At 39.3% G+C, this 72,089-nt stretch overlaps 1 protein-coding gene across 1 annotated transcript; it reads right to left on the bottom strand.

Annotated features, from left to right (window-relative positions):
- Positions 1-41,320: 41,320 nt before the first annotated feature.
- SNRNP48 (small nuclear ribonucleoprotein U11/U12 subunit 48) lies at positions 41,321-71,499 on the bottom strand. The gene is made up of 9 exons (XM_037045379.1): positions 71,304-71,499; positions 68,993-69,106; positions 68,674-68,734; positions 67,799-67,873; positions 61,175-61,363; positions 60,617-60,738; positions 46,390-46,478; positions 45,904-46,065; positions 41,321-43,415 (listed from the first exon to the last, which is right to left on the bottom strand). The coding sequence occupies exons 1-9, from the start codon at positions 71,457-71,459 to the stop codon at positions 43,367-43,369; spliced, it is 1,017 nt and encodes a 338-aa protein (XP_036901274.1). The 5' UTR covers positions 71,460-71,499; the 3' UTR covers positions 41,321-43,366.
- Between the last annotated feature and the right edge of the window lie 590 nt (positions 71,500-72,089).

Genomic DNA, 72,089 nt, shown 5'->3' with positions numbered 1-72,089 from the left:
ACTCAATAGCATAATCAATAAAATATATTTTTTAAAAAAAGAAGTCAGCAGGCAGAGAAGGGCCAAGCTTCCTAAGACTTTGCTGGTTATTTGTCTGCTCTCAAGTATTCTGGACACAAAGACTGATGACTCTTTTACAAACCAATCTCAGTATTCTTAAAAATAGCCAACCATCAACATTCCTGGTTGATTTGATGACTTTTATCAGTCAACTGTGTACTGCACTCTAGGTGGGAGAGCTGACCTTGCTAGAGATTTATGGAAAATCGGTTTTTAAAATGGCTGACCCTTGCTTCATCTCATGCTGGACCAGCAGGTGAGGAACTGGAGGATCATCATCAGTAACCTCACCACCCATGGGTGCCCGGATGTTCCCCATGGTCTGAGCTTCCTGAAGCCTGCTGTGTTCTGGGGCTCTCCAAACTTGCAGGATATCAAGGGATTGGAAGAAACCATTGTGATTAACTTAGCTTAAGCACATTGCTTTTAACAAATGCTTTCTTCAGTACACATGGGAACCCCACTGTTCTCATAACCCAGGAACTTTTGAAAGAAGATTACCCTGGATCAGGTGACAGGACACCTGCAGCTGGCGAGCTTCCCTTCAAGCAGCACTGCCTCCGCCCGCAGGCCTGCTGCTTCCGGACCACCCAGGTCCTTGCTTAGTCTTAGCATAGCTACGACAGGCTGGTAGTGTTTTAAAAATTATAATACCATGATTACATATTGGGGGGCTCCACCCACAGAGTTCCCCCACTGCCATGGATGAGAATAAGGCTACCAAGACATGATCTGTTTGGGGAGGAAAGGTGGCCGACCTCTCAAAGGAGAAGGGCCAGGAGCCTTTTCCTCAAAGGGCTTGTATTGGGTTCAATTTGCCCAGGAATACAGGTAAAGCTCATCAGTCATTGGGAGACAGTAAGAATCAAACAATAAATAGCATACAAACAACTCTGAGGGCTTATTCTGAGTCAGGGTCAGTTATTTAAAGGGCTATAAAACTTTGGGAAACAAACTCATTCGATGGTTGGACCCTTATCAGAAAATTGAGGGCATTCTTAGCAAAGCAGGTTTCACAGGATTTTACACATTCTTTCTTCGGCCTGATTGCCCAGAGAACCCGCCCTTTCCAGCACAGGACTGTACTGCCCTCTGGCATTGTTTCAGGCTTAAATCAGGCAGGGGAAGTAAGGCAGCCACGAGATTAGGAGACTTCTCACAGACAGAATGACTCAGGCTTTGTCAAAGCTGAGGGGTGAGGGTCCACCACCCCCTTTTTCTATAGCCCCCCAAGTCCTTCCCTGAGGGCCCCTTTGTGACAGTGCCTGTTGGGATATGGGTAAGATTCCTCAAAGGAGGGATGACCCATCATTGGCCAACCAGTCATCTGCCTGGGGCCAGGCAGGGTGAAGTAAAAAGGGGCAGAGGTGGTGCCCCTGCCAGGGAGATAAGCTTTGTCCCCTTGTGTCTTACGGTCCCAAGGTCACTTTACTCAGCCTCAGCCATGAGGGGTCACAGCTTCTGAAACCAGGCAGGTCAGTTCCCAACAATATATGTATACTAAATATATGATTATATTTAAATATGTAATATAAATATATAAACAATAATATCTAATAATTTGTTAATGTTATAATGTAGTAATAACATAAATATATGTATATAAAAAGGGACTGTACTATTAATAGAGAAATCATTCAGCTTCATACAGAGAAAAAAAGAATAGAATGATAGCTATCAGGGGCTGGGGGGGTGGGGGTGGAAATGGGATATACTGGCCAAAAGGTACAAACTTCCAGTTACAAGACTAAGAAGTTCTGGGAATCTAATGTACAGCATGGTGATTATAGCTAATAATAGTGAATTATCTATTTGAGAGTTGCTAAGACAGTAGAATTTAAAGGCTCTCACCCCAAAAAGGAAATGGTGATTGATGTAAGGGAGGTGTTAGCTAGTGCTATGGTGATAATCATTTTGAAGTATATGAATGCATGAAATCAATACATCGTACACCTTAAATTTATACAATGTTATTCCAAGTTATATCTCATGACCAGTATAGGATCGACCTAGGTAGTAACTATGTTCCAATAGGGATATATAAGCAGAGAAAATAAACTTCATGGACTGTGTTAGATTGGACAGCACCAGCTTTCAGCTCTGGGTTTTCTTCCAGGATTCCAAGATCAACCACATGACTGGTTTTTCTTAACTCACCCAGGAACAAGACAAGGCAGGAATGAGAAAATGAGGACCTCACCCATTCAGACCCCAGCTGGAATGGAGCCTGAGAAAAGCAGGGGTTGTGATGAGTTGCTGCCCCTCCTCCCAGCACTGTCATCTCTCAGAATGGAGAGGAAAAAAATTATATATATATATTTATATTTATATTTATATTTATATTTATATTTATATTTATATATATGCATCTCTGAACAGAATTCAAACCTGTGGCTGATGACATCATGGGGAGAAAGAGAGAGATTCCTGTATCTGGACCCCAAGGGCAACAAAGGAAGAGGGCCCTGGGCACAGGTTGAAATGCAGCGTTAACATTAGGTAAGATTTCAGACCACTCAGAGGGAAAATGTTACAGTGACATGGATAGAAAGTTTTAAAATGACTGCAACTCAAGACAAATGGGATGTTCTAAAATTGAAATTGTCACTTCCCAATCCCAGCCTGGTGTTTCCTTCCTGTGAAGACACCACAGGAAGTTCTCCTGTCACAACTGGTCTCTTGCTCTTCTCCTAGGGACATACCTGATTGATGGGTAAGTTTGGCAGGAGGAGCTGAGGATTCTCAGCCCACAAAGCCGGTGTGCTGTTTGCCTCAGCCACACAGAAACCGAGGCTGAGGGGGAAGGCTGCATTCACCCAGCTGTGCTGACAATGGGGAGGCAAGCCGGGGGGGATTCTGGGGATGAGTATCAGAGTCCCTAATAGTTTAGCAGCATTTTCCAAGAGCATTAGCATTAGTAAAGCTGACATTAGATCTCCTTCTGGCCTCTAGCTATCTTCCAGTTGGTTCTGAATTGGGGTGAGGAACAAGGACATCATAAATCACAGAGTTATGAACAAAGGAATGTAAAACTGCACAGCCACTGTGGAAAAGTCTGGCAGTTCCTCAAACAGTTAAACACAGTTACCTTATGACTCAGCAATTTTGCTACCAGGTATGTATACTCAAAAGAAATGAAAACATATACCTACACAAAAATTTGTACACAAATGTTCACAGTAGCATTATTCATAACAACCAGAAAAACAATTCAAAAGCATACCAACTGATGAATGGATAAATCAAATGNTGAGGAACAAGGACATCATAAATCACAGAGTTATGAACAAAGGAATGTAAAACGGCACAGCCACTGTGGAAAAGTCTGGCAGTTCCTCAAACAGTTAAACACAGTTACCTTATGATTCAGCAATTCTGCTACCAGGTATGTATACTCAAAAGAAATGAAAACATATACCTACACAAAAATTTGTACACAAATGTTCACAGTAGCATTATTCATAACAACCAGAAAAACAATTCAAAAGCATACCAACTGATGAATGGATAAATCAAATGTAGCATATCTACACAATGAAATATTATTCAGCAATGAAAAGGGATGATGTATTAATCCAAGTTGTGCCATGGATGAACCTTGAAAGCATTATGCTAAGTGAAAGGCAGCAGACCCAAAAGGGCACTAATTGTGTAATGTCATACATATGGAAAGTCCAGAGTAGGGAAATGTATAATGATAGAAAGTAAGTTAGTGGTTGTCAAGGGCTAGGGGAAGGGAAGAATGGACAGTACTGGGGACTGAATTGTGCTCCCCCAAAATTCATAGGTGGAAGCACTGCCCCCAATGTGACTATATTTGAATAAAGGGCCAGGTAAGGTTAAGCGAGGTTGTAAGAGGGGTCCCTTCCATGGTAAAATTAGTGCTCTTAGAGGAAGAGTCATCAGAAAGGCCACCCCATCTTTCTTCCTGAACACACACAAAGCAGTGGTCATGTGAGCACACAATGAGAAAAAAGCCACCTACAAGCCAAGAGAGGCCCCAGAATGAAACCCACCTTGCCAGCATCTTGATCTTGGACTTCCCAGCCTCCAGAACTAGGAGAAATACGTTTCTGTGCTTAAGACGCTGGTCTGTGGTGTTTTGTTATGGCGGCCCAAGCAAACTAAAACAGGAGTAACTGCTAATGAGTACAGGGTTTCTTTCTGGAGTAATAAAATGTACTGTCATTGATTGTGGTGATGGAGACACAACTCTGTGAATATACTAAAAGCCATTGAATTGTTCACGTTAAATGGGTGAAATGTATATTGAATTGTATCAAGAAAGGTGTTTTTTTAAAAAGCAGTGATAACATTTTATCCACAGATTTCTTCTAGAATTTACAAATCATGAAACAAAGTCAAAGTCGACACAGGGCAGATTCTACCTGTAAAATGTAGAATGAGGGGAGTAGGCACATGAATTAGGAGGTTTATGCAACAGGTAACAATGACTTAACAATAAGGACATCTTACATCGGGTTAAGAAGTCCAGATGTGGGGCTCTTCCAGGAGTGGTTCACTCAGTGTCACTGTCTTCAGGAGCAAAGTTCTCCATGCCACACACTTCACCATGTTCTCATGCTGTGTCTTGTGTTGATTCCACTCATGATCACAAGTGGCTGTCAGAGTTTCAAGCACCACACTTCATACAGCTATGTGCTAAGGTATAAAAGTAGATGTTTTTTCCAAGATATCTTTTTTTAAGAGCAAGAAAATCCTTTCCTGGGAGGCTTTAGGAGACTACCTCTCAGGTAACATTGGCCAGATTTGTGTCACATGGCCACTCATAACCAATCACTGGAAAGGAGGATAAGATGACATGAGTAGCTTAGACCAGTAAGGATTCGTGTCTGAGCCCAGACAGGCCTTTCCCCTGAGCACATGGGCTCTGTAAGCAAGAAAGAAACAGTGAGGAATGGATTTAGAACACCACTAGTGGTCTCTGCTCTGTGGCCTGAATGATATCTCTGAGTCCTTGTAGCTCAAGTACCCAGTCACTATGTGAAAAACCAATACGAAACCCTGGCTAATTAGTGCTCCTTATTTTTAACATAAACATGTCATAGGATTTGCCTCTTTGTTCATTTACACCAGCCCAAATCTTCCACAAGAATCTCAAGAGTCATCTGGATTCATTAATGAGCCCAGGCCAGAACACGTATTTAATGCCATACTAAAAAAACACTTGAAGTTGTTACATTAGCGAGGATAACCTAGGATGAGCTGTGGTAACTAATGATTCCTGTACTATCAGTAGCTTAACATAAAGATTTATTTCTTCCTCATGCCGTGCATTCAGTGTGAGTCAGTAGAAGGCTCTGCAATCACTCAGGCAGCCAGGCTGACAGAGCTCTACCAAGTCCTGATGCCACCATACCATACAGCTTCAGTGTTTGATGCTACAGGCAGCATTCATGCCTGCTCATAAGTGCCTCTGACTAGAAGAGATTCTGGTTACTTCTGCTTATAGCCCATTGGCCAGAACTAATCATATGGCCCTATCATAACTGCAATAGATCTGGGAAGTCTTCCCACATGTCCAGGAAGTAGAGGAAAATGAAAATGATAAGCATATCTAGCCTCTATTATAAACATTTTCTTTCTGAGATCATCAGAATCTGGACCCTTTACTTAAGCCCTTTTAGATTCTAGTTCTGCATTGATATCTGGCATCTGAATTATCAATCAATAATTTTACAGTTATATTTATTGATTTTTTAAAGCAAAAAAAAAATAAGAAACAGCAGCACTCCCTCGATTTTATTTGCTGGTTTTTTCTTTTCCATAAATCATGAATGTATCATGTGAGTAGGTGACCAAAATAAGTAAGTAATAAACTGTGAAGGTCAAGTTCCTTGAACAGGCTAGGAGTGTTATCAGATAATTGTATATTCAGTAATATGAGTTGACATATTCAATTACAAATATAATTATTACTTGACTCCATGGTAATAAAACATGAAGGATGGAGTCCATTTAAATTATTATGATTCATTCCAGGCAAACAGTGTTCTGACACTAATTCATTCTAGGCAAACTCTCTGACACCAACTGGGTGTCTTGCACCACAGTTCTGACACTACCTGGGATTAGCATCACAGTCCTCAAGCTCAGTCCTCCACAACTGCCTACTTTTTAGGCACTAGCCACAAGTGGGGTCCCCATCTGTACCTCTGATCAACCAGCTACATAGTTGGACATTCCCACAACCTCTGCAGGACAAGTAATTTACTAGAATGACTCAGAACTAACTTATAACTTTACTTCTGAGTACAATTTATTATAAAGTACGCAACTAAGAAACAGCCAAATGAAGAGATTAGCAGGGCAAGGTATAGGGCATAGGGGGATAGAGAGCTTGCATGTCTCCCCCTCATGGAATCTGGATGTGCCACCTCACAGAGCATGCTACCAAATCTCAGCGTCCAGATTTTACTGGGCTCTCACTGCATCAGCATGACTGAATAAATCATTGGCAACATGTTCGAACTCAGTCTTCAGTCCCTCTCCATTCATGGAGGTCAAGCTGGCCCAAAGTTTCAACCACCTAATCACACAGCTGGTCTTTCTGGGGGCCAGCACCAATCCCTCCCCCCACCATCCTGAAGCTACCCAGGAGCCCACCAGGAGTCACTCATTATCATAACAAAAACACTCTGGTCACTCAGAAAATTCTAGGGATTTTTGGAGCTCTGTGTCAGGAACTGAGGATAAAAACCAGATATAGTCTTTATTATATCACATAAACAAAACCACATTATCAGTTTTTTTCACACTCTGTTAATTCTACAGTATTTCTAATCAGTAATAATAATGACTGTTTCCCTAATAGGACTATGCACCCAAGATTTATATTATAGAGAAGGGTCTCAGACATTCCCTGTATTCAGACATTTCGTTTTTACAGATAAAGAAAGACTCATGGAAGTTACATTATTTGCCTAAAGCCCCAGCTAGTTAGTTAAAGAATTGGGATAACATCCCGAGTCTGCTGTTTTACCTGTACATTTTATAGTAAACTACAACATCTCTTAATACTGTATAGCTAACACTCATTTTTGAAGGAGCTTGATACCTCCCAGTCAGAGTTTCCTGCAGCCCCACTTCCAGGTCCCAAAGCTAAGCTTCTCTTGGTCACCTTGGTACCAACTGCCTCCCCGTGGCCCCACCTCATTCACCAGACCCTTTGGGCTTGTAAACCAGAAAACTGGCACAATCTCCACCCTCAGGCATAGGGTGGGGAGAGGTTCAGGCTCACCTTCAGGGATGATAGAAGGCTGGCCTCACCGTGGGCTCTGAGAGCCTAGGAATCATGAAGGAAGGAGGGAACCCTCTATGCTCAGACAAGGCAGGCTTTTGGTCCCACTGCCTCTGAGAAGAGCTCTATACTCCCTGATGCTCCTGTAGCGAAGTCAGCCCCCAACTTCCATCCTAGTGCTTTCGAAGAAACAGATTGATGACTGAGAGAAGAAACTGAGGCAAAAGACAGTCAGGAAAGAGGACACTCCGGAGGTGACCCCGGGCTAAGATAAAGAACATCCACACAGGACAGAGGCCCTGTTCTAAGACCGTTTGTTCTCTTTTTCTGGAAAAGCACTGAATCATGGTGACTCATGAATGCACCGGCGCAGAAGATGCTATCTGACTCCGTCTTCATTATAATAGCATTATAATAAATTAACACTGTGCAACCTCCTTCTCCGGTGGCCAATCAAGAAAAATCATGGGAGACCACATGCACAGTAGCTTCAAGTAATACAACTACTTGTACATGAGCAATAAAAACCTGCCAAAACTAGCCAGGAGGGATCCACCCTATAAGAATAGAATCCCTCCAGTCACTGAGGTCAATCTCTGCTAAGAGTTGGCCCACTCCCATGTTCTGTGGAGTGTATTATCCCTTACTAAATCTGCTCTCTTTCTTTATGCTATAAACTGTGTGTTCAGTTTAACTCTTTGTTCACGATCACCAAGAACCTGGTTACCTGTGGCCACCTGTGACAAAACTGCAGTCCCCCTTCCATTCCTAGACACTCACAGAATGACTAAAGCAGACGTAGAGCCAGCCAAGGCAAGGGTAGGATGATTACTATGATATCAGAACCCTCCCCCTCAAAATTTACTCTGCCATGATTGGCATTTTAGATGTTCAGTTCTTTTAAGGTAAATAACTTCTTCCCTTTTATGATGAGAGATATGTTTCAAAGTTTAAAAACCCAGCAAAGAGAATACGTTCATGCGAACTTTCACTGGAGCATGACTGACTGCCATCCAATTATGAGTTTTGGTTTCCATTTCATCTTAAAATCCGTAATCATTAACAATAACAAGGACACTGAGAACATGAAGTACATCTCAAAATTATGGCCTGAGCTGATCACAGCAACAATGAATTTGCTGGTGTTTCATTTCTAATCCCCTGCTCCTACTTATGAGGGAGATGTTAATGAGAGTAAACTAGGTGGTGAGCGGAGAGGCAGGAAATGTAAACCAACTGTAAAATGGCCAATAAGATCTTGAATTGCCTGATTAACAAGAATAACCAAGATCCTTATGAATCATTACTTTTTTCCCTGGAAGACAGAGAATAAAGATATGAAAGTAAAACTCGACATTAAAATAATTTCAAAATTAAGTTATCTAAATGTGTATCTTTAAAAGACACAAACATAACATCTACAGCCACACTGCCCTGCATGTGCTCGATCTCGTCCGATAAAAACACAAACATGCCATTGTTATTCATCTAGGCCTTTTATCAGGAGAAATCTTCTCTGCTCATTATACACCCCCTTTTCTCTAAGGAATAAAGAAAATAATTATTTTTCTGGAAAATTATTTCCTCATCTTCCCCAAACCCTAGTCAAACCATTGTCTCACAGATTAGAATTTTTTAAGAACCCGGAGGGAGGATGAACTATGTAGAAATCTGATTACTTTAAGCCAATAGATCTGGGCAGTTGTCCTGTAGATACTGGACCAGACAAGTTTATCAGGATTACCTGGGGCTTTGTGATAATGAGATCCTGGGGGCTCGTTTAAATAAATAAGCAATGCTCCAGTGTGAGGCGCTCCGTTTGATCTATGGTTTCAAAAACAGTATTGAAAACCATAACTTGAAAGGCACTTCAAGTTATACATAGTGCATTTAATTAAAAATGACTTTTCTTTTAACCTCTGTATTTTTTCTTCAAAATAGTAAATTCCTCTGTCTGGGTAGCTAAGCTAGTTGGCGTGCCAGCCCATTCACCAGAAGGTTTTGGGTTCCGTTCCTTGTTGGAGCACATACCTAGGTTGCGGGCTCAACCCCCAGTCAGGACGTGTATGGAAGGCTACCGATCAACGTTTTTCTCTCACATCTCTCACAATTCACTCTCTTTTTCTCTCAAATCAATAAAACGTATTCACATACCCTCAGATGAGGATTAAGAAAAAAATAGCAAACTCATAACTCATGGCCACCCTTAAATGGAAAGGCCATGAATGTGGGGGAAACATTGCCTGCAAGTCCCCCCATCTGCCACGGATGAAAATGAAACTACCAAGACATGAGGAGGAGGAGGAAGAGAGGTGGGGAGGAGAGGTGGTCAATCTCTCAAAAGAGATAGACCAAGAACCTCTTCCTCAACGGCTTTTATTAGGTTTGTAATACACAGGAATACAGGTAAAGCTCATCAATCAATGTCAGGCGGCAAGAATCAAACAATAGATAACATTTCAAAGGGAAAGATCTTTCAAAAATCTGAGGGCTTAATCTGAGTCAGTGTCTGCCAGGTAAGGGGGTTGCAGAGACTTTGGGAGACATACTCATTTCCTGCTTGAACCCTTATAATATGAATGAAAACACTCAGCAAAGTAGGCTTCACAGGACTTTACGAATTCTTTCCTATGCCCGATCACCCTGGAGTCCACTCTAGCTGGCAGAGGACTGCACCGCCCTCCCCGTCATAGGTTTTTAGGCTTAAGTGGAGTAGAGCCAGGAAGCACTTCTCCCAGATGGAAATGGGGACTCAGGCTACGTCAGAATAGCCAGGGAGCAAAGGTCCATCACCCACTCTTTGCTACAGTCCCCTGAGTCCTTCTTTGAGGGCCTCCCAAGTGATTGTGTCTGGCTTAGGTTGCCCCCCCTCTGAGGGGTCTTACCTGTCATCGACTAACTGACCAAGCATTGGGGGCCAGATATGTATGAAACAAAAGCAGCGCTCCTGCCAAGGACGTAAGCTTTGTCTCCTTAGTGGCTTATGGTCCGGAGGTCGCTCACTCAGCCTTATTCCATGGGGGGTGGTTACAACTCCTGAAACCAGGCAGAGTGGTTCCCAACACATGAAAAGAAACATTTACTAAGTATCTATAATTTTGCTAAACTCTGCACCAAAAGGAAAATTCATAGCATTGACCATGTTAGCCTTTAACTCCTGAAAGAAGTTCTTGTTTCATCACCAAATAAATAGTAAAGAATGTTAATGCATCAAAAGAGTGATTGTTTTAAAATGCTAATCCAGGAAGTGGAAATAAAAAAGCAAAGAGAGGGCAATTTATCTCCTTTTTTACATATTCACATTCTCTAATATAAACAAATAGCTTCTTACAGTTATTTAATAAAACTATTAGGCCATGAGTCCTAAGAGCAGAGAGGTCACATAATTTGGAGGGTCCTGTGCAAAATGAAAATGTAGGGGCCCTTGTTCAAACAACAGGAAAACAAAAATGATTTTTCCTTTCTTCCACAATCTCTCTTTTGACCTGTCATGGTGATTGTTTCTAGTGTTACACCCCTTCATGCATGAGGGTGGTCACTGGTCAAGTGTTGCCTCCCACAAGAGCCCCCAATATAGGCTCCTTTGCTCATGTTTAGGAAGTGGTACCAAAATACACAGGCCCAGCTTTCAGGGACCAGGATCCTGAGATGATGCTGGCTTTCCTGCACCATAACACATGAGATCACAACAACATAATGACCAAAGGTCATTCATAAAGTGTTTGCTAACAACCCATGATAGTGTTACCGAACTAAAGGAGTCCATTTGCTGCCCACATTGTAGCCCAATAGCAGCTTGCAGCAAAAAAAGTAAGGGTTTGTTTTTATGAAGTGACCCATGCCAGATATAGGTATGCTAATACTCAAAGACCCAGCTTCCCGATGGCTTCCAGAGGATAGGTTCTATGGAGGGACGTGAGGGGGGATCATTAATCATGGTGGCTAGGGAGTCAGGGTCTTGTCTCTGCTCATTGGTCTGGGCTAGGGTAGGCAGTAAGAAATTAATGTCTCTGGTCCTGATGTCAGCCATGGCATTCTTTTGTCGGGGTTTGAAGCTTTCCTGAACCTGGAGCTGAAACACAATTGAAGCCTAGATGTCATCCCTAGTTTGAAACTGTCTCTGTGGTCAACAGGCCAGAGGCTTTATGCCTAAGATTATTTGATGCCAATCAGGGCCTCATTGTCCTGAGGGCTTAATACTTAAAGGAGAGGATATGCAAGGGAGAAAGGAGCGGGTGAGTCAGGGTACTGAATGGGGCCAGTTTGTACCAAAAGGGAAGAAGGAGAAGAAATAATATTAAAGAAATTAAGTTTCTGTGCAGTTACAATAGGATCAGAGCTATGCCAGCCAGGACCCCTCCAGCCCCTTGTAGAGAATTCTGGTTCTACCTGGAGATCTAAAACATGAAGATACATGGTTAGAAAGGCTGTGGCTCTGAACCCTAATTTTCTCATCAATTAAGTGGAGATAATATATTGCTGTGCACCTCACTCTTGCATTCATCTCCTTTGAGGCAGTCCTGCCCCTGTGCAGGTGAGGATGCATTTTAAAGGGAAGGACCAAGACTCAGTCTTGGGAAGACAGCTGCTGGGGGCTGAGGCAAAGGTGTATGATAAGACAGGTCACAGCAGGCAGGAGATAAGCATACCAGGCAGTGGGGTCAAGGCCCCAGAAGGAGATGGGCAGCTCCCACAGCCTCTCTCCTGGGGCTCTGATGTTTCACCTCTACAGGGAGATCAAGGCCAGAGGCAGAACTGTCTTGAAAATAAAGAGCCCTGAGTGGTGGGTGGGTGCTGCCACACCTCACAGTCCTGGTGATAGTGTGGCAGGTACACTTAACACCTCCCCAGGGACCTTCAGCAACACTGTGCAGGAAAGATTGTTATGTCCACGTACACACCTGTGTTTGGCATTGTCCTTTGGAGAGTGTCAGAATTCTCTGAGTGGACCATAGAGCTGAACTGCTCAGCTGCTCTAATCTCATTTCCCAGGTGGTATCCACAACATCCTGGGCATCCATGCTCTTTCTGAACACGTATTGCCCCAACTCAGTCTCAGCTGTTGTGGAACATCTTTAACCATGAGAAGTCCTTCCTTTGCTTGAGCCATACTCTATCTCCCTATGACTGACTTTTCTGAGAATCAGTAATGTGTGTGTGTGTGTGTGTGTGTGTGTGCCATCAACATGTAACGTGTGCATATCCCTGACTGCAGTCTCTCTTCTAGGAATCTGTTCAAAGAAAGATAGCAAAGTGTGTAAAATAGAAGCAGCCAAGGTTTTTTTTTTTTAACCTTTTAAAGATTATTTATTTATTTAGTTAGTTAGTTAGTTATTTTTAGAGAGAGGGAAAGGAGAGAGAAAGTGAGGGAAAGAAATAGTGAGAGGGAAACATTGTTCAGTTGCCTCTCGCACGTCCCCAGCTGGGGACCTGGGCTGCAACGCAGACATGTGCAGGGAATCTAACCAGCAAGCGTTTGGTCCACAGGCCAGCGCTCAATCTACTGAGCCACACCAGTCAGGACCAGCTAAAGGTTTTCAAAGGGAGTTGTAATTGTCCTCTTCTGCTGTTCAAGCAGGACCTGAATGCCCCTTGAGCAGATGCTATACAGGGACCCCTACATTAAACAGCTGTGGGGAAGAAAAAATAGTTTCCCTCTACCCTTCTAAGTTCTTCTGGCTAGTCTAATAATCTAACTGATGTGAGACAGATTAACAAGGGAAAATTACCAAATTTAATAGGTATAAACATGACACCTGAGGACAAATCGGGCACTGAAGCCTTAAATGTCACATTGAGCTGAGGAGAAGGTAGAGTGGAATAGCGTGTTAGGACTTCAAAGGGCAGGAAGGCAATTTACACGGAGATGGAAAAGCAAATGTTTGGTAAGCAAATGTGTGCTGGGCCATCTTTAACAATGGAACACAGAGAGGACCTAGCAAGACCCTCTCTGTGTCCATCACATTAGTTCACAATAAACTACAGGTATCTATGATGATAGCTCCTTTCCTGGAGCAGAACTCTACCTAAATTCTCTCAGGCAGTAAGATAAAGGTCAAAGCATTTTTGTTTTGTTTTGTGGGTCTTTTGCTTCTTGAGACTAGCTGGCTTAAAATAACCAATACCCCTAAAAAGGCATGTTTGGGGGTAGCAGACTTTGATTCTTCTTAAAGACAATGCACGTAACCCCAAAGGATCTCCCTTGTGTTCTCTCAATACAGAGATGCTTCTGGCCTCCCTTTCTGTCTTCTCTACCTCATTTCTTCCTCCTCCTCTGGGGAGTAGCCAACAGCTCCATGCAGGGATATGAAGGTCCCGTGCTCCTGGGGATGTCTAAGGCCACCCATTCTGGCTATGCTGGTGGAGAGCATGAGGGGGGAGGCATTCCATATGCCCCCACTCATGTAATCCACTCATGAAATGCCCAGTCAAGCCACCCTTAATTCATTCCTTCTGCAGTCACCAAGTTTGCAGTTGTGGCCAAAGGGGCCACCATGTGAGCAGCAGCAGGGGTGGCAACAGTCCCTGCAGCGGGCCCTGAGAGTGCAGCCACCCCCAAGTCTGCAAGGCCAGGAGGCAAAAGCGGCCAGGACAGAAGTCCCCACCCCACAAAGAAGAGGAGGCTAGCACAGCTGGGGAGGAGCAGCCAGCAGGTCCTCGGGGGCCCACCATGTGGCAACTGCAGGAGCAGAGATGTCAGCCGGTCTACTGTGGAAACAGCTGAAGGCCCAGAAGTGGGAGCCTTGTCTCACCCTTGCAGAGGGACAGTGACAGCAGCAAATGGGGTGCAGGCATCAGAAGGGAAGAATGGGAGAAAATGGAGCCCCTCATCACAGAAAAGGGGCCCTTCCTCCAGCTATCCCCACCAATGGGGACAGAAAGACAGGGCTGAGCAGCCAGGGGACAGATCAGCCAGGAGACAGCTGGCTGAGGTCTTGTCCTCACAGAACCGATGCTCTGAAAGAGGCTGGCCCTCCCTTGCCAGGGGAAGGGATAAGGCCCGTCTAGGCTCTGCTGGTGACAAACAGCAGGCTGCTCTGCCTTGAGGATGGTCATAGCCAGCCCAGTGCAGCGCGGTCATGGCCACCACCGACTGGAGGGTTGGCCATCTCTGTCTGAGGCTTTGAGGGAGTATGGGCAGACAGGGCTGAGGTCCCTGCTGCTGCTCCTGCTGCTGCTGCTGCTGTGACATCCGGCCTGGAGGCGGTAACCTTGGACCCTACTGAACAAAAGCCAGAGCATGGAGCTGCCAGGGGTTAAGGACTGAGTTCTCAGGGCTACCTCAGCCCTCCTTACTGTGGATTCATTGATGGGACCAAGATAATAGCAGCTTGGAATGACACCCCCACCCTCTGTTGGATTCCATGTCCCACCACCCAGTAGTGACCTCACTGTGGATTCTGTGATGTCGCCGTCTATAGTGCAAGTTCCCACCCTCCAGACACACTCCCACCTCACACACTCATCTGAGAGCCAGTGGCCTCTTCCCCCCAGCTGCCCCCACCTCCTCCACATTTTCCTGCTCTTTGCTCTGGGCCTCTGAATGCTGACATTCAGTCCAGGCCATGGGCTAAGCAGGGCAGGATTCCTGTCCATTGTGGATGTTCACAGACCAAGGAGGCGTGCTCTCATTGCTGGCAAACAGAATCAAACACCTGTCCTGTGACTTGTGATTCCAGAGGTCCAGCTCTGGAGAAAGTCTCCCGCAGATTCCAGAAGACAGTGGGGAATGTCCCAGGAAAGTAGTCTGCAGCAGCAAACACCAGGGACACCCAAACACCCCTGACCTGGAGGACAGAGAAGGTGTGTAGACGTACACAGTAGGATGCAGAAACGGAGTGAAAGGAGCAGCAGAGACCCAGGGGAGCAAGGCTGCCCCCAGTACTGCTGAGTGATTGAGCGAGTGACAGAGGGAACATAGAGGACAGGCAAAGACAAGACCAAGCATGTGAGTTGAGGGCACATGTTTGGTATAAAAGTAGAGAAAGGTGGGCGTGAAAAACCCAGAAGTCGTGAATGTGGACATCTGTGTGAGGTCAAGAGGAGGAGGATGTGATCAGGTGGTTTCGATGGTTGATGTTTAACAAAAAAGCATTTAAGTCTGAAAGACCCCTTCCTACAAGATTAAAAATTACAAGCGACAAAATAACAAGATAATATACAATGTGCAGTGTTGTTAGGAGAAGTATAAATAACACACATGTCTGGTTGGTAGAAATTGGTGCCCTATAATGATGCTAATACTATTATTGCTATTATTATTGGTATAATGGTTCCTTTACTCAAATAGCTTACAGTCCAGGAAAAAAAACATAAAAATATCCATTAAGTGTCTTTTTAAATATATTTTATTGATTATACCATTACAGTTGTTCTATTCCCCTCTTCATTCCCCTCTACCCTGCATACCCCCTCCCCCCCTTTAGTTTATGACCACATGTCTCAAATTCTTTAGATTCTATATTTCCCCTACTATTCTTGCCCTCCCCTCTATTTTCTACCTACCGCCTATGCTACTTATTTTCTGTACCTTCTCCCCACTTCTCCTCCTCCCACTCCCCTGTTGCTAACCCTCCATGTGATCTCCATTTCTATGGTTCCACTCCTGATCTAGCTGTCCTCTTACTTTTCTTTGGTTTTAAGTTTGGTTGTTAATAACTGTGAGTTTGCTGTCCTTTCATTGTTCGTATTTTTTATCTTCTTTTTCTTAGATAAGTCCCTTTAACGTGTCATATAATAAGGGCTTGGTGATGATGAACTCCTTGAATTTGACCTTATCTGAGAAGCACTTTATCAGTCCTTCCATTCTAAATGAAAGCTTTGCTGGATAGAGCAGTCTGGATAGAGCAGTCTTGGTTGTAGGTCTTTGGATTTCATGACATGGAATATTTCTGTCCAGGCTCTTCTTGCATGTAAGGTCTCTTTTGAGAAATCAGCTGACAGTCTGATGGGAACTCCTTTGTAGGTAACTGTCCCCTTATCCCTTGCTGCTTCTAGGATTCTCTCCTTCATTTTCATCTTGGCTAATGTAATTATGATGTGCCTTGGTGTGTTCCTTGTTGGGTCCAACTTCTTTGGCACTCTCTGAGCTTCCTGGATTTCCTGGAAGTCTATTTCCTTTGCCAGACTGGGGAAGTTCTCCTTTATTATTTGTTCAAATAAGTTTTCCACTCGTGGCTGTTTCTTTCCCCCTTCTGGTACCCCTATAATCCGGATGTTGGAACGTTTAAAGATGTCCTGGAGGTTCCTAAGCCTCTCCTCATTTTTTTGAATTCTCATTTCTTCATTCCTTTCTGGTGGGATGTTTTGTTCTTCCTTCTGGTCCATTCCATTGATTTGAGTCCCAGTTTCCTTTCCATCACTATTGGTTTCCTGTGCATCTCCCTTCATTTCAATTAGTCTAGCCTTCATATGTTCCTCTAATTTGTGGCTATAATCAACCAGTTCTGTGAGCATCCTGATCACCAGTGTTTTGAATTGTGCATCTGAGATGCTAGCTATTTCTTTTTCACTTAGAGTTATCGGCTCTTGGGCTTTGAGTTCTTCTTGAGCCATATTTTGGACTGTTCACACCTGTTATGTATGAGGAGCAGAGCCCTAGGTGTTCACCAGGGCAGGGCAACTCAGTCGAGGGGTTGTGATGCTGTATGTGGGGGCGGGGTCAAAGGAAAGCAATGGCGGGCCCCTTCTGCTGCCTCCCGCCGCCAGCGCTGCTGGGGCCTGCAAGGTCCATCCCACTGCGTGCAAATGTGTGACCTCTTTCAGCCCGCTGCCACTGGATTTGCCACTGGGGTCTGCACGGTCCGTCTCACTGCTCACTCCTCTGCCGGTTTATCTGCGCGCAAATGTGTGACAGCGGCCAGCCCACCGCCCTTCACCCTCACTGGGTCCGCCCAAGTCGGGGCTGCCTGGGTCAGGGGATCTTTCTTGCCTGTCCCCGCTCCAGTGCTGGCTCTGCCCCTCTTATTGGTCCAGTTGAAGGGTTCATTGTTGTCGGATTTCTGTATAGTTCAATTTTTTTGTTCTATGGCTGCATCTTTGTTCATCAAACCTTTGTTGTATTCAAACTTGGTTGTGGGAGAAGGCACAGTGTTTCCACCTACGCCTCCATCTTGGCAGAAGTCAAAAATATCCATTAAGTGTTTAATGAGATAACAGAGGTGGTGTTTTAAGGTTTCAGTGAAACGTGAGAGTTTTGGTAACCAGGGAAACCTTTGCAATGGCACTTAAAGAATGAGCATCGCTTAGCCCTGGCTGGTGTAGCTCAGTGTATTGAGCATGGGCCTGTGAAGCAAAGGGTTGCTGGTTTGATTCCCAGTCAGAGGACATGCCTGGGTGGTGCGCCAGGTTCCCAACAGGGGACACATGGGAGGCAACCACACATTGATGTTTGTCTCCCACTCTTCCTCCTTCCCTTACCCCTCTCTCTAAAAATAAATAAATAAAATATTTTTATAAAAAAAATGAGTATCACTCAGTTAAAATGAAAGACAAATTTAAGTCAAGAAGAAATGAATATAATGTATTTGCAGAAGATTTAAGAGGCCAGATGCTTATAGCAGAAAACGAAGAAGAAATAACATTTAAAAGATACTTTTCTTTTTATTTATTTATTTATTTATCTTTAGAGGGGAAGGAGAGGGAGAGAAACATCAATGTATGGTTGCCTTTTGTGCATCCCCTGCTGGGAGTTGGCCTGCAGGGAACCAGCCTGCAACCCAGGCATGTGCCCTGACTGGGAATCGAACCGTGATCCTCTGGTTCGCAGGCCCTCGCTCAATCCACTGAGCTACACCAGCCAGGGCTAAAAGATACTTTTCAAATGCAAATATAAAATTGACTAATTGGAAAGATGAATTTACTGTCATTTTTCCCCTCATAAATACATTTACCAGAAGCACACAGGATGAGCAAACATCCAGGTGACCAAGCACCCCATGCAAGTTTTCCAGACAGTGAGACAAAATGTGCAGGGGACATGCCTGGGTTTACACCCTACCTCCCCACAGACACACTGGTGACCTTGGGCAAGTCATTTATGTTCTTGAAATTCTGTTTCTTCAGCTGTCAACTGGGCCCGGTGACACTTGCCTCTTGTGCTGGTTGCGAAGGTCAAATGCAGCAGTGCATCAGCTACTGATCAGACGCTGACCAGAAAAAACACTCTTCCTCTTTTAAGCAGACTATTTCTCAGGGGACCTAACTCAAGACATCAGTGCAAAGTGCCTCCATTAATAGAAAGCACTTAATAAAAGGAAGCTACCACATTTCAAGTCTAAGAGGCACCCTCGTGATAAGATGAATGCTATTGACTGAACATTTATGCTCCTCTGCCCCTCCTCCCACCCAAATTCATATGTCGAAACCTAACCCCAGTGTGGTGGTATTAGGAACTGGACCTTTGGGAGATGATTAGGTCATGCAGGTAGAGACTCATAATAGGATTAGTGCCCCCAGAAACCCCAGAGAGCTCCCCGACCCCTTCCGCCATGTGAGGGTGGAACAAACAACAAGACTGCTGTCTGTCCATAAGCCAGGAAGTAGGCTCTCACTAGACACTGAATCTGTGAGTGCCTTGATACTGAACTTGCCAGCATGCAGAAGTGTGAAGAATAAACGTTTCTTGTTTAAACCACCCAGTATATGGTATTCTGTTACTGCAGCCTGAATGGGCTAAGACAATGTACGTTGAGGGGTTGGGGGCTTACAAAATCATTGAAAGGTTTGGAGGAGTGGGCCCGAGCTGGGTTTTCAGAAATAACTCCAAGAACAAGACCCCAGAACTGGCCCACCAAGAGAACTGCCACCTCTGCCCTTAACAGGAGCTGGGAAATCAGGAAACTGCCCAATGACAAAGGTCCAGAGTCCCACAGCTTAACAAAGATCCAATGATAAGCCACTACCACAGGGGCTTTGGGGACAAATGCCCTAGGTTCAAAGAGGAGCAGGACATCTCCCCAGGAACCCCACCCACAAACTGTATATCCCGCGCCCTGCCTAGGATGCCCGCTCAAGCTGCTGCAGAAAAACTCTTTCAACCTGCGCACCAGTAGCAGCAGGGGAGGCAGAAGCGAGGTTCCCCATTTCACTTCTGCCTGCCAGATGGCCCAGCAATTCATCTGACTGGCTGGCCGGCCATCTCGTCGTGAACCCTTGTGTGATGGAACCCAGAAACGTGGCTTTTGGCCTCCAACCTCTAAGTTTAGAAAAGCAGATGAGGAGGAGGGTAGGATGAGTGCAACTCCACCACACTCCATCTGGGGAGCTAGCGTAAAAAACCTAGCCCCGCGCTTGTCACCTCTGACGTGCTGGATAAATTTCCAGCTGGAAAGACAACATGAAAAATGGTATGTGTTTTCTGACATGACTCAGAAGAGTATCAAAGGAAAGGGGAGGGCCAGATTGTTTCTTCTTTCCTAGGTGACTTTCGTCCCCAAACAGGAATGTCTCCCAATGTTATCTATACAATGATAGTACAGATGATTTTTTTGAAGTAGCGGATTTGCAAAGTAACCAAGACAGTGAAATTCCTAAATGAAACAAGCAAATGAAAGTCCTCTTCAAATAAGACAACTGCCCTTTACCGCTCTTGTAGCAGATTCCTTGCAAAACTATTTTTTCCTGAAAATACATTGTTCCTCCCTGATGATTAATGAACCCAACAAAGCCCTAGTCATTTCACAAATTTTCCGAAGTACTTTACTCCTTGCTTTTCATGAACAATTTCATGACTCATATTTGTTTCTTCAAGAGAATGATTCATGTAACCAACACCTGCCCTGCTCACCTCCATGTTAAAGGGGGATGGCAGCTTCCTGATAGGTGTCCCCTGGGATCCATGTGGAGAGCACAGCATGAGTGACGCATCCATGCCTGGTCCTCAAGTCACCCCTTTGCATGATCCTGAGCAAGCAGTTCTCTCCTCGGGCCTCAGTGGAGCTCCAAAATAGGGACAAAGCCTATTTTTCTATCAATCTTTCATGGATCATATGAAACAAGTGTAGGCTGTGCACATTTTTAAGCAGTAAGCTGGTTTTCCTCGACTCCCCACCGCTCACTGCAACACAGTCATCTAAATCCTTGCTATCTCTTCAGCATTTTTATTTTTATTGTTGGCAAAATGCTATCGTTACTGCTTTTTTTCACTCCAATAGAAAATGCTTGCTCTGCTGGAAATTGCACATTGCCCACTTTCTTTCTTGCCTAAGAACATAATACAAATACTAAGAGCCCAGCACACATGCCCCAGGCGCTGGCAGCAAAGCTCTGTAATCAAGAGCTGGGTCTTGGTGTCAGCATTGGATTTGAATCCTCTGCAACTAGTTATGAGATCTCCTATGAACTGCCCAATCTCTTTAAGCCTCAATTTGTTCATTGTCACAATGGGGGTTTGCAAGGATGGAACCTCCCACAGAGCGAAGAATGGATAATAGATTGCAATGCTTGCTGAGGTGTGCCACCCAGATCTCCCCTTCAGAATGAAGGTGCTTTCCCCCAGCAATGGCTGATGACAGCTTCCATCTGAGATGATCCCCCAAATTTCCCTTTGTCAGAAGGAACTCTGACAAGGTTGTAACTCAAGGTTACAGCCCACTCGGTAACAGCCCATTAGATGGAGGGTGGATCCTGTATCCAGTGATGGTTGATGTGGGAATATAAAGGCCTGCTCCACACTTGCCTCATCTGGGGACAACTCTGAAGGATTATCTCAGTCCCAGAATCTGTACCCACTCTCCGATCAGGTAAGGCCTCTGCCCTGACTACAATGTGGTTAAATTCTCCTTCTGGCCAGTTACACTGCCTTTTCCATCCTACAGGTGCGGGTCTTGAGAGCACTTGCCCATGAACTTCCTGCACCACGTCTCAGCTCAGAGACTGTTCACAAGCAACCTGACTTAAGATGTGTGTGCAAAGTTCCTCATGAATAAAAGGAAGCTACCAGATGCCATTGAGTCTTAGAGGCATCAATCACAAGAGTCCATTATTTTATGTAGCACTAAGACAGCACTAAGAAGTCTAAAGAGAGACACCCAAATAAAGTTGGGACACCAACCAATGGACATTCTCCACACAGAATGGGACACCTGGGGGACTGGCAGAATCANTACAGGTGCAGGTCTTGAGAGCACTTCCCCCATGAACTTCCTGCACCACGTCTCAGTTCAGAGACTGTTCACAAGCAACCTGACTTAAGATGTGTGTGCAAAGTTCCTCATGAATAAAAGGAAGCTACCAGATGCCATTGAGTCTTAGAGGCATCAATCACAAGAGTCCATTATTTTATGTAGCACTAAGACAGCACTAAGAAGTCTAAAGAGAGACACCCAAATAAAGTTGGGACACCAACCAATGGACATTCTCCACACAGAATGGGACACCTGGGGGACTGGCAGAATCAAGCACAAATTCTTTGGGGGAAAATCCAACTTCTATTCTTGCCAATAATGATTGCAACATATAGAGATATTAAAATGAGACAGAAAGATACCTCATTTTATGTTAGAATTAGTGCAGCAGGGCATTATTCTGTTCACAGAGACATGAGTATGACCAGCTGTCACTCCGCAGTGGTGGTACCTCCCATCACCACCTGTGGAGTTCACCATAGTCAAAACAGACCACAGAAAATGACCGGGTTTCCTATGAACCCCAGAGTTAGTAGCTCCAAAGTAGAAATCACTGTGATAGAAGCATAACCCACTATAGCTACAAGTAAGAAATTCCTGTAAGACTGATAACAGTAAGGAAGAGGTTGGGGTAGGAATTGGGAGAGCTGAGCTCCAGTCCATTTCTACTCCTAATTAGCTATTTGAGTTAAGATAACCCTCTTACCTTCCTGAGACTCATTTTTCTCACCTCCTTCCATTAATGAGGGTGGAGGAGTTTTCCTTACTGCTCAAGTATTATGTTAGATGAACTAGTACTTTAAAGAGTTAAATACACATTATTTATTATCATCATCCTCATCATCATCATTAAACACATTCATTCAACACATCTTACATGTTTTAGACTGTGCAGTCACATTGACAAGTAGAACAAAATTTCTTCTTCTTTGGAGTTTACGTTCTAGTGGGTTCTAGTGACACTATTGTAAACCAGCTCTTCCTGGTGTAGCAGGATTTGCTGTACCCCTTACATTTACGACGCCCAGAGATGGTTAAGTTCCAAATGGCAAAGGCTTTGAACAACGTTCACAAAAAGTGGAGTATGGTAACTGCCTATTTCCACACATACTATTTTAAAATGTGTGTAAATCAACTGTACACCTGCAAACCATTTATTTTCTTGAAGATCATCGGAGGAAGGTAGGAATTTGGAAGAGCTGGAGGCATCTAAGTATAATGGCTTTGAGGAGGGAACTTCTCCAATCAGCTGCACCCGGCCCACCTTCGTTAACAGGGACACCTCATCCCAAGGCCCTTCCCAACTGCTGAGCCCCTCTCTCTGGGCCAGTCCCCTTAGGTCACAACCTACTTTGACTCTGGACTGAAGGAAAGCAAGGGCTTACTTTCAGATGATTGCAACGGGGAAGCAGTAAGTGCAGGGGTTAGAAGCAGAGGTTCCAAAGGCAGGCCTCCTGGGTGTCAGATCCCTTTCCTGAGACTTAACATCTATGCAGTCCCTGGAAAATTACTGGGACTCTTTAAGTCTCTGTTTCCTCAACTGTAAAATGGGAATGGTAGCTCCTACCTCACAGGGTGTGGTGGGTTTAAGTGAAATAATGCATGCTAACATGCATACATTTCATTGTACTCAGAACAAGTGCCCAATGAGTGACAGTTATTATTGCTTGTTGCTACTGGTGTTATTACCACCACCAGTGTGGCTGGGCCACAGGCCCCACAGGTAGGGGCCTGGGAGCAGCCATTTTCTTCATCAGCGAATCCAGATAACCAACTGCTCCCAATTCAGAAGGCCCAGCGCTTTGAAATTTAGACTTGTTTCTCCGTTTTGACTTTTAAACAGTGATTTCATTAAAAACAAACAAACAACAACAACAACAAAACAAGTTGGAGCTAGAAAAGCATGGAAAATTATTCCATTTACATTTACATGTTACCCAGAAGCCTCTCATCTCCTAGATTTTCTTTAAAAAGTCCCAAATTTCAATTTTTCCCATCAAACAAAGCCACTTTTGCCATTAATGTTTTTTTTTTTAGAACAGCTTCATTTTTTAGAACAGCTTTAGGTTCACAGCCAAATTGAGCAAAGGTATGGAAAGTTTCTACATAGCCCCTGCCCCCACACCCACAGCCCCTTCGCTGCCAACATCCCCCTTAATTTTTATAATCAGCACCTCCAATACAAGGAACTGTCTAAAGGGACAGACTCTTTTCTTCACAAACCTCACAGAATAACTTGCCTTGTGCATACAGCCACATTCTAACCTGACAAAAAATTATGGGAAATGTATCAATTGTTGATAAAACCATTATTCCACAAAGGTATAATTTTGCCTCCTTGGCTCCAAATTTAACTTTTTCTCCAAAGAAATTAAACAAACTATTTATGCCTGTAACAGTGTTCTTTGGGAAGTGGGGCTGTTATTGCTGTTTGTTTTTCAAATGGGTTGTCCACACCCACCTCCTGTAATGAGAAAGAAACCCTCTTTTCTTCCTTCTGCCTCTCCAGGGTGCAGCGTCCGTTCTCCTTTGCTGCCTTTAGAATTCTTTCCTTTCTGCTTTTTGGGGGTTATCATCAGAACTACTAGGTTTGGAACATCATCTCCAATAGACTCAAAACCTATGACTCTCAGGGATATGCCCACAAATGTTCTTTCTATGCAATACCTAAACTTTCTATATTTAGTTTCTCTCTTATTCATCCTTACTCTTAACTTTCCAGTAGAATAACATTGAACCGCACCTGACTCCTACCTATACATTGCTGTACATTTTTTCCAGAAGCCTATATGGACTTATTAGGTAGACTGGAAATCTCCTGAAGAGAAGAGGCAATCATATTCTCTTTTTTTTTCATTGCTGAGGTATAATTTGCATACAACAAAATTCACCAATTAAAGTGTACAATTTGGTGTTTTAATAAACATGTTCAGTCACGTAATTGACACCCCCAAAATGGTATAGAACATGTCCATCACCCCCAAAAGCTTCTCCATGCTACTCTGCAGTCCCCTTTCCCCAGCCCCAACCCCAGCAACCACTGATCTTCTTTTTGCCACTATAGTTTTACCTTTTCTAGAATTTTACATAAATGTAATCACATACATATCATCTTTTATGTGTGGCTCTTCTCACTTACCATGCTTTTGAGATTCATCCACATTGTTGCATGGATCAGTAACTCATTTCTTTTCATGGGTAAGTAGTAGTCTGTTGCATAAATAGATAATTTGTGTTTTCACTAGTCAAGGAACATTTGAGTTCTTCCTAGTTTGGGGCCACTATGAATAAAGCTGCTCAGAATATTGTGGACAAACCTTAGTGTGAACATGTTTTCTTTAATCTTTAGTAATATAGGAACAATCTAGGAGTAATCTAGAAGAAAATTGCTGGATCATATAAGTGTATGTTTAACTTAAAAAGAGGAAACTCTGGGAAACCATTTTCTAAAATGATTATACTATTGAACAGTCCTGTCAGCAATAAATGAGAGTCTTTGGTAACATCAGTGTTTAATTTCAACCATCCTAAGGTGCGTGGTGCTATTTCATTGTGGTTTTAATTTGATGTTGCGCATCTTTTCATGTGCTAATTTACCATTCCCATATCTTCTTTGGTGAAGTGTCTACTCAAACCTTTTGTCCATTTGGGGGAGGTTATTTGTTTCAAGTATTCTTTACATATTCTGGATACAAGTCCTGTGCCTGCAATATGTTTTGTGAATACTCACTCCTAGTCTCTGGCTTGCCTTTTTCCCCTTAACAGTGTGTTTTGACAAACAAAGTTTTAATTTGATAAAATCCAACTTAGTGATTTACTCATTTTAAAAAATATTTTTTTATTTATTTTCAGAGAGAGGGGGAGGGAGAAAGAGTGAGACAGAAACATTGATGTGGGAGAGATAATCAGTTAGTTGCCTCTCACATGCCCCCAACTAGGAACCCGGCCTGCAACCCAGGCATGTGCCCTGACTGGGAATTGATCAGGCGACTTTTCAGTTCACAGGCCGGCATTCAATCCACTAAGCCACACCAGCCAGAACAGTGATTTACTCTTTTGTAGTTTATGTTTTATGTGTCCTATTCAAGAAACCTTTTTTTTAAAGATTTTATTTATTTTTAGAGAGAGGAGGAGGGAGAGAGAAAGGGAGAAACATCAATCGATTGTTTCTAACCAGGAAGCTAACCAGTGACCTTTTACTTGTGGAGTGGTGTCCAACAAACTAAGCCACATCAGTCAGGGCCCTTTCAGAAAGTTTTGCCTAATTCAAGGTCTCAAAAAATTTATGCTATGTTTTCTTTTAGGAAATTTACATTTTACTCATATGTGTAAATTAATAATTCACTTCGGGCTGATGTTTGTATATTGCATGAGGTAAAATTTAAGATTCACTGTATTCCATACATCCTGTTTTTACAGCCCCTTTATTGAAAGTATTAATCTTTTCTCATTAAATTACCTTGGCAGTGTGTCAAAAAGCAATTGATAACATATCCACGTTTCTTTCTGGATTTGCTCTTTCATTCTATTCGTGTCTATTCTCCTGCCAGCACCCTTGTCTTAGTGAGTGTAACTCCATAATAAATCTTGAAATCAGGTAGTATAAGTCTTCCAACTTTGTCATTTTCTCCTCCATAAAATGTTCTAATTTAGGTCCACTGAATTCCCATATAAAATTTTCAGTCAGGCTGTCAATTCCTATGAGAGAGAGAAAAAGAAAGCCCTGCTGTCATGCTACAGAATGGACGAGCCTTGAGGATGTTATGCTGAGGGAAATAATCCAAACACAAGAAGATAAATATTGTTTTATTCCACTTATATGGGGTATAGAGCATTCAAATTCATAGTGACAGAATACTTGGTGGTTTCTGGGGGCTGGGGAAGTGGAAATAGAGAGTTACTGCTTAAGGACAGAATTTCAGTTTGGGAAGATGAAAAAGTGCTGGAGGTGGATGGTGGTGATGGTTGTACAACCATGTGAACATACTTACTGTTACCGAACTGTACAGTTTAAATTGTTGAAATGAAAAATTTTATGTTATGTATATTTATCACAATAAAAATGTATTATGTTTTTTTTAAAAAGTGTGTTGGGTCTTTATTGCCACTATATTGAATCTGTTGTTTAATCTAGAGAGAGTGGTACCTTAAAATACTGTCTTCTGATTTCTTCATTTACTTCTTCATCGATTTGTCTCCTTTATTTTCTCTCAGCAAGATTTAGTTTTCAGTGCACAGGTCTTGCACATGCTTTGTTAACTTGATCCCTATGTATTTTATGCTTATTTTCCTTTTTTACTGTCGTTCAGGTACAATTGTCTCCATTTTCCTGACACAACTTTCCCCAGCCCCATCCATTCCACCTCCCACCCTCAATCCTTCCCCTCTTTGGCTTTGCCCATGGGTCCTTTATACATGTTCTTTCATGACCTTTCCCTTTCTCCCCTCTCCCATTATGCTCTCCCCCCTCCCCTTCCCCACTGATTACTATCAGTTTGCTTTTTTTCAATGTCTCTGGTTATATTTTACTTGCTTGTTTTATTGATTAGGTTCCACTTATAGGTGAGATCATATGGTATTTGTCTTTCACCGCCTGGCTTATTTCACTTAGTATAGTGCTCTCCAGATCCATCCATGCTGTTGTGAAGGGTAGGAGCTTCTTTCTTTCTGCTGCACAGTATTCCACTGTGTAAATGTATCATAATGTTTTTATCCACTCATTTACTGGTGGCACTTAGGTTGCTTCCAGCATTTGGCTATTATAAATTGTGCCGCTATGAACATAGGGGTGCATAGGTTCTTTTGGATTGGTGTTTCAGAATTCTTAGGGTATAAGCCCAGCAGTGGTATTGCTGGATCAAAAGGTAGTTCCATTTTTAATTTTCTGGTGAAATCCCATACTGTTTTCCACAGTGGCTGCACCAGTCTGCATTCCAACCAACAATGTGCTAGGGTTCCCTCTTCTCCACAACCTTGTCAGCACTTATTGTTTGTTGATTTGTTTCTGATGGCTATTCTGACTGATGTGAAGTGGTATCTCATTGTGGTTTTAATTTGCATTTCTTTGATGGCTAGTGATGCTGAGCATCCTTTCATATGCCTCTGGATCCTCTGTATGTCCTTCTTGGAGAAGTGTATGTTCAAGTGCTTTGCCCATTTTTAAGTTGGATTGTTTGTTTTCCTGAAGTAGAGTTGTGTGAATTCTTTATATATTTTGAAGATCAAACACTTGTCTGAGGTATCATTGGCAAATATATTTTCCCACATGGTTGGTTTCCTTTTCACTTTGCTGATGTTTTCTTTAGCCATGCAGAAGCTTTTTATTTTGATGAGATCTCATTTGTTTATTGTTTCCTTTATGTCTCTTGCTCTAGGGGACATATCACTGAAAATATTGCTGTGTGGAATATCTGAGACTTTCCTGCCTATGTTCTCCTCTAGGACTTTTATGGTATCATGATTTATATTCAAGTCTTTTATCGATCTTGAATTTATTTTTGTGTATGGTGTAAGTTAGTGATCGAGTTTCATTTTTTTCTTGTATATGGCTCTCCAGATCTCCCAAAACCATTTGTTGAAGAGGCTTTTTTTACCCCATTTTATACTGCTGTTCCCTTGTTGAATATTAATTGACCATAGAGACTTGGGTTTATTTCTGGGCTCTCCATTCTGTTCCATTGGTCTATATGTCTATTCTTATGCAAGTACCAGACTGTTTTGATTACAATGGCCTTGTAATACAGTTTGATGTCAGGTATTGTGATCCCTCCTACTTTGTTCTTCTTTCTCAGAATTGCAGTGGCTATTCAGGGTCATTTATGATTTCATACAAACTTTTGTAATGTTTGATCTATATCTTTAAAATATGTCATTAGTAGCTTAATAGGGATTGCATTGAATCTATAGATTGCTTTGGGTAGTATGGGCATTTTGATGATGTTAATTCTTCCAATCCGTGAACACAGTATATGCTTCCATTTGTGTCTTTCTTAATTTCTTTCTTCAGTGTTGTGTAGTTTTCTGAGAATATGTCTTTTACCTCCTTGGTTAGGTTTATTCCTAGGTACTTTATTTTTATTCTTATGATTTTTTCCTGATTTCTGTTTCTGATATTTCATTGTTGGTGTACAAAAATGCCTTTGATTTCTGAATATTGACTTTGTATCCCACTGCTTTGCCAAATTCACTTATTAGGTCAAGTGGTTGTATTGGTGGAGTCTATAGGGTTCTCTATGCACACTATCATGTCATCTGCAAACAATGACAGTTTTACTTCCTCCTTTCCAATTTGGATGAATTTATTTTTTCTTGTCTGATTGCTGTGGCTAGGGTTTCCACTACTATGTTGAATAGAAGTGCTGAAAGTGACATCCTTGTCTTATTCCTGATCTTAGAGGGAGAGCTTTTAGTTTTGGTCCATTGAGTATGATGTTGGCTGTAGGTTTTTCATATATGGTCTTCATTATGTTGAGGTATGCTCCTTCCACTCTCACTTTGCTGAGTGTTTTTTTATTATAAATGGATGCTGTACTTTATCAAATGCTTTTTCTGCATCTATTGATATGATCGTGTGCTTTTGTTTATGTGATGTATTAATTTATTGATTTGTGAATATTGTACCATCCTTGCATTCCTGGGATGAATCCCACTTAATCCTGGTGTATGATCTTTTTATTGTATTGCTGATTGTGGTTTGCCAGTGTCTTGTTGAGGATTTTTAGCATTTATGTACATCAGTATTATTAGTCTGTAGTTTTCTTTGTTCTGTCTTTCTCTGGTTTTAGGCTTAGGATGATGTTGAGAGTCTTCCATCTTCTTGGCTTTTTTGAAATAGTCTGAGAAGGATAAGGGTCACTCTTCCTTAAATACTCTGTAAAATTCTCCTATGAAACCATCTGGTCCAGGGCTTTTGTGGTCTAGGGATTTTTTTAATTACTGCTTCAATTTCACCAGCTGTTATTGGTCTGTTCAGGCTTTCTGCTTCTTCTTGATTCAGTTTGGAAGATTATCTTTTTCTAGAAATTTGTCCATTTCTTGTAGGTTTTCAAATTTCTTGGCATATAGTTGTTTGTAGTAAATTCTTACAATCCTTTGTGTTTCTGTGGTATCAGTTGTCATTTCTTCTCTTTCATTTCTGATTTTATTTATTTAGGTCCTCTCCCTTTTTTTCTTGATGAGTCTGGTTAAAGGCTTTTAACTTTTGTTTATCTTTCCAAAGAACCAGCTCCTGGATTTGTTGATCCTTAGAATCATTTTTAGCCTCTATGTTGTTCGATTCTGCTCAGATCTTTACTTACTTCCTTCTACTTACTCTGGGCTTTGTTTGTTGTTGTTCCTCCAGTTCTTTTAGATGTAGGGCTAGGCTGTTTATTTGAAATATTTCTGTCTTTTTTAGGTAGGTCTGTATTGCTATGGACTTCTCTCTCAGAACTGCCTTTGCTGTGTCCCATAGGTTTTGGATTGTTGTGTGTTCATTATGAAGTGTCTTTCTGTTTTCATTTTTATAGTGTTCATTTTGGAGTCTATTTTGTCAGATATAAGTATTGCTACCTGACTTTTTTTTTCCTGTCAGTTTGCTTAGAATATTTTTTCCCAGCCCTTCACTTTCAGTCTGTATAGGTCTTTTGTTGTGAGTTGGGTCTCCTGTAGGCAGCATATGTACATGTCATGTTTTCTTATCCATTCAGCTACCCTATGTCTTTTGGTGGAAGCATTTACATTTAAGGTTATTATTGATAGGTACTTATTCATTGCCATTTTATTCTCTTTGTACCTGTGTCCCCCCTCCCTCTCTTTCTCTCTCTCTCTCACTGTTTTTCTTCCTGTTCTTAAAGCAGTCCCTTTAGCATATCTTGCAGCACTGGTTTGGTGGAGGTGTATTCTTTTAGCCTTCTTTTGTCCTGGAAGCTACTTATTTGGTCTTTCATTTTAATTGAGAGCCTTGCTGGATAGAGCCTTATAGTCTTGGTTGCAGGCCTTTGCTTTGCTTTTCATTATTTGGAATAGTTTTTGCCATTCCCTTCTGGCTTATAGTGTTTCTGTTGAGAAGTCAGCTGCTACCCTTATCAGGGCTCCCTTGTATGTTACTTCCTACTTCTCCCTTTCTGCCTTCAAGATTCTCTCTTTGCCCTTGAATTTTGCCATTTCAATTATGATATGTTGTCTAGAAATGGGCCTCTCTGGGTTCCTCTTGATTGGGACCCTCTGTGCTTCCTGTACTTGTGTGACTTTTTTTCTCGTCAAATTAGGGAAGTTTTCCATCATTACTTTTCCAAACAAGTTTTCTATTTCTTGCTTTTCTTCTTCTCCTTCTGGTATCCCTATTATAGGGACATTATTACATTTCATGTTGTCCTGTGATTACCTTAACCCCTCTTCGTTATTTTTGAGTCTTTTGGCCTTTTCTTGCTCTTTCTGGGTGTTTGGTGTTTTTTTTTAACCTTGTTCTCCAGCTCACTGTTTTGATCCTCCGCTTCACTTAGCCTGTTTTTTATTTCTTCTACTGTGTTCTTCAGTTCAGAAATTGTATTCTTCATTTCCTTTTGGCTCTTGTTGATAGTCTCTATGTCCTTTTTCATATTCATATAGGTTGCAGTAAGTTCCTCATAGTTTCCTTGTAGTTTTTGGTAATTCTCACTGAGCTCATTGAACTTCCTAATAACCATTGTTTTGAACTCAATATCTGATAGTTGACTTGCCTCTATTTCATTTAGCACTTTTATCTGAAGACTCTCCCTTCCTTTCGATTGGGGGTTCTTCATCTTCCTATTATTTGTAAGACTCTTCTTGTTTGCTTCTGCTTCTGAAAACTGATCTGTCTTGATTCCCTGAGTGTGTGGTGTGAGCTTCTATGGTGTGAGATTCAGTGGTGCAGTCTCCTTGATCTCCTGAATTTGATGCTCTTGGGATGCCCTTTATGCTATTTGTGTGGCTCTGTGGATGTAATTGGGTTTTGATTGTTGGCTCATTCTTTGCTGGGCCATTCCCTCCACCTGGTTGACTAGGGGTCACTCCTCCCACCACGTCTTGTATGCTGTTGTACAAGTGCACTGTTTTTTCTTTCTGGATCCACCTCTGGTGATCTTAGATGTTGGCCCTGTGTCTGTATCTTATGGTTTTCAATCATATTTCAAATTTATACTTCTAGCATACAATAAATATAATAGATTTTTGTATATTAACTATGTACCTGTAACCTTGACAAAGTTTATTTATTTTATCTAAAAGCTAATTTTTTTTGTAAATTTCTCAGGACTATCTACACAGATGATTATGTCATTTGTGAATAACAGTATTACTTCATCTTTTCCAATCTGTTTACATTTTATCTCTCTTTATTGAATTAATACACCAACTAGGACCTCAGCACAACAATGTATAGAAGTGACAAGAATATATTTTCTGCCTTGCTCCCAATTGTAGGAAGAAACTCTATCTTTCACCAGTGTTCTAGGACTTTTATAGATGTCCCTTATTTGGTTGAGATTTCCTTCCATTTCTAGTTTGGTAAGAATTATTTTGTTTGTTTGTTTGCTTCAACCATGAGTAGGTATTAAATTTTAGCCCAAACCTTTTCTACATCTACTCAGGACCCTGTAATTTTTCTTCTTTAGTCTCTCAAAATGATGAATCACATTGATTGAATTTCAATGTTATACAAACCTTATATTCCCTCAATAAGATTACTTGGTCATAAGGTTGTTGTCCCCCCCAAAAAATGTATTGCTAGGATAATTTGTTTGCAAAAATTTGCCACATTTTAATTAATGAGATATGTTAGTCTGTAGTTTTCTTGTAATGTCTGCCTGGTTTTTATATCAGGGTAATGATGGCTGGGAAACTTTTTTTCATTGCCTGGGTTTGTGAAGAATTGATATTATTCGTTCTTAAATGTTTGATACAATTTACCAGTAAAGTCATCTGGAACTAAAGTTTTCTTTGTAGGAAAATTTTAAACTATCAATTTGATATATTGAATAGATGTAGGATTATTTCAAGTTATTATTATTTTTAAGATAATTTGGGCAGTACTAAGAATTTATCCATTCTATCTAAATTGTTGAATTTATTGGCATAATGTTGTTCTCAATATTCCATTTTTGTCATTTTAAAACCTGTGGAATTTATAGTAACATCTCCATGTTCATTCCTAATATTAATAATTTGTGTCTCCTCCTTTTCTCTCCACCCCCTGGCTAGAGTTTAGATAAATCCAACTGCCTAGAGGCTTATCAATTTTATTCAACTTTTTAATCAACAATTATTTTATTTTTTCAAATTATATTGTGGCTTGCTTTACTCACTTAAATTATATGAGAAATAATTTGATTTTTTTCTTTAAAAAATATTTTATTGATTATGTTATTACAATTGTCCCATTTTCCCCACTTTGTTCCCCTCTGCCCTGCACACCCCCTCACACCTGCATTCCCCCCTCTTCAGTTCATGTCCATGGATTTACATATAAGTTCTTTAGCATCTACATTTCCTATACTATTCTTAACCTCCCCCTGTCTATTTTGTACCTACCATATATGCTACTTATTCTCTATACCATTTCCCCCTCTCTCCCCTTCCCAATTCTATGCTGATAACCCTCCATATAATCTCCATTTCTGTAATTCTGTTCCTGTACCAGTTGTTTGATTAGTTTGTTTTTGTTTTGTTTTTAGGTTCAGTTGTTAATAACTGTGAGTTTGTTGTCATTTTATTGTTCATATTTTAATCTTCTTTTTCTTAGATAAGTCCCTTTAACATTTCATATGATAAGGGCTTGGTGATGATGAACTCCTTTAATTTTACCTAATCCGAGAAGCACTTTATCTGCCCTTCCATTCTAAATGAAAGCTTTTCTGGATAGAATAATCTTGGATGTAGGTCCTTGACTTTCATGACTTAGAATACTTCTTTCCAGCCCCTTATTGCCTGCAAGGTTTCTTTTGAGAAATCAGCTGAAAGTCTTGTCAGAGCTCTTTTGTAGATAACTGTCTCCTTTTCTCTTGCTGATTTTAAGTTTCTCTCCTTCTTTCACCTTGAGTAATGTCATGATGATGTGCCTTGGTGTGTGCTTCCTTGGGTCCACCTTCTTTTGGGACTCTCTGATCTTCCTGGACTTCCTAGAAGCCTATTTCCTTTGCCAGATTGGGGAAGTTTTCTTTCATTATTTGTTCAAATAAGTTTGCCATTTCTTGCTCTTCCTGTTCTCCTTCTTGCACCCCTATGATTTGGATGTTGTAATGTTTAAGGATGTCCCAGACGTTTCTAAGCCTTTTCTAATTTTTTTGAGTTCTTGTTTCTTTATTTTGCTCTAGTTGAATGTTTCTTTCTTCCTTCTGCTGTAAACCGTTGATTTGAGTCACAGTTTCCTTCCTGTCACTGTTGGTTCCCTGCTCATTTTGTTGTATTTCACTTTTCATATCCTTCATTTTTTCCTCTAATTTGGGACCATATTCAACCATCTCTGATAAGCTGGCTATCTCTTTGTCGCTTAGTTGTATTATTTCTGGAACTTTGATGTTCTTCATTTGAGTCAATTTGTTTTAGTCTCCCCACATTTGTTATGTAGCAAGTGGAGAGCCTTAGGTGTTCACCAGGGCAGCACAACCACATCATTGCATTGTGACACTATATGTAGGGGAAGGGTCCAAGAGGGAAAAGTGTCACTTGCTTCACTCTCTACCATTTTTCAGTCACTTCCCCCATTACTCATGATCAAATTGGGCCCTTCTGGTGCTGATTCCGGGGTGGGTGGGTTTGTGTACATTTTAGGACCCCATGGGTCTCTCCAATAAACTCTCCTGTGAGGCTCTGGGAGTTTCTCCTGCAGCCTCAACCCCACAGATGTTTTCAGTCAAAGGTTTTGAGGCTTAATTTCCCCACGCTGGCACCCTGGGTTGGGTGGCCTGTCTTGCTCCCCAGTCATTCCTCCTACTTTATCTGCATAAAAATGTGGGACGGCCCTGTCTGCGGCTGCTGCCTTACAATGAGTTCTCTCCATCCAGCTGCCTGTCTCTGCCCCTCCTACCAGTCTGGATGAATGTGTCTTCTTTAACTCCTTGGCTGTTGGACTTCCATACAGTTAGATTTTTCTGTCAGTTATGGTTGTTTTTTTGTTTTTAAATTGTTGTTGTCCTCCTTTTGGTTGTGCAAGGAGGCACAGTGTGTCTACTTATGCCTCCATCTTGGCTGGGAGAACCTTATTCAACTTTTTGAAGAACAAGCTTTTGTCTCATTTCTGTTTCCCTACTGCTTTGTAGTTTTCTATTTTACTGATCTCTTCTGTTCTTTACTGTTTCCTTCCTTCGTCTTCATTTGGGTTTAATCCACTCTTCTTTTCCTGATATTTTAGGTGAAAGATCAGTCATTAATGTGAGACCTTTCTTCTCTTCCTAAGCATTTAATGTGATAAATTTCCTTCTAAATACAGTCATACTGCAGTACTCACCAGCTTCAGAATTCATCAAACCCTGTACTTGTCACATTTTGATGAGAAAAGAATGTTTCAGCACTCTGTGCTTGCTCAGTACTCATTAGTTTTGGCACTTGTCATGAGTTCCAGAACAAATTAATGACGAGTACTATGGTACCACTGTGCTGCTTTTGCTGGGTCCCATAAAATTTTATATGTTGTCTTTTTAAATTTTGATTGTTTAAAATATTCCCTGATTTGTCTTATGATTTACTTTTGACCCATGGGTTATTTAGAAGTATACTGCTTAATTTCTAATGTTTAAGGATTTCCAGATACATATCTGTTATTGCTTTCTAGTTTAATTCTGTTGTGGTCAGAGTGTATACTTTGAATGATTCCAATCCTCTCAAACATATTGACAGTTATTTTAGGGCCCAGAGCATGGGCTCTCCTGGTGAATATCACATGTACATTTGAAAAATATGTATTCTGAACAGTGTTGGTTGGAGTATTCTATAAATGGCAGTTAGGTCAAGTTGGTTGATAGTGTTCAAGTCTTTTTACTAATTTGCTGTTTACTTGTACTATGATTTAATTAAGGGCCAATTGTTGAAATCTCCACCAATAAACTGTAAATTTGCCTATTTCTCCTTTCAGTCATTAAAGTCTTTGTTTTGTGTATTTGAACCTCTTACCAGGTGCATACAAATTTACAATTGTTGTAAAATGTTGATGAATTAAACTTTATATTTTGACATATTCCTCTTTATCCCTGCTAATATTTATTGTTCTGCAGTCTACTTCATGTGATAATAAAATAGCTTTCTTTTGATTGGTGTAAACATAATACGTATTTCTGCCATCTTTCCATTTTTAACCTATTTATATCTTTAAAGTGGGTTTCTTATAGACAACATATAGCTAGATGCTGTTTTTTAATCTAAATACAGAGATTTGATCATCTCTGCCTTTTACCTCAAGTTTTTAGAACATTTACACTTAATGTTGAATATGGTCAATATGGCTTAAAACTGCCTTCCTCCTATTTTTTTATTTGTACTATTCTTCTGTTCCCTTTTCCCTCCTTTTTTGTTTTCTTTTAGATTGTTTTTAATTATTACACTTCCTTTCTACTATGGCTTATTAGCTATACTTCTCTTTTACTTAGTGGCTTCTCTAGGGTTTATAGCACTCTTACTTACTATAGTCTATCTTCAAATAATAACCCCCCCTATGTACAACTTGAGAACCTTGTAACAGTATACTTCTAATTCCCCTTCCACACTTTGTGCTACTGTTGTCTACATACAGCTTTGGCTGATTCAAGTATGTGTAACCTTGTCCGTGATCAATATTCCCACAACACAGCACAGAGGACCACCATTCCGGGCAAAGAGAGAAATGGAATAGTATGTCCCATGTTAATATTATTTAGGGAGAGACTTACTGCATAGTAATCAATTAATTAGAACCACCAGCAACCAGCTTTAGTCCTGGAGCAGGGTACTCCAAGGCCCCAAGTTGCACCAAGCATTGTCATTTTATTTGCTGGATCATCGTAGTATCTAGGAGACGGTCTGGCATTCCCAGGGCAAAGATGGAGAGAGGGAGGAGAGGCTCAAGGCAGCAGTTACTTACTAAGCAGTTTGGAAGTATTTCAGTATTTTAACACTGGTTGGCCATTCAGGATGTATACCAGCTGTGTATATTCCCTAGAGGTAGGTAATGTGACATACCTCCTTGCAGGGAACTGATCCGAACGACAATGGCAAATGTAGCCCAGCCCGATTCAGAAAACCAGGCCTGCACTGTACCTAGGCTGCTTTGAGGCTTGCTTTTTGCTAAAACTCCTTCATCCTGAATTGAGGCAGCAAATGTTTATTGCGTATCTTTAAAGTAACTTCCTAAAATCTGTGCTAAACCTCCCAGGGATGGAGTGTAACCAGTTCAACCACTTTTCCCCTTGCATTAGCAACATCCTTTCCTTTGTTATCTGTAAAAGGTAATCACCTAAAGTGAACCTGTGCATAGTAATTGAGGACCATCTTCCATGTAATTTGCACAGAAAAGCAATAAAAGCCTGTCCAGGCAGGGGCCCGGGCACACACTCTCACTTAAGAGAGTGGCTGTGCTGTCCCTTTTCTCCACAGGACTTCTGTAGTCCATGTGAATTTGTTTGTTGCAGCCATCATAACACATGGACTCTGCTGGTCAGTCTGCATCAGCCCCTAAACAATACTTTGGAGTTCTTCCATAATGTGTGGTGTGTTTTCTAATACAGCGTGAAGGAATTCTGTGTGTGTGCAAGGAGAGGTTTCTAGGCTGATCCATCAGCAAAGGGTAACATAGGAAGCATAGGAAAAAGAAAAGAGCTTATAAGTGTGTTACAAGTTATAATGGCACTTACCTTCTATCAGACATTATGTGTAGCAATTCACATTCATTACCTCTAAATCTCACCCAACCCTTTGAGAGTGCACTGTTATTTTCAATCTACGGCTGAGGATTAGGAGGTATGAAGAGATCAAGAACTTGCTCATGGTCACACAGTGAAGAGGCATAACACATTGTATCTATCATTCATCCATCTCACTGTCTGCTTTGATCAAGGCTATTCCTTCCAATGTGTGAAAAATTTATTACTTACTAAACAGTGTCAGTAATACCAAATAAAGCCCAGGCTCATGCCTCATCTCTTCATAAATTCCTAAAACCTCCATTATCCTTCTCAGTCTAGAAGAAGAATTGTGGCTTGAAGCCCCATGATTGTGGAAAATTAACTGAATAAATATATAGCCTGGCTGGTGTAGCTCAGTGGATTAAACAGGGGCCTACAGACCAAAGTGTTGCTGGTTTGATTCCCAGTCAGGACACATGTATGCGTTGCGGGCCAGGTCCCCAGTATGGGGCACATGAGAGGCAACCACACATTGATGTTTCACTCCCCCTCTTTCTCCCTCTTTTCCCCCTCTCTCTAGAAATAAATAAAATATTTAAAAATACATAAATAAATAGCACTCAATCAACCCATTTCGAAAATCCTTACTTGGTGCCACAAGGGGTGATCCTCATAAAGTTGGGCTCCCAGAGTCTTCAGCCTTTCCTAACTCAATATCGACCATATGGTATACACAGCAACTCTTTAAACTAGAAGTGGCTACTACCTTGTATTACTAACCAAAGGATTAAAAATAAAATGAGGAGTTTACATTCTCTTTTCAGGTATCATCTTTTCTCTTAGGTGGCCTTGTCTTTTGACTGGAAAAGTGACTCAGCTTGCTCCGTAAAAATGAACCCAGTTTGTAGCTTTTTAAATCTGACAAAATATATATTTTTATTTTCCAAAAGGGGGCACTAAACATTACTGGTCCCCATGAAAGTATCCAGAAGCTGTGAGGACTTTCTATAACACCAAACTCCCAAATCAGTTACCAGAGTAGGAAAAACAATCACTAATGTAATAAAACTAATGTAATTTAAAAGAGCTTTTGTTTAACAAGTAACACACCTGCTGGCTTAAGTACAGAACTCAAAAGCAGGATACACAAAAAGAAACTGGCTACATAAACATATTCAACTATAAATGGACTTTATTTTTCTACTCTTAGAATTTAACAAACCTTTATAAATTCACTAACCATTAAAAAAAGAAAAAAACGTATCCTCAGTAGACCATATGCACAATTTTACAGTTTTAATATTTCTGTACTATAGAATACATAGGTGATATTATTCAGCTTTAAAAAATAAAATATTTTTCAATGCTAATTTAAAATATTTTATCTCAAATTTACCATTTGAAAATAACTTTCATTAAAAGGTTTGCGATGATCCAATCAGCCTTAATCCAAAGTGGCAAGTACTTGGAGATCATTGATCTAATGTAAAACCAAACAAGTTCAGTTTCTTACTGAATGTAATCAGTGAGTGCCCTGGGCTCCGCACAGCGGCTGCCTTAATCTGTCAATTTAAGTACCAATGTTAGCTTAAATATATGAGAAGCCTCCTCTCTTGAACTTCAATGAGCAGTTTTCCGAGGGTGGACTGAAACCACACCCACACCCTCTTCCTCATATGAGCCGGAGATGGGATGCGGTGGACAGGAAGATAAACCAGGTCTGAGTTGTTCCTCAGCTGATTTCAACTTCCTCATGTAGATTGAGATTCATCCAGGAATCTGGCATTTAACTGTCCAGGAGTCTTTAGGTGCTGTGAGACATTTTCATGTCTTCATGTGAAATCTTGATACATAAAGTTGATCAATGCAATGAACTTTGGTGCGTAACTAAATGGTATCAAGACACAGTGCAAGTTTATTTATGGATCTATTTGAGTTTAATAGAAATAGGAGGTGATAAGATGTTCAGTATTTTTGGATTTTATAAAGGGGTTCAGAGAACTCTGATGGATATGAAGAGACTGCTATGACACATACTACCACGTCAGAACACTAAAAAGGGTTCACAGTTAATACAGTGGTGTACATAGCGGTGAGAGCAGGGACTCTTAATTACAATCGTTGACTGTTTGTATGTTGGGGAAATAACTAAGCATCTCTTTGCCTGAATTTCCTCATCCATAAACATTTGTCATTCCATCATTTAAGAATTATACTAAGCACTTTGAGAATTCAAAGACAATCATCATGTATTTTACACTAAAAAAATTTAAAAACCTAGTTGGAGACCAAAGCTATACATAAGCACCAGTACATAGTATAATACAAGGGGAAAAACTGAAAGTAAGTCCTGGAGCAAGACTGCCTGGATTGGCATTCTAGCTCCGCCACTTTCTCCAAGAAGTAGAGCAAGCCGCTTAACTCATGAGCCTTAGTTTCCTCATTTCTAAATTAGTGATAATTGTTAGTGTTTCCGCCTCAGAATAGTGTTTTATGAGAATAAAGTAAGTTTAATATAAAGAGCTCATCAAAATCACAATGAGATACCACTTCACATCCATTAGGATGGCTATTATCAAAAAACAAAATAACACTGGAAAATAACAAGTGTTGCAAAGGATGTGGAAGAACTGGATTCCTGGTGCACTGCTGATAGAGGTAATATATAGAAACACTGTGGAAAACAGTATGGTGGTTTCTCAAAAAATTAAACTGACTTATCTATGATCCAGCAATTACACTTCTAGGTATTGTATTTTGCCATGTATATGCGCACCCACGTTTTACGCCCAAACTTTCAGAAAAAAATCTTTTGGTTTAATTTTTATATTCAGAAACAAAACTGATTGTTGCATTCCAGGGTATTATTTTGCACATGGATATCATTACTGCTTTCTAGAGTCACACTTTGAATGCATAAAAAAGAATTAAAAACATTTATATAGATACAGAATTAGTAGTACCAATGTACAATGTACATCCTTATTTTTCCCTCAAAAATTTGAGCAAAAAAGTACACATTATACATGGCAAAATACGGTATTCACTCAAAAGAACTGAAAGCAGGGAGCCAAACAGATGTTTTACAGCCATGTTCATGGCAGCATCGTTCATGATAACCAGAGTGGAAGCAACACAAGTTTCATCCTTGGATGAATAGCTACACAAAATGTGAGATACATATATACACACACACATAAATGCAGTAAAATATTATTTAGCTTTAAAGAAGAAATTCTGACACATGCTATAACATGGATGCACCTTGGAAACATTATGCCAAGGAAAATAAGTCAGGCACACACACACAAAATACTCTGTAATTTCACTTGTATACAGTACTTAGAACAGTCAAATTCATAGCCAGAAAGTAGCATGGTGGTTACAGGGGGCTGGGAGGAGTAAACAGGGAGTTGTTTAACAGCTACGTAGCTGGGGAAGATTAAAGCATTCTGAAGGTGGACAGTGGCAGCAGTTGTACACAATATGAAGGTGCTTAATGCCACTGAAGTATACACTTAAAAATGGTGAAAATGTTAAATTTTATGTATAATTTACAATTAAAAAAGCTCAGAACAGAGTCTGCCACGCAGTAAGTGTTCAATAAATTCTAATGATCCTTAGTGCTTTTAAAAGAGTTCAAGAGGGAAAATATACAGTCAGAAAACTAGAAATGTAGGTAAGACGGTATCTCTCTGAGCTAAGACTTAGTGGATGGGAAAGATGGATAGCAGTTATATAGTAATTATTAATATCAACAATTTATGAATAAAACTTAGATATTAGGTGACAAGGGTCTGTAAAACTTTTGTCAAAATTCAAAATAACAAATCAAGTATTATATGCTAGGCATGTGGGTTATATTGATGAAGGAGTGCAAAACATAAATTACTAACATGGAAAATTAATACATTCAAGGACCAAACAAATACCTCTTATGATCTAATTCTATATTTTATTGGTTAGTTTGCAGTAGTTCCTATACTTAAAATTGTGAACTTTAAAGAACTCTGGTTACATTTTAGATCATTTTTTTCCATACTATCCTATTTTTCCCTAATGTGACCATTCCACTCCCTCTTTCCACTGATGTCTCTTCTACTAAAAACCCAAGTATGCCTTTTAATTTTACTCTTTCATTTCTTCCAGTTAGTGAAGTCATTAAAATCATAAAGAAAACAAAACTGTAAGTTAAGTTATTACTACATGAAACTGTTGATCATTCAAATCATTTTGACCTACAAAAGCTGCAACTTCATATACTTCAACATTGTGGTAACTCTAAAGTCCTTGTTTTTAAGAATTTTAAATCTGAATTTTAGATATTTGGAAATTAAGTGCAATGGCAGTAGTATGATTTCAAACTGGCAAGTGATCTGTTTCCAACTTATAAAAATCTGACAGCTGTTTTCTATATCTGAAGCTTAATAGTCAATCTGATCTAAATCAAGTCAACCTTTCTGTCTTTGTCAGTTACATATTGAAAAAATTAAGGTTTCATTTCTATCTGAAACCTAGTTTGAGATCTTTAAGCTAGGTTTCCAATATTCAAAATATTGCTATTCAGATATGAGATGCTTAACATTTAATGCCAAAGTTTCACTGAATGGTCTACCATGTGACAAGACACACTACAAGCAACAAAAAGGAACAGACAGCTGACACAGCAACACGCACTGATCTCAAACATGTGTGGAGCGGAGGAAGACAGAGTATATATTGTTACTATTCCATTTATATGAATTCTAGAAAAGATATATCTCATCAACAGCAACACAAAGCATATCTGGGGTTGCCTGCAGCTGGGAATAGAGAAATAGATTGTGGAAAAAGTTCCAAGGGAACTTTCTGGGATGATGCAAATGTTCACTATTTTCATTGAGGTGAGAGTTACAAAGGCAGTACGAGTTGACCAAAAATCAATGAAATGTGCACTTAAAATAGATGCATTTTGGTTTATGTAAATAGTACCTCAATACATTTAATTTACAAAAAACCAAAATGACAGTATTTTAAAGAAAAAATAACAATTTAAAAAGTAAAACATGAACACCTTATTTTTAAAAAATTAATGTATTATGGACAAAACTCAAGTTTCCCTGGACCACCCTCCCACTCCTCACTGCCACTCCTAATCTATCCCAATTATACTGTCCCCCCCAAAAATCACTGTTGTGCATTTGGTATGGGTTCTTTTGAACCTTTAAAAATATATTTACATATATATATAGCCACTGAAAACATATAGTATTGTTTTGTACAAAGATATAACTTGTACATATCTTTCTGCAACTCGCTATTTTCACTTAACATTATGTTTCTGAAATCTGTCCATCTTAATGTAGATAAAGTTTATTTCTTTTATAGCCAATATAGTAATCTGTTATATGACTACAGTGTATTTCATTTATCCAGGTCTTTCCCCCTCCTAACCGATACTCAGGTTGGTTTTCCCTACTGCAAGTCACCAGTGGAGTGGCAAACAGTAGTTACCACTGAGGGGGTCCCCAGAGATTGCAGCAGGTATTCCAGGGGACTTTAGCCTTCTCTGTAAGGTTTAATTTTTAAGAAGATTTTATTTATTCATTTTTAGAGAGAGGGTAAGGGAGGGAGAAAGAGAGGGAGAGAAACATTGGTTGGTAGTCTCTCATACGCACCCCAAAAAGGGACTGGCCCACAACCCAGATACGTGCCCTGACTGGGAATCGAACTGGCAACCTTTCGCTTTTCAAGACAACACTCAGCCAACTGAGCCGCACCAGTCAGGGCTATAAGGTTTAGTTTTTTACTATGAGAAAGTAGTCATATATTCTTTATATAATTCAAGCATTGGCTTTAATTAAAGAATGTTTTGCTAAATAAATTATTAAGAAAGAAAAAATAAAGTGAGTAATAGGAAGCAATTATCTATTAAAATATAAAGAAAATAAAGTTATAGGGCATAATAGTGTACTCATGTTTTGAGACATAAGCACATACTGAAAAATAATGATCTGAGCACTAAACAATTCATATAAATACATTCTCCTACTCAAAGCAATTATAACGAAATTATCAGCATACTGGTTATCATGGTATCAGCATAATTAATACTTGCACAAATACTTCATTTATACTTTTTGCTTTCTTCTTTTATGACTATGATGTTTTTCCCCATCCCTGAAATAAAAAGGATAAAAAAACTATCATAAATGATGGACATTTTAATAGAGGAACTTTAAAATAATAATTCATTAGTAGTATACCCACATCAGATATAAACCAGAACGAACTAAAACATGCTTTAGAACTAAACAGTGAGTTTTTTTTTTAAGATTTTATTTATTTATCTTTAGAGGGGAAGGGAAGGGGAGAGGGAGAGAAATATCAATGTATGGTTGCCTCTCATGTGTCTCCTGCTGGGAACTGGCCTGCAACCCAGGCATATGCCCTGACTGGGAATCGAACCGCAATCGTGTGGTTCACAGGTCTGTGCTCAATCCACTGAGCTATGCCAGCCAGGGCTAAACAGTGAGTTTTTAAAGAGTAGACATGGAAAATGCACCATTAAATCTAAGGGACAAGATTGAGATGGATATAAACAAAATGGATTTTTTAAAAAGTGCACTTTGGCATTCCGCTTTAAAATTAATCTTTTTTAAAAAAGACTTTATTCATTTATTTTTAGAGAGAGGGGAAGGGAGGGATAAAGAGAGGGAGAGAAACATCAGTGCTATACAAGAGAAACACTGATTGGCTGCTTCTCACAGGCCTGCAACCCAGGCATGTGCCCAGACAGGAAATCAAACTGGTGACCTTTTGGTTAGCTGAACAATGCCCAACCCACTGAACTACACCAGTCAGGTCTAAAATTAACTTCAGATGTATGTAATTGGTTGATGACCAGAGAATTCATTTCAAACAGAATACCAAAGTCATAGAAGAAATTCAGAAACTGTCTGATGTCCTTGTCCTGGCTATCTCAACTCCTTACAATTCATTCTATCTCAGGGGGAATAGCAAAGATTAGCTTATTGAGAAATACTTCCTGCTAATACTCAGTTCATCCTCTCTAAAAGAAAATTATTTGTGTTCAGATTTTGAGGCTGTCTAATCTATTTCACAGGAATAGATTAGACATATCAAAATTTATTTAATACCAGGAGTTAAAGAATATGATTTCTGATAGCTAATCAACAGTTAATTTGTAAAAAAGTATTTTACAGCATTCATTATATAACTCAAAAGGGATTACTAAGCAAATATTTCATTCTTAGAAGGGCTGAATCATAGCTACCTTTAAACCTATGAACTGTATATAATAAGATAAACAAGATTATTAAACCAATAAGCCTTACTTATTCCTGATCGCCTAGGAGAGAGAGGCCTAGGAGAGAGAGGATATCATTTGAGAGTCCATTATTAGAAAAGCACTGTGCACATTATACTAAATAAGACATGGGCCTGCCCCCAAAGAACTCACAGCCTAGTAGGGAGAGAAGTAATTGAATTCAGTAAAAAGCATGTGCCAGTTAGACAGGTAAGAAGAGGGAAAAGATCAGCTCTATTTGAGTATACTAAAAAAAGGCTTCATGGGAATGACTAAGTTAGGTCTCAAAAGATAAGTTTACCAAGCAAGCTTTTAAAAAGAAATTAGGCAGCAGAACATGACATGTTCCATCATGGGAAGGCACAGACACAGCACAGTGTGGATGAAGAAATGTAGGTGATTCAGGCTGGCGAAAGCATAAGCTATGTGTTTCATGGGTAGTAGCAAACAGAAGCATAGGCAGGCAGATGCCCTGATCCTAGAGGTCTTGAGAGCCATGCTAAGGAGAGTGAATTTTGCCACTGAAGAGTTTTAAGAGGTGAACATTCACTCAAGCAGTAGCGCAGAAATAGATCCACAAGGGACAAGCTTCGAGACAGGTAGAACAATTGGGAAAACTACCACCATTTTACAGATGGACAGCAATAATGACAGAGGACAAGGTGTATATGAGGCACCCTCACATAGAACTGACAGCAATCAAGACTAGATGGTAAGTAATAAAAAAAAGGAGTATCTGACACGACTCCTTGATTTCTGGTTTAAATGAACAAATGATGATCATCCATTAACCAGGATGAAAAATAATGGGGAAAAGGAAGCAGACAAAGAAAAAGATGAGTTCAGTTATAGCCCCAGTGAGCTTGAGATCTCAGCAAAATTTTATCAGGAATACAAATAAGGGCGAAATTGACTGATTAAAGTTTGGATCTTCTCCCTGACACTATATATCCTTTACCTGAGGAATGAGCAAGAAAGAGGGAAGGAAGGAGGGAGGGAGGGGAAGGGAGGGAGGGGAGGGGAGGGGAGGGGAGGGAGGGAGGGAGGAAGGAGAGAGCAGGAAAAAAAGCAAACTCATTTTTAACACAGGTAACTTTCTACTTAGACATTACTTTCATATGCCCTAGTTAGAAAATAAGTAAGAAAACAGGGAAAACTGTATATCCAATCGGGCATATAGACAACTATGTCACCATAGCTGTGTTTATGTAACTGGACCATTTACTTCCCTTACCATAACTTCCCCTTATATTTATTTCAACATGGTATATAACAGAAGAAATTGTCCATTCTTCAAAGATAAACAAGTCAATGTTGGATGATACAGTGATAGATTACCTCTCTTTTCTTCTTCTTGAATCCCAGTTTTTATCTTTATCTTTATTTCTTTTTCGTTTATGTGGGCTCCTACTCCGATCCCTTCTATGTCGTGAACACTCAGCATCCAAATAGCTTCCAGCAGACTGCCGTGAATCTACTGAAACTGACCGCCTTTCATTCCTGAAGTGTAGAAAGGAATAGTAATCAGTTAGTTTTAACCACTGGCCTTCAGTATGGACCGGCCTAAAGTCCAATATTCTCTTTCACATCAATGATAACTATGTATAATCTAACATTCCATATAAAAGGGCAATCAAAGAAACAAAGTTTTTATAACATGTTTTACAACTCTGGTGTAATAATCCTGAGCAATGACAAGAAACAATAAGCATTCTGATGAATTACAGCACTCTACTAATGGCCTTGGAAACGCTAAAATTTAGTTAAACAATTATAGGTAACAGTTTAAAAAGAGTATTTTTACCAATAAACACAATGACATACTTTTCAGCATCATCCTCTGCTCTTTCCTGCTCTTGCTGCCACTGATCACTGAGCTCCTCCATGTGCACACTTATCACATCCCGAATCACCTGAGGAGAGTTCAGCACAGAATTCCAAATAAGAAAGCTGTTAAAAATATTCAGACTATAATGCAAGAAAAAAAATCACCACTGACAGCCAAATGTTTATTAAAAGCTATGATACAATGGACTATGGAATGTGTAGAGTTCAGAAAACATAAAAAAGGCAATAGTCAAATTGGAATGTGAATTGTAGGTGAAATTATATCAATGTTATATTTGCTGAAGTTGATAGCTATACTATGATTCTGTAAGAAAATATTCCTATTCTTAGGAAATACATACTAAGTATTTAGGGAAAAAGGATTATGATGTATGGAACCTTTAAACAGTTAAGAAAAACATTAATGTACAGATCAAGAGAGAGAGAGAGAGAGAGCAAAAGAGGTAATGATAAAGAGTACAAATGACAAGCAAATGGAGCAAGATGTTAACAATAGGTGATCTGTATAAAGGACCCAGGAGTTCTTTATACTATTTTTAGTTTTGTAATTTATTTCTACATTTGAGATTATTTACAAATAAAACTCTTTAAAAAACCTCATAATTAAATCAAGATGACAGACAAAACATGAAACATTATAGTCACTTCAGATACTTTCCTGATGAGTCTATAAATGAATCACCTATGAACCATTTAAAACTTTTCTTTTCCCTATTATCCTATGGCATCATTAAGCACAGGGCTGGTCACTATTTGGGTGAAACTCAAATAGAAAGTTATAGTTGTTTCCCTCATGTCTAATTAGGAAAGTTTTAAGAAGAAAGGTATGGGAAACAAGGGGCAATCTCAGAGGCACACACTATACTTCACGTCTGACTGCACTGTTCCCCACCTCTAAGAAATTTTCAACAGCTCCTGAAATAAAATATAACTCCGTAATGTCCAAACTCCTTAACAGAGCCTTTGAAGCCTTCCATGATTTCACTATACCACATAGCAGAAGTCAGCTTTATCTCCTTCTGGATACTTCTTCAAAATCCCTCAATTCTAGCTACCCCGGATTACTAATGGGTCTCTAGAAAACTTCTATACTTTTATTTATTTTTAGGAACTCTAGTCCTTCCCCATAGAAAACCCTTATCCACCAGTCTCTTGTGGAAAATCTAAGATAGGTCAAGGTCTAACTCAGGGAGTGACAGGAGTCACACATACCTGAATTCCAGTTCCAGCTACAGCACTTCCCTGTATGACTCCCTGACAAGCAGTTCTACGCCCCAGTGTCATGGGACATGGTTTCCACAGAGCCACCACGTAGAAAGAGCCAACAAACAGGCATTCCTTTACCCCTTCTGCTCCTTCTTCCCTTCTCTCAAATACTACCTTCTCTTTGAAGCCTATACTAATATCCCCTTAAAAAAAACTGATCCTTCCTCCCCCACACTCTGATCTTACCTCATTTTAGCACTTAATCACAATCTGTACTTCAAAAGGTCTTTTTTACTTGTTAAACTGTAATAAGCTCCTCAAGGGTGGAGTCTGTGTGCATTTATTTTTACATACCCCAGAGTAGTATGGTACGCATAATAACTATATTATGTAACAAATTTTTACTGGCATTTGTCAAAGTTCAGGTTCTACTTTAGAGCAAGCAAAAATTATATCATATAAATAAAACTAGGAATGGATAATGTTAAAAAGCCCAATCAGAGATAAGTCAATAAAAAATTGTAAATGCTAAAGTATTTACAGATGAAAGATATTTGGGATCTGTTTCCAAAATTACCAAGCAGGACTTCTGGCCAAGATGGAGGCATAGGTGGAAACACTGTGCCCCCTCCCACAACTAAATTTAAAGACAGCGAAGTTTTAGAAACAAAAAGGCAGCCAAAACAGTGAAAACTGAACTGTACGGAAGTCCAACAACAACGAACCACTCAGCCAGACTGGTAACAGGGGCAGAGTTAGCAGCGGAGTGGGGTCGGGCTGGAAAGATCGTTTGGTCCGACCGACCCAGGAGCGGAGGTGGAGGCGGCTGGTGGATCCCAGGTGTGGGGTGGAGATGGGCAGACCCAGTGAGGGCGCAGGGCGGCTGGCTGACTGCGGTCACACATTCGCGGGCAGATAAACCAAGCGAAGGAACGAACAGGGACACAGACCAATCAGGCTAGGGCCTCAGTGACAGGAATTCGAGCCTGAAAGCACCAACTGGAAAGACTTTCCCGGGATTGAGGGGCCGGGAGAGGTTCCCAGGCCCACAGACATTGGAGAGACCCACAGGGTCCTGGAGAGTACACCGGCCCACACACCTGGGAACCAGGACCAGAGGGGCCCAATTTGCTTGTGGGAAGCCGCAGAGGGGACAGAAATCTGAGAGGGAGCAGAGCAAAGCACCATTTTTTTCCCCTCTCTGACCCTGCCCCCACATACAGCCTCACAATCCAGCCACTGGGTCACCCAGCCCTGAGGAACACCTAAGGCTCCACCCCTCATACATAACAGGTGCGAAAAGACCAAACATTATGACTCAAGAACAGCTCAAAGCCCCAGAGCCTATAACTCTAAGTGACCAAGAAATAGCCAACCTTTCAGATGCACAGTTCAAAATACTGGTGATCAGGATGCTCACAGAATTGGTTGATTTTAGCCACAAATTAGAGAAACATATGGAGGCTAACTAAACTGATTGAAATGAAGGGAAATGCACAGGAAACCAATAGTGATGGAAAGGAAACTGGGACTCAAATCAAGGGAGTGGACCAGAAGGAAGGCAGAAACAACCAAACAGAAAAGAAGGAATTCAAAAAAATGAGGAGAGGCTTAGGAACCTCCAGGACACCTTTAAACATTCCAACATCCAGATTATAGGGGTACCAGACGGGGGAAAGAAAAAGCCACGAGTGGAAAACTTATTTGAACAAATAATAAAGGAGAATTTGCCCAGTCTGGCAAAGGAAACAGACTTCCAGGAAATCCAGGAAGCTCAGGGAGTCCCAAAGAAGTTGGACCCAAGAAGGAACACACCAAGGCACACCATAATTACATTAGCCAAGATTAAAATGAAGGAGAGAATTCTAGCAGCAAGAGATAAGGGGACAGTCACCTACAAAGGAGTACCCATCAGACTGTCAGCAGATTTCTCAAAAGAGACCTTCCAGGCAAGAAGGGGCTGGGAAGAAGTATTCCAAGTCATGAAATCCAAAGACCTACATCCAAGACTGCTCTATCCAGCAAAACTTTCATTTAGAATGGAAGGGCAGATAAAGTGCTTCTCAGATAAGGTCAAATTCAAGGAGTTCATCATCACCAAGCCCTTTTTATATGACATGTTAAAGGGACTTATCTAAGAAAAAGAAGATAAAAAATGTGAACAGTGAAAGAACAGCAAACTCAGTTATTAACAACCACACCTAAAACAAAAGCAAACTAAGAGGACAGCTAGATCAGGAGTGGAACCATAGAAATGGAGATCACATGGAGGGTTAGCAACAGGGGAGTGGGAGGAGGAGAAGGGGGGAGAAGGTAGAGAGAATAAGTAGCATAGACGGTAGGTAGAAAATAGACAGGGGGAGGGCAGGAATACTATAGGAAATACAGAATCTAAAGAACTTGTGACACATGGACATGAATGAAAGGGGGGGAATGGTGGGGGAGGGGTGTGTAGGGTGGAGGGGAGTGAAGGGGGGAATGAGACAACTGTAATGGCATAATCAATAAAATGTATTTAAAAAAAAATTTTTTAAAGACAAAATTACCAAGCAACAGGGCAGGGGAGAAAAGTAGTAAACGGGACTACAAATGAAAGATGATCCTATGTAGATAATTGTTGAAACTAGGTGACCGTACCTAAGGGCTCATTAGACTATTCCATCCACTTTAGTATATACTTGAATTTTTCCATAATAAAAATTTAAACCATAAAATTATAAAGAACACTAGCAGCAACACAAGCTTGATCACAAAGTGTGAAACTAGAAAAGAAACAAATTATGTACAACCAGGTATTTAAGGGACTGTAAAAATCAGCCTCATAGTATAACGTGGTTCCAGATATCTACTGAAAGAGGTAAGTCTAAAATGGATAACTTAATTGCAAAAAGCGGCATAAAATTAAGTGCTCAACTGTGTGGTATAGATCATAAGTACAATAAGCTGGTGGATGGCTTACAGTCAACTACACCTCATGGAAACAGTAAATATCAAGACTTAAAACAGTGAAGATTCTCGTTCAGGACACAGGCATAGGAAGACCCTGAACTCACCCCCTCCCATGGATACAACAAATTTATGGCTACCTGTAGAATAATTTTCCCCTGAAAAAGGCCTGGGAGCTAGAGAAAACAGCAACTCCACAGCAAAAGATAAAAAAGATGCATCAAGACGAGTAAGAGAAAGACAGAAACACGGTCTCATCAAAGCATGGTGACCTACCTACAAACAGAGGGGGAATCCCAACAAATATGGAAATCTGCCTTGAAGAGTAAAAGGATTATAGCCCACATTAGGCAGCCCAACCCTGGGATCTGGCACCAGAAAAACAAGCCCCCCAAATGTCTAGTTTTGAAAATCAATCGGGATTAAGTCCAGGAGAAACATAGAACAGTAAGGAATGGAGTACCTACTCTTAAAGGGATCCTGTGCAGACCCACTCACCCTGAGATCCAGCATAAAAGCAATAAGATGAAAAAGCTTAGAACACGAGGGAGACTCACAAAACTTAAACTGGGTGCTAGAGAGGCAAGAACCTGTAAAGGCTTTCCCCAGGGGCAGAAGCACAGGCTAGCACCATTTTTGCAATCTCATCCCATTACTGCTGACAGAGCTGGTATATGCCATTTTTGGTGCCATTCCTCTGGCCTGCCAGTGTGGGTTGAGTGATCCTCCCATCCCATGCTACTACCAGGCCAGGTAAGCACCCATGCCTTGCCCACCCCAAGTGGTAGCCACACTATAACCAGTGAGGCAAGCACACCACAGCCTACCCATGCAGCAGCTGTACCACAGCCTGGACAGAAGAGTATCTTGCAACCTGTCCATCTCACACTGCAGCTGGCTCTGCCAAAGGCCAAGGGTAAGCACATCCACACAAAGGATGCACCCTGAGTGCCTGGCTTTGGGGAGAAGAGGAGATTGTGCTTGAGGAGAGGAGATCATCTCCAATACAAGGCCACCCCTCTTCAGGACTGGGATATGTTTGTCTAATATGTAGTCAAATACAGGGAGTCAGGCAAAATGAGGAAACAAGTATGTTTCCAACCAAAGAACAAAACAATCCAGAAAATTTTAATTAAACAGTGCTAAGCAGCCTACCTGATAATGAGTTCAAAGTAATAGTCATAAAATTGCTCACTGAACTGTGGATAAATATAGTAAAAACTTTAAGAAATAAAAAATATAAGAATACCAAACAAAGAGCTGAACTGGAAAATACATTAGAAGGGTTCAACATCAAATTGGATGAAATAAAAATAAAACTCAGTGAGTAGGAAGAGAAAGCAATGAAAGGCACTTAGAGCAGCAAATGAAAAAAGAATTTTAAAAAGTGAAGATATCTTAAGCAATCTCTGGGACAACATCAAGTGGAAAAACATTCACATTATAGGGGTCCCAAAAGCAGAAGAAAGAAAGGGCCATAAAAGCTATTTGAAGGGCCCAGGCTGAGTGGCTCGGTTGGTTAGAGCATCGTCCCATCGTCCCATGCACCAAAAGACTGCAGACTTGATTCCCCGGCCAGGGAACACACCCATGTTTTAGGTTCAGTCTCTAGTTGGGGCACGTACAGGAGGCAACCAATCAATGTTTCTCACATAGATGTTTCTCTTTCTCTCCCTCTCTTTCTGTCATCCCCTTCATCTCTCAAAAATCAGTATATATATATCCTCAGGTGAGAAAAACTATAAAACTATAAAAACTATAATGATAATAAAAGGTTTTTAAAAGAAAAATTAGAAAAAAAATTCCTGATCTGGGAAATGAAACAGACTCCAGATCCATGAAGCCAAGAGAGTTCTAAATAAGATGAACCCAAAGAGAACCACATCAAAACACATTATAATTCAAACCGTAAAAGATGGAGAGAATCTTAAGAGCAACAAGAGAAAAACAACTTATTACATACAAGGCAAACCCTATAAGGCTATCGCAGATTTTTTCACCAGCAAGTTAGAGGCCAAAGGGTATGGCATGACATAATCAAAGTGCTGAAAGAAAAAAATTTCCAACCAAGAATTTTCTATGCAGCAAGGTAAAAATTAACATTTGAAGAGAGATTAGCAGTTTTCCAGATAAGCAAAAGCTTAAACAGTTCATCACCATTAAGTCAGCCTTACAAAAAATGTTAAAGGAACTTTTCTAAGTGAAAAAGGCACTACTAGATAAAAAAACATACATAGGTAAAAATATCACTTGAAAAGGTAACTATGCAGTAAAGGTAGATCAATCATGTATAAAGTGAATATCAAGGTTAAAAGACGAAGTAAAATTAACTAAAAATAATTAAGGAAAACATGAAAAGATATAAAATGTGCCATTAAAAATATAAAACATGGGCAGGAAAGCTTTGAAATGCCTTCAAATTTATTTTAAGTTGTTGTCAACTTAAGAGACTACTGTATAAATAGGATATTCAAAGTGATCCTCATGGTAACCACAAAGAAAAAAACCTAACAGTAAACACACAAAAGAAAACAAGAAAGGACTCTAAACAAAACACTAAAGAAAGCCAGAAACGAATATAAAAGAAATATAAAATCGGCCAGAAAAATATTAACAAAGTAGTAATAAATACATACTTACCAATAATTACTTTAAATGTAAATAACTAAATTCAGCAATCAAAAGACACAAGAGTGGCCCTGTCTGGTGTGGCTCAGTGAATTGAGTGCCAGCCTGTGACCCAAAGGGTCACCAGTTCGATTCCTAGTCAGGACACAGGTCTGGGTTGCAGGCCAGGTCCCCAGTAGTGGGGGTGTGTGAGGCAAGCACACATTGATGTTTCTATCTCTCTCTTTCTCCTTCCCTCCCCCTCTCTAAAAATAAATAAATAAAATCTCAAAAAAAAGAAGTAAGAGTGTGAAAGAGATTCACTTCAGAAGTGAGGACACAGACTGAATGTGAAAGGATGGAACAAAATATTTCATGCAAACAGAAACAAACATAAAGCTGGTGTTGCTATACACACACAAAATAGATTTTAAAACAAAGACTGTAATAAGCAGAACACTATTTAATGATAAAGAAGTTAATTCAGCAAGAAGATATAACACTGATAAATGCAAACACATCCAATATAGGAGCACTGAAATATAAAAGGGAACATTAATGGACCTAAAGGGAGAAAGTGCAAGCAATACAATAATAGTAGGGGACTTTAATGCCCCATTTAGAGCAATGGATACATCATCTACCTAGACAAAAAAAGCAATAAGGAAACACTGGCCATAAATGATACATTAGACCAAATAGACATAACACATATATTTGGAATATTCTATCCAAAAGCAGCAGAATACACATTTTTCTCAAGTGCACATATTCTCCAATATAAATCATATTAGGCCACAAAAAGCCTCAATAAATTCAAGACTGAAATCATATCAAGCATCATTTCTAATTGCAATGGTATAAAACTTATAAATGAATTACAAGAAGATACCTGAGAAAAACTACAAAAACCTGGAAATTAAATAGCATGCTAAGAAACAACCAATGTAGCATCCAAAAAATCAAAGGTGAAATAAAAAAAAATACAGACAAATGAAAACAGAAATATGACATATAAAAATCTAAGGGACAGAGCAAAAGCAGTTCTAAGAGGGAAGTTCATAATATAGCCCTAACTCAAGAAACAAGAAAAATGTCAAATAAACTAACTTTACACCTAAAGAAACTAAAAGAAAAAAGGAGCCCAAAGTTAGTAGAAGGAAATAATAAAGATCAGAGAGAAAATAAATAAAATAGAGACTAAAAAAATAAATAAGACAGAAAAAATATATAAGAAATTAAGATTGGTTATCTGAAAAAAATTGACAAAATGAACAAAACCTTAGCTAGACTGACCAAGAAAAAAAGAAAGGTTCAAATATATCCAAAATGTGGAAGTTGTTACAACTGATACCAAAGAAATACAAAGGATAATGGACTACTACTAATTATTATATACCAACAAATTGGCAACCCAGAAGAAATAGATAAATTCCTAGAAACACACAATCTTCCAAGACTGAATCATAAAGAAAAAGAAACTCTGAATAGACCAATTATTAGTAAAGAAACTGAATCAATAACCAAAACCTCCCAACAAATAAAAGCCCAGGATCACATGGTTTCACCTATGAATTCTTCCAAAGGTTCAAGATTTAACAACTATCCCTCTCAAACTCTTCTAAAAAACAGAAAAGAAAGAAACCCTTCCAAAAACATTTTACAAGGCTAGCATTATCTACACCAAAACCAGACAAGGACACCACAAAAAAAGAAAAAGAAAAGTACAGGTTAACATCCTTGATGAACATGGATCCAGAATCCTCAACGAAATATTAGCCAACTGAATTCAGCAATACAGATCCTACACCACAATAAAGTGGGACTTATTCATGGTATATAAGGATGGTTCAACATTCATAAATCAATCAATATGCACATTAACAAAATGAAAAATAAAAATTACATAATCATCTCAATAGATGCAGAAAAAGAACTTGACAAATTTCAACATCCACTTATGATAAAAACTCTCAACAAAGTAAATACACAAGAAAAGTATCTCAATCTAATAAAGGTTATATATGAAAAACACATAGCAGATACATTCAATGGTGATAAGCTGAAAACTTTTCCTCTAAGATAGGACAAGACAAGGACGCCCACTTTCCCCATTTTTATTCAACATAGTATACAGAAAGTCCTAGCCCCAGCAATTAGACAAGAAAAAGAAAAGGCATACAAATCAGAAAGGAATAACTAAAACTGTACTTGCAGATGACATAATACTATATAAAAAAACCCCTAAAGACTCCACCAAAAAAACTGTGACAACTAGTAACTGAATTCAGTAAAGTTGCAGGATACAAAATCAACATACAGAGTATGTGGCATTTCTACACATTGATAACAAACCACTGGAAAGATAAATTAAGAAAACAATCCTTTTTACAACTGCATCAAAAATAATAAAATACCTAGGAATAAATTTAACCAAGGAGGTGAAAGACCTGTACAATGAAAATATAAAGACACTGATGAAAGAAACAGAAGACACAAATAAATGGATTTGAAAAATTAATGTCATTAAAATGTCAATACTACCAAAAGCAATATACAGATTCAGTGGAATCCCTATCAAAATTCTAATGATATATCTCACAGAACTAGTACAAATAATTCTAAAATTTTAAGCACAAAACACCCTGAATAGCTGAAGCAATCTTGTGAAATTAGAACAAACCTGGAGGTATCGTGCTCCCTGATTTCAAACTACATTGCAAAACTATAGTAATCAAAACAGTATATAGTATTGGCACATACACACACAGACCAATGGAGAATTGAGAGCCCAGAAATAAACTTATATATATGTATGTATATATACACACAATTAATTTATAACAAAAGAGCCAAGAACATAGAATAAAGAATGAACAGTCTATTTAATAAACTGTGTTGGGAAAACCGAACAGCTATATGCAAATAATGAAACTAGACAAGTATTTTACACCATACACAAAATTTAACTCTAAATGGATTAATGACTTGAATGTAAGACCTGAAACCATAAAATTCCTAGAAGAAAACATAGGCAGTAATCTCCTTGACACTGGTCTTAGAAATGTTTTTGTGGCTCTCCAAACACAAAGGAAAAAGTGAAAATAAACAAAAAAAAAACTACATCAAATTAAAAAGTTTTGCACAATGAAGGAAACCAACATTAAAAAGAAAAGGGCAATTTACTGAATAGTAGAAAATATTTTCAAATCATGTATCTGATAAGAGGTTACTATACAAAATATACTAAAAACTCACATCCCTCAACAACAAAAAACAAACTATCAAATTAAAAAATGGGCAGAGGATGTGAACAGACATTTTTCCAAAGCCATATAGGTGGCCAAGAGGCACAGGAAAACATGCTCAACATCAATAATTATTAGGGAGATACTAATTAAAACCATAATGAGGTATCATACCTATCTGAATGACTATTATCAAAAAGGTAAGAAATATAACCAGTGTCAGAGAGAATATGAATAAAAAGGTTAAACCTCATCTGCTGTTGATGAGACTATAAATTGGTGTAGCCACAGTGGGCAACAGCATGGGGATTCCTCAAAGAGTTTAGAATAAAACTATCATATTACCCTGCTATGCCACTTCTGCATATTTATCCTAAGCATATGAAAACACTAATTTGAAAAGATGCATGCACTACTATGCTTATTGCAGCACAGCCAAAATTTGGAAACAGCCAAGTGTCCAGGAATGGATAAATGAAGAAAGATGTCACATACACTGAATCCTACTGAGCCATAAAAAGAAATGAGACCTTGCCATTGGTGATACTATGAATGTATAATGAATATGTACTTGAAGGATACTATGAATATATATACTTGAGGGTATAATGTAAGTAAATAAATCAGGAAGAGAAAGCCAAATACCATATGGTTTCACTCAAAACCAACAATAAATAAACAAAAACAAACTCATTTTACAGAGGACCAACTGGTAGTTGCTGAGGGGAAAGAGTTTGGGAGGTGAGTGAAAAGTAGAAAGGGATAAATTGTATGGTGATGACAGTAATGAGATTTTTAGCAGTGACCACTTGTAGTGTCTACAGACATCAAAATATAAAGTTGTGTACCTGGAACTTACAAAATAGAAAAAAAGATTTAAACAGCAAAACAAAGAACATTTCAGATGAGAAAAGAACATGTATTGGGACCTGTAGCTGAGAATAAAGCTATGTACTCAGATACAATCTAAGAGACATGCTTGACTAAAGCAACAGAAAATGCTTGGTAGTTATGAGGCCAGATTGTGGAAAATCTTTGAAATCCTAAAGAGAATGAGAAATAATGTAGGAACAATTAGGAATTCAGTGAGGAAATTATTCAAAGTCTGGGCAAGGTAATTCATGTACCAGAAAGTTCAACTCTAACCATCCACTAAATAACATCTGAATATAAATCTAGATATACATCAAGAGATTAATGTAATTAATTATATAATTTTACAATATACATTATATAATTATATAAATTATAAATAATTGAAAACAAGACATTCACTTCTTAAGCCTATTTAGTAGAGTACATAAAAGCACACTAAAATTTCTGCCAAAAAAAAAATGCTTTTTATTGGGCTCCCAGCCAAGATGGAGGCATGGGTAGATACACTTTGCCTCCTCACACAACCAAAAGTAGGACAACAACAAATTTAAAAATGAAAAGAATCAGAACTGTCACAAAATCAAACTGCATGGAAGTCTGACAACTGAGGAGTTAAAGAAGACACATTCATCCAGACTGGTAGGCAGAGAAGCAAACGAGCAGCCAGGGCAGAGAGGACATGCAGCAAGGTGGCAGCTGGAGGACTGAGCAGACGAGGTGGTGGCTGGCGGACCCAGCAGTCCCGCACGCATGTGGATAAACCAGGAAGCAAGACAGACTATGCAGACCAGGGTTCCAGTGCCAGAAAAAAAGGCCTTAAAACCTCTACCTGGAAAAATATGTAGGGGCTACAGTGGCAAGCAAAACTCCCAGCCCCAAAGGAGAGTTCTTCGGAGAGACCCACAGGGTCCTATAATGGACACAAACCCTCTCACTAGGGAATCAGCACCAGGAGGGCCCAATTTGCTTCTAGGTAGCGGAGGAAGTGACTGAAAGCCTGTGGAGAGCCAAGCAAATTGTTCCCACTCTGCCCTCTCCCCCACATACAGCACCACACTGCAGTGATTGGAGTTGCCCTGCCCTGGCAATACCTATTACATTGTAAGGTGAATACCCCTTATAATGTAATAGGCCCTGTCAAGACAAAAACATATGGCCCAAATGAAAGAACAGATCAAAGCTCCAAAAACAGAACTAAATGATGAAGATATAGTCAACATATCAGATGCACAGTTCAAAGTACTGGTAATCAAGCCCTGGGCTGGTGTAGCTCAGTGGATTGAGCGCGGGCCTGCGAACCAGACAATCGCGGTTCGATTCCCAGTCAGGGCACATGCTTGGGTTGCAGGCCAGTTTCCGGCAGGGGTCAGTTCCCTGCAGGGGATGCACCAGAAGCAACCATACATTGATGTTTCCTTCCTCTCTCCTTCCCTTCCCCTCTAAAGATAAATAAATAAAGTATTTAAAAAAAATTTTTTTTAAAAAGTTCTTTAAAAAAAAAAATACTGGTAATCAGGATGCTCATGGAAATGGCTGAGTATGATCCCAAAATAGAGAAAGAAGTGAAGGTTATAAAAAGTGAAATAAAGAAAAACATACAGGAACCAACAGTGAAGGGAAGGAAACCGGGACTGAAATCAATGATTTGGACCAGAAGGAAGAAATAAACATCCAAGTATAACAGAATGAAGAAAGATTTCAAAAAATTGAGGAGAGGCTTAGGAACCTCCAGGACATCTTTAAACATTACAACATCCGAATCATAGGGACGCCAGAAGAACAGGAGGAGCAAGAAATGGCAAACTTATTTGAACAAATAATGAAGAAGGAGAACTTCCCCATTCTAGCAAAGGAAACAGACTTCCAGGAAGTCCAGGAAGCTCAGAGTCCCAAAGAAGGTGAACCCAAGGAAGCACACATCAAGGCACATCATCATTACATTACCCAAGATTAAAGATGATAAGAGAACCTTAAAAACAGCAAGAAAAAAAGAGACAGTTATCTACAAAGGAGTTCCCTTGAGGCTATCAGCTTATTTTTTAAAAGAACACTTGCAGGCAAGAAAAGAACACTTGGAAAGAAGTATTCCAAGTCATGAAAGGTAAGGACCTACATCCAAGAATATTCTATCCAGCAAAGCTATCATTTAGAATGGAAGGGCAGATAAAATGTTTCCCAGGTAAGGTCAAGATAAAAGAGTTCATCATTACTAAACCCGTATTATATGAAGTGTTAAAGGGACATATCTAAGAAAAAGAAGATCAAAACTATGAACAGTAAAATGAATACAAACTGACAACTATCAACAACTGAACCTAAAAAAACAAAAACAGAAACAAACTAAGCAAACAACTAGAATGGGAACAAAATCACAGAAATGGAAATCACATGTAGGGTTATCAGTGATTAGGGGGAGGGGAGAGAATTGGGGAAAAGGTACAGGGAGTAAGAAGCATAAATGGTAGGTACAAAATAGGAGGTTAAGAATATTGTAGGAAATGTAGAAGCCAAATAACTTACATGTACGCTATGACCCAAGGACATGAACTAAGGTGGGGGAATGCTGGTGGAAGGGGATGTACAAGATGGAAGGGAATAAAGGGGAGAAAAATGCAACAACTGTACTAGCATAATCAATAAAATAGTTTTAAAAAGGGAAAAATAGATATTTATTGAACAATTTTTATCCACATGTATAATCTCAATCAATTCTTATATTGTGATAAAATGAAAAAAATATTCTTTTTTTACTTTCTAGTCCTCACCTGAGGACATGGCTATTGATTTTCAAGAGAGGGGAAAGGAGGGAGAAAGAGTAGGAGAGAGATATCAATGTGAAAGAGAAACATCAATCAGTTGCCTCTTGTACGCATCCTGACTAGGGACTGGACCCACAATCCAGGCATGTGCTCTGACTATAAATCGAACATGCAACGTTTGGGTTCATGGGACAATGCTCCAAATAAGCCACAATACCTAGGGCTAAAAAGTAATTTTTAAAACCCTCAAATAGCTTGCCCAATTCAAATAGCCAATGACAAACAGCAGAATCAAAACTTAAGCCCAGGTCTCTTGAAAGTCAAAATCCTCCTACCACTTTCTCAAAAGCAGGTATTTACGTAAGGTTTTTATACCCTAAAAGCCTTTGATAGAGGGTGGGCCTGAAAGTGATGGAACAAATGCAAAGTAGGTGTGGCCAGCTTGAAGATACTTTTTTCCAGAAAATGTCTAAGGAGCTGTGGAAACAGAACAGACTTAGAAAACTACCTAAGGGAAATCTCTGTTCTCAACAGAGCTCTACAAGACTGTGTAAAACTTACCTCAGTATACGACTTCTTGGTTATGTGAACATTCTTGGCTCTATAGGACTGGCGCCTTCTTTTATAATCCCTCACTTCTGCCAGAATTTCAAGGTAAGATTTTGGACTTTTTCGACTATTATCTAATAAAAGAATAAAATAAAGTAATTATGTCTTAGAAACTTTTAAATTGTTATAAATTAGCAGGAAGGAACACCACAATCACATTTCAACATGTTTCAATGTAGGTCACAAAAGTATTCTAAAACTACATGATGTAAGTGAGCCAAGTTTTATACCATTTCTTTTCTGTAGCCATTAAACACAAGAATGTTTATGTACATAGATTTAAGAAAACAATGACACAGTTGTATGTAAGATTCTTACAGGAGGAAGCTATGCTTAATGTAAAAATCAGAGAGCAAAATTTCATGTACTGAATAAACATTTTTTCATGTGAATATCAAACAATACAAAACCATCTTATTCATACTCAAAGTGGCCTGAAAAATCATCTTAATAATACTGAAAGAATGGAGTGACAGTTAGGAAATATAAACCATGATATTCATCTCAAACCTTGATTGACTTTTGCAGCCAAGTCTACAAAGAGATCACTGTCATTTTCAATAATTTGAGAATCAGAGCGCTGCTTCTTTGTCTCCTCAATTACAAAATCATAGAGGGCAAGACGATCAGCTTGGGTCAGATCACAAACAAATCGTTTGTGATTCAGAGGAACTTCAACAGGTAATGAAGAATAAATCCCTAAAGTAAAAATAAAACCACAAGAATAAACAATACATGAAGCAATGTAGACTTAAAATCTACTACTAATCTTTAAACATGCACTATAATAACACAGTGTTAACACGATTGTTTTCATAGTAACCCCTAAATTACAAAATATCAATCTGTGTGATAAATGAAAACAATGACTCTATCCTGAATGATACATCCACATAAAGAATATTGTGGATGTGTGCTATTCTCCCAACAAAGTTAAGACAGATCTCATGAAATCAGGCAGCAATTACTGTAAAACAGTGTGCTCACAAGGAAACTTTCTGGGTAACAATTTTTAAAAGGCTGTTCATATTATAAAAGTAAATATTAACTCCATTTCTATTTATTATGTTTTTTGCCATAAAAGCTGGGGGGAAATCTTAATAGGTAACAAACTTCATAGTTCCTCTGAAACCAAGTTATGGAAATATGAAAAATATATTAAAAAACATCTTTTTTACATGAGACATCAAGCTAGCTGTTCCATATCCAAAATACATTCCATTTGTGCAATGACTCAGACCTAGGGACCAAAAAACCAGTTAGGTAGCAGAAACCCCACACTTCCTCAGACCAGAGAAAGACAGATTAAGTTGAGACTAAACTTGTTTTCATTTTCCAAAGAGGAAGCATATTGGCTTAACCAAGTTAATTGAAAAAAGTTAACAGCAGTACCCCACAGTAGTTACAGAACTTTCTAAAATCTGCTCATTAATGAAAAAAAGTAAATACAATACCTTGATATGATGTATTAAACATTGAAGAAAATTTTAGAGATTCAAATTTTCTCAAAGAAATAAAAAAATTATGGTAACTGTAAATAAAGCAATTTAAAATGATAGTCCCAGAACTTGGTATTCACTAATGCAAAGAACATGAGCTACTAAATAAATCCTTTTAATATTTGCTAGGTTACCCTACAGTAATAACTGGCTCATAGAACAATGTAAAATCTGTAGCTCTTCCCAGATACTTATATTTGATAAAGTTTAACCTTGTTGGCTTCCTAAGACACAAGAAAAGATCAAATAAAAGCATACTATGAACTAAGCATTACAACACACACACAAAAGATTACATTTGTCTACAAATTAAGAGGATAGTTACACTGAATCTGAGTTTGTGGTTTAACAAGTATAGATAATGATACACGACGGCCATTTTTACTTGTGAAAGGATTTTTAATTTAGGGAAGGATTCCCTTTCAAGTCAATCAATTTCACTTACGTCTACTAGGAAAAGTCCTTTTGTGTATCCAGATATTAAAACATTTCATTTTATTATATAAAAATGAGTTAGCTTTAATAAACCTAACCCTTTGAACACAGGTTATAAAAGTTTGAGAGAAAAATGAGAAAAGATTAGAAAACACTGATGTACAGTCATGCGCCACTTAATGATGGGGGCAGGTTCTGACAAATGCCTCATTAGGTGACTTCATCGCTGTAAGACTATCATAAAAGTGTACTTACACAAACCTAGATGGCATAGCCTACAAGGCTATGCGATATATCCTATTGTTCCTAGGCTATAGGTCTGTACAGCATGTTATTATTGTGCTCAATACTGCAGGCAACTGTAACTCAATGGGTATTTGTATTATCTAAACATAGCTGAACCTAAAAAAGGTAGAATAAAAATACTGTATAAAAGATAAAGTGTATGTGTGGCTTGGGGAGGCCGGGGGTAGGCTGTGGAGGGAGGCACCATGAGAGAGAAAGCAGACATCAGGAGGAGGGAGAAAAGGGGAGAAATAAAAGAAAGAGAAGTGGAGAGAAAGGGATAGCAAAAGTAGAGATCTAGAGAGACACACATAAATCTTGAGATGAGAATAAAAGAGGGATGAGAGAGGGGGAAAGAGAGAGAGAGAAGGAGACAGGGGCAGGAGGGGTATTGAAATGGGACTAAGAAGAAAGAGAGATAAAAGAGAAAGGGAACAAAGGGAGGTGAGTCTATGCACTGGAGTGTGTTGCAGGAATGGGTGTGAGTGAGACCAGGGAGCTCCTGGGCTCCCTTCCTCTCCAGCTGGCTCCCTTCACTCCTTCAATAACTGCAGACCCCAGCCAGGGGCAGGGTGCAGGTCAGGTAGACAACATACTGAGCCTCCGGGTCTATTTAAACCATCTAGAGCTAGCAGTAAATGCAACATCCTGGTCAGGTCCAGCCTTTTCTTTCAAAATTGCAAACAAACTTTCACTTATAATCCATTATAATCTTACAGACCACTTCATATATGCAGTTAGCTGGACACCAAAATGTCATTATGCGGTGCATGACTGTATTATAAAAAGCTCCACATAAACCTTTGCCTGTTATTTTGAAACAAATATAATTTCCTCCTTGAAATATACTGGAGTTTTCATTATTCATCTTAAATTTCTGTATGGTGAAGAGTGATACTTAAATTCCTTAAAATTCAAATAAAACTCCAAATCAAGACTAATATTGTGACAGTGAATTAAAGTTTAAAAATTTGAATGATACTTTTAAAAGGATATCATTTGCAAAAAGGATACTGCATATCTTTAAATAAGGAGTACATTCAGGTTCCTAATTCCTCTTTATACTCACCCCAATTACTGAAAAAGAAAAAGTACAGGAAAAGTTAAACAAACTGCATTTGAATTGTTCAGAGCACAGATATTTCTGACAAAAAAAAATGGGTATACACACTTAAATAAGCTTACATTTCCATACAGTGTAAATTTTCAAACACAAGTTTCTAGGATTTAGGGGTACATCTCATTGTGTTGTAATCATACAAATTCTGTGAGCTTCTATCTACTTTTATGGGCAGCAGTTTTTTTAAAAATTGTGGTAAAATACACATAACATAAAATGTACCATTTTAACCATTTTCCCGTGTACAGGTCACTGGCTCTGGCACATACACACTGCTGTGCAACCATCACCTCTATCCATCTCCAAAACATTTCATCACCCCAAACGGCAACTTTTTAATAACTCTAATTCTCAATTCTTGCTTGTTAGTCACTTTTGCCATCATAGGGCATCTTAAACATATGAGATACAATATTAAATATTAACGAGAGGTACTGTTTTTAATATACAGATTTAGAATTTTAGGAAGAATTCATATGGAGTCAATTTCTTAACATTAGAGATAAAAGAAAGTACAGCCCACAGAAGCAGAGTGACTTGTCCAAGTCTCACAAGTGGTAGGAACAGATTAGCTCTAGAACCAGTATAATCCTGTCTCTTTAGGGTTATTTAACCATAGTACCTGATCTTCAAATCATGGCCATGACTCAAGTACAGGTGACCCTTGAACAAAGTAGTAGTCAGGGGCACCAACCCCCTTTACCCCCATGCAGTCAAAAATCCTTGTATAACTTGACTCTCTAAAAATTTAACTATAGTCGGCCCTCAGTATCCGAGGAGGTTTGATGCCAGGAAACTCCATGTACACCAAAATCTGTGGATGCTCAAGAGCCCTATATAAATTGGTGTAGAACAATGCAGACAGTCTGCCCTTCACATCCCTGGATTGCTAACTATGGATCCAAATTACTGGTTTGGCATCCTCCTTGGATACCAAACCTGTGGATGTGAAACCTACAGATTCAGAGGGCCAACTGTATTTATTGAAAACAATCCACGTATTAGTGGGCCTGTGCAGTGCAAACTCATTTTGTTCGAGGGTCAATTGTATAGGTCATGAAACTGAGGTATAGCAACTTGAATCTTTAATACTGAAGGAAAATGATAAACCACTAAATATAATTGTTTATGATTAAAATCAATTATTTTAGTTGTAAAATCAACCAAAATAACTATATCCAAAAATAAGTAGATCTAATAATGGTTATTTAAGTATTCACAAAGATTAATGAATTGAGAAATTAATAAAATCAATGAAATGAAAACAAGTGTACAAAAAATTATAACTTAGTGAATAACAAACAAAATATTAATTGTATGGGAAAATGTAAAATTGTTCATGTTAGTCATCCTCCTCCAAAGTAAATACATCACTTCTGTATCATGGTAAAATGTCTAAGACATAAGTAAGCCACAAAAAAAAATCTCTGTTGAGAAACTGCAGAATTATACACAAGATGAAAAAAGATTTTAAAAAGAGAGTTACAGACCATATAAAAATGATTATTCTTAACAATTAAATCTTAATTTAAGCTAGTGCAAAAATTCAAAATCAAATAAAATTTACTCTTAATTATGTATTGAAGGTATTGATTCAAAGTAATTCTTTGCTTTTGTAAAGAACTACAATGTCCAAATCTGCCTTATTACTCGTTACATAAATAAAAAACTCTGATTAGAAAATGTTCTGGAAAATTACTCATCTATATATCTATCTATCTATCTATAGATAGATTGATAGATAGTAGATAAAAATTCTCACCCATTTCACTACCTTAATATTGCTTTCAATACTTAGCTTAGAAATACTTGCTTTCAATTAATTAGCTTAGAAATTAAACGACCTAGACAAAACCAGCTACCAATTATTAGTCAAGGCTAGTTTAGCATCCATTATCTGTATTGCTCTAAATAACACCACAGATAGTTTTATATTACAGATAAGGAAGCAAAAACTCAGAGAAGTTGTCCTTTGTACAACTTTGTACAACTTCAAAGTTGTCCAAGGGCAAGCAGCAACTTTATTTCTTTAAAACAGGCTTACCCAAAGGAAAATAACAAATGAACAGTACTAATAGAAATATTATGTACAGATTTGAAGTGTGATATTCTTCTACTTAATCATGACAGACATAATAAATAACGAATACATTTCAGTAAATCTAGACTCCACAAATATCACTGAATGTAGAGTCTCTAACAGAATGCAGCATAACTCAATGCAAGGTTTGTGCCAAAACTTAGAACTTAGCTCTTGATCCAGCTTTCCCATTATCTAGCAAGAGTGTTAATTCACTTAGGTGTCCCCCTACTGCTTCACCTACTAGGGAGGGAAAACACTCGTCCAACCTATCACAAGTTTGTTGTGAGGAAGTAATAAAACATGTAACAGAGCTTTGAAAAAAATCTCTTTTAAAATATAAAGTACTGAGGACGTTTAGAACAAATACACCAGAACCTGATCTTCTCTATGGGGCTTATTTCCATATCTCTAAAAGCAAACACTGGATTAGATGATCTCCGAGCCCTTTTTAAGCTCTCATATAAACTCACTATATCTATCTAACTAGGAAAGGCCAAAAAAAGTCCTTTGATAATTAATCCATTCAAAAACACACACAAAAATCCTCTATTTTTTAATTGGTTGATTAACTAAGCAGGGGCAATGAGTAGAACCAATAATAGCGGCCCAAAAAAGGCTTGACTGGTCACAGCTTATTATCTCTTCAAATAAGACAGAAGTCCAACGTTTCCCTCAAAGAGAAAAATGTGAAATTTAGCACAAAAGTGCATAAAAATGGGAGCTTCAAAATAGGAAATGTGTATCTGGCTGTTGTAAGAAACCAACATAAGGTAGACTAAGGGGAAGGGATTTCCTCTTTCCAAAGCCACAGTTCAACTTAGGGAGAAATCAAGCCCAGATACTGGCTTAGAAAAATGGGTTAAGACCCTAACCTTCAACAAGGGAGAAAACAAATTGTAACAATGAGCTGGTGAATATAATTCAGCTAGAAAGAAGAGTGATGGGGGGGAAGGTAAGATGTCCAGGGAAAGCTACCTTCAGAAGGTTTGAAAGAATACTCAAATCCTTATAAAAAGAGCCAGTCATGCTTAGGTTAGATTTTATATCCAGGTTCAAAAATCTATTAACTCTATTTACTTGTTTACTTCTATGTTTTCGATGGATTCGGTTTTCTTTCAATTTCCTAAAAGCTCACACTTAAAAATTCTAACCTAATTTCTGCTAAGTAAGTCCCATGCAGAAACTCTTAACCCAAGTCCAAAGCTGGGCATGAAGGGATCTACAAACCCTTCTAAACTATATGTAACATGTTGTGTTGCTTTATTCTTAGGGGCAGCTGTGGAGACTCATCTCTTTTAACCTAAGTCTTCCTTTTATACTGCATTTCAATATTCTTAGATTTGACAATGGGCTAAAATTCTCAAGAGAGAGAGGAAACCCAGGGTAAACAGTAAACACAGGGTAAAACAGTCTCACTAAATGGGATTTATTTACTAAATAATTGTAAATTTAAAAGTTATCTACAAGGCAATCTCAACTAGTAGGTAATTCCAAAGCATGAAGCCCTAGCTAGAGATGCTGTTCTAGTGAAACTCATGCATTTGAGCAGAAAATATCTAACAAATAAAGGCGACACCATGCACAGTAGTCTAATGTTAAATGTAAAACTTAACCTTTTCCATGTAATTGTTTTCACAAGATTTTTCTTAAAAATTACTAACGTGCTTGTGGGAGAAAACTCATTAATTAGCTCAAACTATGATGCCACTTACTTTGATTATAAGAATCACCATCTTTTCCAACTGCAGTTCTAGCTTGTTTAATTATGTGGAATTGTGAGTCCTTATCTGTCGAAAAATCCATAAACACAATATGAATCATCAGTGTCCACAAGATTACCAATTGGTTTCCAACCCAATTTAGACACATAAAGAAACCTTTGAGAATCTTAACAGAGTAAACACTCAAATCACTACCTAGGCAATGTGAATGCAGAATTCTTTCAGATCTGTCTAGACCCCAATAAGCAACCAGAGTTCAGGTGCTTCAGAAAACATTATAGTCAGGCACACAGCAGTAGCTGCTACAAATTTTAGAAACCAATAATACCTAACATTACTTGAATCCCAGGTAAGTGTTATTCCAAGAGTATTACATATATCATATTTAGTACTTGCAAAAGTGCTATTACCATCATCCCCTTTCTAGATTTTATAAAGGTTAGGCAACAAACAGGTTAATAACCTTGCTGAAAGTCCCACATCTGTTAGTGACAAAACCAAGAGTTGAATCAGGGCCTTCTGATTTTAGAGCCCAAGATTTCAACCTATTGGAACACATTTCCATCTTCAGTCCTATTTTAAAACTGCTGTTTAGCCAGATTTTTGTTACAACAGAGAAGAAATGTATCTGTCCCACGGCACAAAGCTTTGCCAGGTTTTCACTAACTATTAATATAAGCCTGGTCTCTAAATTTCAGATTACCAAAACTAGTTTCACCACACATTAATTTTAAATAATCCTACATTCTCTTAAGGTACAAAGTGTACTTGATCATAAAGTCCATTCTTTTGATAATTCAAAAATGAATTGTCAATACAGATATATATGGTAAGGTATTTTAAAATTATAATCTATTAATACTTACTCAAAGTGATTGAAGGTATCTTTACATTCTCATAGAAAAATTCAGAATTATACATTTCATCCTAAATAATAAAAAGTAAAACAAAACTTAGTGTTCTTGAGGATCAGATGATTAACTTATTTCAAGATTTGATATAAATCAGTAGTAAATTCGTATCATTTAAATATCTCTTGCAATAATTTGCAAAATTAGGCTAGTACCATTCTACCCCACAAATGAATATTATTTTATGTCAGAAAACCTCACACTATAGCTTCTATATATTGTGAATTTATTAATGCATGGATTACATGACATATACATAATAAATATACAGTACCTCCTCTTCTCTTGTGTAGCCCAGTTTCCTCAACCTACACGATACCATGTGCTTTGCTAAAGACGATTTAGGCATGTGATGATTGGAATCATAAGGGCATATCACAACTTCATCCTATAAAACCCAAAGGAAATCATAGAAAAAAGATATATAATATTTAAAGATTTAAATAATTTTACTATTAAAAGTTTACTACTTAATTAAGTGGTACTATGTAGTTATGTCCTCTTCTGCAGACTTCTCCCAATACCCAGTTTGAGCATATGTGCTTTTTAGAAAATTTAGTAAAACCTTCTTCCCCTTATAGCCCCTGCCCCCTCTCTCCACCCCATCAAAGCCCAACTCTAAAAGATTTGTTCACATTCACTGTCTCAACAACCTCACCTACCTAGTCAGCAGGTCACTAACAACCTTCTTATTATTATAGCCAAAGCACATGTCTTAGTCCTTACAGGTGAATGCTCAGAAGGTCACAATCTAATTGTCTATTTATACTGTGAACCTGATACTTTTCATGTTCCTTCTACCTCTCTGGTTCCTTCTACCTGGTCTCCTCTAAAGAGGTTTTCCTTGTTCTATGTATCCCCCTTTATTATTTTTTTCCGGAGGGACCACATACACCTGGGTAACATATATTTTCTATTTTTTTAATTTACGGCAACCATCAGCTTGTTCTCTCCCTGAGTCGGTTTCTGTTTTGTTTATTCATTTGTTTTAATTTTTTTTTAAGATTCCACATGAAGTCATATGGTATTTGTCTCTCTCTGACCCATTTATCTTAGCATAATTCCCTCAAGGTCCATCCATGTTGTCGAAAATGACAGAATTTCCTTCCCTTTTATTGCTGAATAATATTCCATTGTGTATATATACCACTGTCCATTGTGTATATATACCACTGTCTAATACCCTTTAAATGTTGGTGTTTCATATAGATCTAACCAGTAGCCTTCTGCCACTTGGTATGTACTCGCTGGAAGAACTTAGGGCTCCAATTTTCACTATATAGTGATAACTGCCAAAAATCTATTGGGTTGGCCAAAAAATCTGTTACATTTTTTCTGCACAATGGTTCTAATAGTGCTTAGCTGTCTTTAACTTCATTTGAAACAATTTTGTTAAGAGTGATTGTGACAGCTGTCATACAGTGTGCATTTTTTAAAAAGCTTATCAAAATTGGTGAATCCTTGTGTAGCCATTTTAATATTGAAGATGGAAGAAAATACACAACATTTTCGGTACATTGTGCTTTATCATTTCAAGAAAGATAAAAATGCAACTGAAATGCCAAAAAAAAAAATTGTGCCGTGTCGTGTCAAAAGTGATTTGCCAAGTTTCCTGCTGGAGATTTCTCGCTTCTTGCTGAACAATGCTCCATGGTCAGGTAAGACCAGCTGAAGTTGATAGCGATAAAATCGAGACATTAATTGAGAACGACCAATGGTATACTATGCAGGAGGTGGCTGACATACTCAAAATACCCAAATCAATAAAATTATCGAAAATAAAAAATGTGTCTTTTACTTTAAACAGAAACTAAACAGACTTTCTGGCCAACCCAATATATAAATCAAATATACTTAACAATGCCTCTTGGCAATCAGTTATGTAATTTCAACCTGAAAGAAATTATTACAGCACGGTAAACTCAGAAAGAACTTAAGAGATTATGAATTACCCCTCACTGGAACGCTTTCCTCCCTCCCACAACTTAAAAAAAAATCAGAATTTGTCACTCTAATACACTTCCCTACATTTTTTCAAAACAATGCTAATGTTCAGATGAGTTGCTAGTCACCACCTATTAGTGATACCCTTTAATAATTCTAGAATCAGCGGTGTCCCAGTCAGAAGTGCACAATTTTAATGCAGAGAAAGGCGAACTGAACTCCCATCCTCTCCCGACACGGAATCGGGTGCATCGCGGAATCCACGTGACAGATGACAAAGCAAACCGCCAACACCTCTGCTACAAGCACTTTGAGACCCATTCAGGTATTTTCTACATAAACACCTGATCTGCTATTTCCTCCTCACCCAGGGGATTTTCACATTTTCTTTAAACCCGAAGTTCCCCGGTAGGTGCGCCTCCCAGGAGGTGGGTGAGGAACGCTCCGGGGGCCCTCGCGCGCCCTCGCGCGCCCAGCCCGTGGGAGTCAGGGGCGTTCGCAGCCCGCCCCGGGAGCCCATTGCGGCTCTGCACACGGGCAGGGGCTCCCACGGCCTTCCCTTCGCGGTCCCAGCGTGGATTCCCCCACCGCCAGAGAAGACTGCAGGCCCAAGGCCCCCAAAGGGACCCCACACTGCTCACCTCTGCCGCCTCCTCCTTTCCGGGGTCCAGCCGATCCAGGCTCCAGCCCAGGGACGCCGTCACCCCCTCCAGCCTGCGACAGCAGCTCTCCACGAACTCGGACAGCTCCTCCTGCAGCCGCCGCCGTTCCTCCACGGGTGGAGGGTCGCCCTCCATGGCCGCACCCCACCCGCCAGGAAGAAGCTGCCGAACTGTCGGCGGCGCGCACGGGCTTCTGGGAGCTGGGGGCGGGGCTCCGCCTCCACCGCACCGGAGTCGCCTATGGGGAGCGGCCCTGAGCTGTCGTTTGGAGAGGTGTTTTCCTGTCACTTTCAAATATCGCTGCTTTAGTCCCATTGCTCGTGGACTCATTTGCTCCTGGACTTCCCTGACCGACATTACCACCCCCCACATACTTTTTAAAAGAGCAGTGTATATCTAAAGAAAAGTTTAAAGAAGAGTACAATGAGCATTCGCGGAGCTGTCCGCCTTCTCATTAACTGGTAACCTCTGGCCACGTTTGTTTGCTTTCTCCCTCTCTATCGACCTATACAACCCCACGCACAATTTTTGCTGAATTATTTGAAAGCTTTGAATAGGTTGCGGATACTTCACCCCTAAATGTCCGTATGAATCTTTTAAGAATGGGGACATTTTACCTACGTGACCACAATAATCGATCGACCCTAAGAAAATAATTCATTTCGAAACATCATCTTACAGTTTATATTCAAATTTCCCCAGTTGTCCCAAAATTCCTTATTTTTTTCAACTCATGAGCTATAATTGGCTATTGTCTATTTTAAT

Source organism: Sturnira hondurensis, unplaced genomic scaffold (genome assembly GCF_014824575.4).
Source record: "Sturnira hondurensis isolate 20B ecotype Veracruz unplaced genomic scaffold, ASM1482457v3 Scaffold0004271, whole genome shotgun sequence".
NCBI lineage: Eukaryota > Metazoa > Chordata > Mammalia > Chiroptera > Phyllostomidae > Sturnira > Sturnira hondurensis.
The sequence above is the reverse complement of the archived record's forward strand: the minus strand, read 5'-3'. Positions and strand labels throughout refer to the sequence as shown.

Coding starts and splice junctions, on each gene's coding strand:
- SNRNP48 (XM_037045379.1), bottom strand. CDS start 71,459: ATGGAGGGCGACCCTCCACCCGTGGAGGAACGGCGGCGGCTGCAGGAG. Junction 46,479..60,616: donor CCAAGAAGTCGTATACTGAG/GTAAGTTTTACA, acceptor AACTCTCCTCAG/GTGATTCGGGATGTGATAAG. Junction 43,416..45,903: donor TCAAGAAGAAGAAAAGAGAG/GTAATCTATCAC, acceptor TTTTTATTTCAG/GGATGGGGAAAAACATCATA.